This window comes from Oreochromis niloticus, linkage group LG13 (assembly GCF_001858045.2).
Source record: "Oreochromis niloticus isolate F11D_XX linkage group LG13, O_niloticus_UMD_NMBU, whole genome shotgun sequence".
Classification (NCBI taxonomy): domain Eukaryota; kingdom Metazoa; phylum Chordata; class Actinopteri; order Cichliformes; family Cichlidae; genus Oreochromis; species Oreochromis niloticus.
This window is the reverse complement of record NC_031978.2, coordinates 2999450-3065480: the sequence shown is the minus strand read 5'-3', so window position 1 is coordinate 3065480 and position 66031 is coordinate 2999450. Positions and strand designations below refer to the sequence as shown.

Genomic DNA, 66031 nt, shown 5'->3' with positions numbered 1-66031 from the left:
TGCCAGTGTTCACACTGACATTCATTTTGATATATATATATATGTAGATAGATAGTATTTTAAGAGTATTTTAATTTATGCGTGCACATGGAACCAATGATTTTATTTTGATGATCATGAATTCAAAATATTACAAACTCTACCAGTTTTTTTTTTCCAAATCTTCAAATCATTTAAATACTCAGACTCATAAAAAGACAATAAATATAAGCTATTATTTACTTACTACATAAAACACACAGCTGACGATCAGTATTGTCAAAGGAAGGCAGACACACATGTTGATCCACATCATCACTTTAAGGAAATACCGCACTTCTTCATAATTTTCTGTGATGGGGTTGTTGTATATGAATCTAAGAGGACCTCTTCCTCTGTAAAACACTTTTTTATGGGATAACAAGTAAAGGAAAACACAGAAGAGTATTATTTTTGTTGTTTAGACATTAAATTATTGATGACATTAACATTTGATTAACAAAACATTTGAATTTAAACTGTTGTTATGTATGTATTATGAAATCTATTCACATGCTCGTGAATAAAAGTGATTCAGAAATTCCTCAAAAAAATGTTCCAACACACCAAAAACAGTAGAAATAAAACACCTCTCTGTTGGTTTTTATGAATTTTTGTAACCTTCTTAAAGGCTTAACTTTGGATATTTATTGCAGTCTATTATGTATGTGTACTGGATGGATGATATGAGCAACTGTTTTGTTATTTTACATTCACCAGGATCACCTGTTGTATTTACTGCTTCTTAATAAAAAGATGTGAAAGCAAATTAATGATCTGTCATCAGGTTTCCATTAAATGATGTAAAATAAAGTTAGCACATTACCAGCACACACAATTACATTAGCTACACTGAAACAGAAGTGCACGACAAGAACAAAGGAAAAGAAGTTAGTACCACGACTTCAGTAGTTATTCAGTTGTTCTAGTTATGAGTCAGTTTCTTCATAACTATCCTCGTTTTCATGTAGAGAAAATATGAATAAGTGTAAACTTTGGCCTTACTTGTCTCAGGACTGCTTCCAGCTGAACCAGTGCGTAAAATCTGTAATGTGATGAGTTTGATTTAAATGAGGAAGCTGTGGTAACCGACTTTACAAACCCCACCTCGTACTCACAGCAGCCCACGGACATGAAGCCAGCAGCAGTCAGCCAGACTTTCTACACAGTTACTAAGCTGAATCCCTGTACTATACACACACACATATATATATACACATATATATATATATATATATATATATATATATATATATATGTGTATGTATATATTATTTTAGGGGTGCAACGATGCACAAAATTCACGGTTCGGTTCGGTTTGATACTTTGGTGTCACGGTTCGATATTTTTTCAACACAAAAAAATGTTCATGCCTTTTTAATTTGTCATTTATTAAAATTATAAATATATATTTTAACTCAAAAGTACAGTTTTTAAATTTAATGTTGCTGAAACAACAAAATAAAAAAAATAAATCTATCCGATCGAGAAATCACTCATCTTTGGAAAAGAGAGTTTATTACAGAGAAATGGCTCTTTCCAAAATAAAAGCTATACTATACGCTTCTTCTGGGCTATATTCTCAGCAGCATATTAAACATATCAGGTCCCCATAAGGAGAGTCATGTGCTAATGACTCGGGTAAAGTTTGTAGCATGCGTATGGGCTCAAAATGTGGTCATAAATATTTTGTACTTGTAAATCAGTTTTGTATGTGTAAAAAGAATTTGTGCGTGCGTAAAAAAGATTTGTATGTGTAAAAAAGATTTGTGTGTGTGTAAAAAAGATTTGTGTGTGTAAAAAAGAATTTGTGCGTGCGTAAAAAAGATTTGTATGTGTAAAAAGAATTTGTGCGTGTGTAAAAAAGATTTGTATGTGTAAAAAGAATTTGTGCGTGCATAAAAAAGATTTGTATGTGTAAAAAAGATTTGTGTGTGGACTTAGTCAAAAACCCCCCTGCAAGTTACAAGTATGAATTTTGACCCTATTTTTCTTCCTGTCATCTGATTGGTCAATGTCATGTCAATCACAAATGTAACAATCCAATCAGAGAACAGATGGGTTTGGCTGTCGGAGGGGCACTTTTTTGAACTGCAGGTCCTTGAAGGGTAATACAGTTTGAAGCTGGAGGCAGTGTTGCCAACTTAGTGACTTTGTCGCTATATTTAGCGAGTTTTCAGACCCCCTAGCGACTTTTTTTCTATAAAAAGTCGCTAAAAAAAGACGTGAAAGCGCATATCGCTTTTACTCTCAACAAGCAGCGGGTGCTGTAACGCAGTCAGTTCTTCTTTTAATCTTTTACTCTTCTGCTGTTTTGTGGATCACAAGGTTTAAAACTACTTATAAACACACACAAACACAAAGTAACTCCACCAGAGTGCCTATTTCGGGTCACTTTTGCCGGTCCAAGCCCGGGTAAAGGAGCAGGGTTGGAATTGTGACATTAAAAAAACAATAATTGCTAAAAGAAATTTAATTTGTAGTTCTAAATAAACTCTAAATGCATTTAGGACGTTTTTTACTCACTTTATGTCTCTTCCACGATGTTATTTCTCTCTCTAACAACATAGGTTACAATTATATTAGCGTGACCAATTATGCAAATTACTTGATGACGTCATTTAGCGACTTCTAGCGACTTTTAGGACAGCCAATAGCGATTTTCCTTACTGAGGAGTTGGCAACACTGGCTGGAGGATCTCTATATAAATATCCGATAGCAGCTAGGTCCCCTTACTTTCAGCAGCTGTTGAAAGGATAAAGTTGTGGTATGTCAGTGGTTAGAAATACCATTATTACTTTAGGATTAGTTTAACACAAAGTCAGGGCTGACCCGGGACCATTGCTGTGAGTCACAGTGCGCAGCATAAAGGTCCTTTCACATCGGACGCAGGATGTGCTGCTAATGCTAACTGCTAACTAAAAGCAAAGGATCCAGAATTTGTTGCGCTGGCTGCTGAGCTCTGTGGGTTTTTGCAGCAGCTCTACCTGTACTAGATGCACCTGCTCCTTGTCGTTTTTATCTCTGACTTTATGTCCTCTACAACAGTTTCTGTTTTTTTTGCTAGTTCTTCAATTGTTCAATAAAAACATGTATGCTAATTCATAACGAAGAAAGCTTTGTAATGAAGACTGTCATTTCCAAAACACTGCCCCCCCCGCGGTCCGCAGCGCTGTTGAAAAGGCTGTGGAAGTCCCTGTATAAAGCACGTAGACCTGTGACACAAAAATCACCAAACTCGGACGACCACAGACTGTTTTCCTTCGTGGTGGTGAAGGAAAACGCTGGGTTGGCATGTAAAAGGGCATTTATTCCCTTCAAGGACCTGCAGTTCAAAAAAGTGCCCCTCCGACAGCCAAACCCATCTGTTCTCTGATTGGATTGTTACATTTGTGATTGACATGACATTGACCAATCAGATGACAGGAAGAAAAATAGGGTCAAAATTCGTACTTGTAACTTGCAGGGGGGTTTTTGGCTAAGTCCACACACAAATCTTTTTTACACATACAAATCTTTTTTACGCACGCACAAATTCTTTTTACACATACAAATCTTTTTTACACACGCACAAATTCTTTTTACACATACAAATCTTTTTTACGCACGCACAAATTCTTTTTACACATACAAAACTGATTTACAAGTACAAAATATTTATGACCACATTTTGAGCCCATACATGCGTGCTTGTTGTTTTTGTCTGCTTCCACTTGTCTTTGCACTAGGATGATGTCGGCGTAAATGTGCAGTCATATTTGTTGTGTTCCCACTAGTGCTGTCAGTGTTAATCTTGTTAAAATGACGTTAACACCATAACGCGGCAAATCTCCGTTAACAAGTTACTGCGGATCGCCCCGTGCGTGGGGCTGGACGGCGTCAACACGTTAACGAGGTAACTGCGCTAACGCACTAGTTCACACCAATTGAGCATTGCGTGGCACATCCGACATACTGTTTTACTTTTGTCCATGACGCACTTACCATCAGGGTCATGCTTCACATGAAAACCAAAATAGTTCCAAAAGCCAGATCTGAATGAGGGTGGGGGAGGTTCAATTTCAGATAGCGTTGAGGCAGTTTCCATGTTGAAACGAGCTTAGCTTCTGTCTTGCTTAGCATACAGCCTCAGGGTGCTGGACACGGGGTGAAACCCTCCATGCATGGTCAGGAGCTTCCTTGTCTTGATGTCAGTGACTTCTGACCATGACAGAATAAAAAGAAGTTGGGAGAAAATAGATCTGAACCAAACAGAAGCTTATATAATCCTAAATTATCAGGTTTGCAAATTATTTTCAACTATTTTCCAAAAGTTGATTCTGTTCATCTGGACGTAGCGTTTTCAGTGGGAGAAACGTTTCGTCACTCATCTGTCACTCACACATCTTCAGTCTCAGATGACTGCAGGTTTCCCCAATCTTATAAACAGTACATTTGCACAATGACTCAAACCGCCCCATTGAATGAACAATGGGCTGGGAGGGCAGTTCCTTACTTCCCTTCATAAAACTGGGGAAACCTGCATTTATGATACGTTTTTCGCACTGAAAATGCCACGTCCAGATGAATAGAAACCATATGTTTATTTTTATATATTTATTTATTTTAAGCCATAAAAACCTCCACACACTCTTACAAACCAATGCTCTTGTAAACTCTTTCTAAACTCTTAAACACACTTTTGAGACACATCCTTACGTATTCAGCGGAAAGTTATCATCTGAGTCCAGAGCCTCAACAAGGTGGTGAAGGGCATTTCGCATTCAAGCGCTTTAAGGCCATAGGCAGGATGACAGATGTGGTGTTTGGCAGTAAGGCAGTATTTATTATACAGGGAGTGCAGAATTATTAGGCAAGTTGTATTTTTGAGGAATAATTTTATTATTGAACAACAACCATGTTCTCAATGAACCCAAAAAACTCATTAATATCAAAGCTGAATGTTTTTGGAAGTAGTTTTTAGTTTGTTTTTAGTTTTAGCTATTTTAGGGGGATATCTGTGTGTGCAGGTGACTATTACTGTGCATAATTATTAGGCAACTTAACAAAAAACAAATATATACCCATTTCAATTTTTTATTTTTACCAGTGAAACCAATATAACATCTCCACATTCACAAATATACATTTCTGACATTCAAAAACAAAACAAAAACAAATCAGCGACCAATATAGCCACCTTTCTTTGCAAGGACACTCAAAAGCCTGCCATCCATGGATTCTGTCAGTGTTTTGATCTGTTCACCATCAACATTGCGTGCAGCAGCAACCACAGCCTCCCAGACACTGTTCAGAGAGGTGTACTGTTTTCCCTCCTTGTAAATCTCACATTTGATGATGCACCACAGGTTCTCAATGGGGTTCAGATCAGGTGAACAAGGAGGCCATGTCATTAGTTTTTCTTCTTTTATACCCTTTCTTGCCAGCCACGCTGTGGAGTACTTGGACGCGTGTGATGGAGCATTGTCCTGCATGAAAATCATGTTTTTCTTGAAGGATGCAGACTTCTTCCTGTACCACTGCTTGAAGAAGGTGTCTTCCAGAAACTGGCAGTAGGACTGGGAGTTGAGCTTGACTCCATCCTCAACCCGAAAAGGCCCCACAAGCTCATCTTTGATGATACCAGCCCAAACCAGTACTCCACCTCCACCTTGCTGGCGTCTGAGTGGGACTGGAGCTCTCTGCCCTTTACCAATCCAGCCACGGGCCCATCCATCTGGCCCATCAAGACTCACTCTCATTTCATCAGTCCATAAAACCTTAGAAAAATCAGTCTTGAGATATTTCTTGGCCCAGTCTTGACGTTTCAGCTTGTGTGTCTTGTTCAGTGGTGGTCGTCTTTCAGCCTTTCTTACCTTGGCCATGTCTCTGAGTATTGCACACCTTGTGCTTTTGGGCACTCCAGTAATGTTGCAGCTCTGAAATATGGCCAAACTGGTGGCAAGTGGCATCTTGGCAGCTGCACGCTTGACTTTTCTCAGTTCATGGGCAGTTATTTTGCGCCTTGGTTTTTCCACACGCTTCTTGCGACCCTGTTGACTATTTTGAATGAAACGCTTGATTGTTCGATGATCACGCTTCAGAAGCTTTGCAATTTTAAGACTGCTGCATCCCTCTGCAAGATATCTCACTATTTTTGACTTTTCTGAGCCTGTCAAGTCCTTCTTTTGACCCATTTTGCCAAAGGAAAGGAAGTTGCCTAATAATTATGCACACCTGATATAGGGTGTTGATGTCATTAGACCACACCCCTTCTCATTACAGAGATGCACATCACCTAATATGCTTAATTGGTAGTAGGCTTTCGAGCCTATACAGCTTGGAGTAAGACAACATGCATGAAGAGGATGATGTGGACAAAATACTCATTTGCCTAATAATTCTGCACTCCCTGTATGATTTCTGTTAGGCTAGAAAATGCTTATTTAACTGCAAAACTCATTAAAATCTACAAAAAATACTCATACCTATAGGCCCGCCTGTTATAAAATGAAATTCCTGCAATATCAATTTAGAGATAAAATCATGATGTATTAAGTCCATGAAAGGTGAACCACAATGTGCTGTGGGAATACAATAGTAGTTAAACTATGTTCCAACTATGAAAAAGAAGAATTTGATTGAAATACCGCAGAACTAGTGAAAAATATACTTAAACTACTCATTTCTCTGTAACACAGGTTGAAACTTTAAAAACACAGAACATTAATGACTGAGGTTATCAGACACCCAAAGCAGCCACTAATAGCTAAATGTATTTGTTGGACATTCATCTGTCCAACATGTGTCAGTGTGTGCGAGATAAGAAGCAGAGAAAAGGAAGGATGTAGCTTAGAGAGTTTCTAATCTATTTTTGGGGTAAAGTGCTGTGGCTACAAGAACTTTATACACAGCAGTTTGTCAGGAAGACTAAAAATATAATAAAGAAGACAAACAGGTTCATCTTTCAGTCTTCACAGACACTGAAATTTCTTACTGTGTCTTGTGTTGTTGATAGAGAAAAAGCTTCTGCACTGTTTTTAGTGATTGATTGATTGATCGATTGATTGATGTTACATATTTAGTTGTTCATATTAAACCAGTTAGATGCTTGTATAAAGTAAAACCTTGTCACAGTTGAATCACTGTTTCCTGACATGTTGGAACAGAGAGGAATGCTAGCTGGTTGATTTTCATGCTGTGGCTGCCTTTGAATTTGAAATACGTGACTGTGAATTGCATAATGTGACGAAATGGGGTGTAAAGAAGGCAATGAACTTCCCCTTTCAAGCTCTTTGAAAAACATATTACAGAGTTTACTGACAAGTTAAGCTGGGAGCAGTCCTGAGGTAAGTAAAGACAATATTAGCTTTTCACTTCATTTTTCTACTTGAAGATTAGAAAAGCTATGAGGAAACTCCCTTATGAGGCTGAATTACAAAATAGACTGTGTGTGTGTGTGTGTGTGTGTGTGTGTGTGTGTGTGTGTTTGTGAGAGAGAGAGAAAGTGAAAGAAAGGAGAAAGAGGGAGAGATGTCGCATCCAGGGCAGTTACGGTGTATACGACTGATGTGATGTGTTTTCCACACCACTCATTCGTGAACTAACATAAATATACAAGTTAAAGTAATGGTGTAGCTGCTGCTCTGGATCTCTGCTAAACTGAAATTCTCTCATTTTGATTGGTTTAAGAAACAAAAGCGTGGACACCAACAACACCACTACAGAAAATCAGACAGAGATGGAGCCTGCCCGTGTGGTGCTGTGGAGCAGCTTATGTGTCTGCCTTTCTTTGACCATACTGGTCGTCTTTTGTGTGTGTTGTTTGGTATGTAGCAATCTTTTTATGTTTGTCGTTGTGGAAACTATTTAAAAGTTTACTGCAAAAGACCAACACAGCCCCAAAATGCCCCAAAATCAGGATATGGAATTGAAATATTGATCATCAAAATTAAATTACGACTTCAATGTGCAGAAAGAGTAGCACTGTGTCTTTGTGAATCCAGAGAAAGCATATGACAGAATGACAAAGCACAAACTGGTTTTGAAAGTGTATGACATGCAAAATTACTTTACACACTTTTTATTTAAGAGGCATTATTATTTATTTCTTTCTTAACTTTTGTATTTTTTTTAACTGTGCTGTTCGTGTCATCCGTGACCCCCTAAACTTGATCTTATCCTGAATAAAGTACCAACAAAGATAGAAACAAGAATTCATCACCACATCCCTGAAACATTTTACTTAAGCATCATTATGTCTTTTTAGAGACTCGGTTTAAGACAGACTGTTATGTTTATTACCACATCAATGTAACTTTCATTTACTTTTCCTATAGGTGCAAAGGAATAAAACCCCTATTATCTATTACACAAACCTCCTCATTGCCACAGTTATCCAGATTTGCACTATCATGATGATGGTGTCAAAGCCTGATGAGAGGAAAATCTCCAACACTTCTTCTCTTGTTTTCTACTGTGCTGTGATGGCTAACCTTTACTTCAAGGTGTGCATTGCCCTGGAAAGGTATCTATCTGTCTTTCAGCATTGGATTTCAATGTGCAGCATCTTTATGGTCATAAATATGATATTCTGTATTGTGATAATCTGTATAGCTGCTCGTCTTGTATTGCAGGTATTTGTTCATCGCCTGCCCACTGTTGGACTGCATCAGGCAAACTAAGGGTTCTGTGCTGGTCTGTGTTCTGGTCTGGGCTCTTTGTATTGTCAGTATTCCTCCTGCCACTGTCTTACAACAATATTTCCGTTTAAGTTGTTTCACCCTCCTGCCGGGTCTTCCGTTCATCTACTGTCTAATTGGGATCCTACAAGCGCTGCCTGCTGCCACCGCAGTACCCACTGAGGAAAAACGAAGAATTGCAGGAACTTTAGTTCTGCTGTTGGTTAACTACTTTCTGATCATACTTCCCACCATCATTTTTTATATTTTAATCGTCTCACTTCATTATCACTTTGATACTGATATCCCAGATATCGTTTTGACTTTGTCTCTGCTCAGTCCTTTTGTAGACTTGACTCTGTTTTTTTTCATGCGGAAAGGGCCCATCGACAAGCTGCTGGCATGTCTGTGCTGCTGCAGTATGGACAGCCCTGCAGCTGACGTAGCATCAGATCATCAGAGTGGCTGATGGGTGCAGAGATGTGGGTTTACTTCAGCAGAGACAAATGGAGAAAAAAAGGAGAAGCAGAAGGTGACAGAATTGCAGAAAATAAAGAGAATTTAGTTTCTCACGTATTTCTCATGTTTGTATGTATTTATATGTCCTGATTATAATTATGGCATTTCCTCTTTCATAGACAGTTTTATAATACAAACTAGAGAGTAAGCAGGAAAATGTAAATAAGCTACCAATTCAAAGCTTTTTGTGCATTATTTTTATGCAAGCTTTTATTTTTTAGAAATTAATAAAATTAAGGTATGTTGTTGCTCCAGTGTGCCTTTTTGTTCTTTTTGAGTGTTTTTTTTCTTTAGTGAAACTCTTGTTGATGTTAAAAATATACAATCATCTTCTAATTGTGTGAGATGACGGTGAAGCTGGCCATAAATACTGTCCGTTGATTGCCATGAATTAACTCCAGGTGAGCTGCCCAGGTGAGAGCAGACAATGATCCCCACAGGACGCATACACAGCTGCTCACACGGACCATGACATATTGTCCGTACTAACAATAAAGGAAGACATGAAAAACATCAATAGTGGGACAACTTTAGATTGTTTTAGCATTAAGAGGTTTTTATCCAGAGGCAAAGGAAAGTGTAAACACTGACTGTGAAATCCGGTCTTTAAGTCTGACGTCATTAGCTGTGTCTGGGCCCAAACTCTGCTGCAAGGTCAAGGTCAAGGTCAAATTTATTTATATAGCACATTTCAAACAGCCGATGCTGCACAAAGTGCTTAACAATATAAAAATGGCATTAAAAAGCAACAATCTAATACAATAATAATAATAAAAAACAATAATACGACAATAAAAGAATTAAAACAATAACTAAAACTAATTCAAATAAGACCAAAATGCTTGGGTCATAGTGTGTTGAAAGCCAGGGCATAAAAATGTGTCTTTAGTAATGATTTAAATTGCTCAAGTGTTTGTGCAGATCTAATATTTAAGGGGAGACTATTCCAGAGTCTGGGACCTGCCACAGAGAAGGATCTATCACCACGGGATTTGAGATAAGTCCGTGGGATGGACAGCATTCATTTTGAGCTAGACCTCATGGTTTTCCCTGGAGCATAGGCAGAGAGGAGCTCAGACAGGTAAGGAGGGGCTCGGGCATTAAGTGACTTAAAAACAAAAAGTAAAACTTTAAATTGGATCCTGTAGGAGACAGGAGGCCAGTGTAAAGAAGCTAAAACTGGGGTTATATGCTCTCTCCGTTTGGTACCAGTTAGCAGGCGAGCGGCTGCATTTTGAACCATCTGAAGACGATGGATGGTGGCCTGATCTAGACCATAATACAATGAATTGCAGTAGTCTAATCTGCAAGTAAGAAAAAGGTGAATAACACGCTCAAAGACGTTAGCCGGGAGGTATGGCTTTACCTTGGCTAGTTGTCTTAGCTGAAAAAAGCAGGACTGAACTACTGCACTCACCTGCTTATTCAATTTAAAAGAACCATCAATGTAGACACCGAGGTTTTTTACATGTGTTTTACGATACGAGGAAAGGGCGCCCAGAGTGCTGTCGATATGATTAAAGTTGCCAAAAATGACAACCTCAGTTTTATTTTCATTTAGCTTTAAAAAATTTAATGACAACCACTGTTTGACATCGTCGCGTAATAAGAGCTGGGGATGGTCTGACCCTGCTTTTACAGGTAGATAAATCTGCAAATCATCAGCAAAACAGTGAAATGAAATGCTGTACCGCGAGAAGATGGAGCCCAATGGCAACAAATAGAGTGCGAACAGGGCAGGACCCAAAATAGAGCCTTGAGGTACATCGTATTTAAGAGGGGCTATTTTGGAGTTGTGGGGGCATATATATACATGAAAAGACCTTTCTGACAAATAGGACCGAAACCACTGTAGGGCAGATCCTTTTAGGCCAGCATGAAATTCTAGCCGTGATAACAGGATGTCATGGTCGACCGTGTCAAAAGCTGCTGACAGGTCCAACAATAAAAGGGCAGCAGGGCTGCCAGAGTCCAGAGTTAAAAGAATATCATTAAAAATCCTTAAAAGTGCCGTCTCAGTGCTATGGAGTGATTTAAAACCAGATTGAAATTTTTCAGAGATCATATTAAAATCAAGGTGGGCCTGCAACTGTAGGTAGACCACTTTCTCTAAGACTTTAGATAGAAAAGGAAGCTTTGAGATAGGCCTGTAGTTGGACAGAACAGTTGGGTCCAGGTTTTGTGCAGGTCCTAGTGATCGCAATTCTGGCTCTTTTTAGAAAACCGGCTCGTTCGGCTCGGCTCACTAAAAAGAGCCGGCTCTTCAGGTTGTTCTTTTGCTTTAATTAATTTATTATCAACAACATTATAAAATTATGCACAAAATTTATTATTAGTGTAAAAAAATGTATTTTATTTGTATATGTTTATTATATAAATATGCTTTTATTTATTCACTCCACATAAAATAAAAAAGTTATAAAATACAAAAGCCAACTATTTACAATTCTATTTTTAACTATTTTAAAAAATTAAGCTTTCTCCTGTTAAAAAACTTTAAAGTGAAACAACACAACCCACAACGCAATAAAATATAAATTAATATACAAAACAAAAAGAAGACGCACGTTCTCTGTCATATAGGCCTGGGATGATTTTGTAGGAGTTTTTTTCCTGCTTGGAATTACATAAATAGGATTCAGTGCATGAATAAACTTTCTGATTCCTTTATCATCCACAACTAAAAATAGTTGGAAATCAAGTGCAATCATTTTTGCCAGGTCTTTATGAATTGAGTTCTTGCTGGGGTCACAGGCTTCTGCAAAAACTGTCTAATACAGCTCTTGGTTGGTTTAGGTGGTTGTGGTGGTGTATTGTATGATGTTGTGGATGCAGCAGCAGCAGCAACAGTTGCAGTAGACACACTGGCATCTTCATTAATATCACACTCAACTGACTGTGTTTTATCTTCCCATTGCCCTGATGGGTGGACAGTTCTCAGGTGCCTGTGCAGGTTGTTTGTGGAGCCGGCTCCATATGATATCCTTTTCTTGTCATTAAATTATGTTTTGTCATTAAAATTAAAATGGTTCCAGGTTTTGTTTCTTTTCTTGGTGTCACTTATTTTCATTACTATACCTTTCTAATGTGACAATGTTGTCTCTTGTTGTTGTCCCTGGCTCGCTCTCTCCCTCCTGCTCTGTTCTTCTGAGTGTAACTACTGCCCCTCCCCCTTCTGCTCTGCAAACATGCTGCGTGAAGCAAAAGAAAGTGAGAGAGAGAGAGGGTGAGAGAAAGAAAAAACAGAAACACGGATCCTAATAAGGAGCTGACACCTGTCATTCACATCAATGATCTGGCTCTAAAAGCTGTTTCGTTCATGACCGACACATCACTAGCAGGTCCATGAGTCAAACGATCACTGCGGCATCACTGAGAGTTACAAACTGTCTAAATTATTTTATCTGTAATAAAAGTGTGGCTGCTCTACCAGGTGTAACAATTAAGTTTAACATCCAGGCATCCATGAAAATGGAATTTATAACATTTAAGCGAGTTAGAAGTTAGCAGGAAGTTAGCTTCCATCTAAATATAATATGGCATGTCCTGACTGACGGATTTCTGAAACAAATTCAAACGTACAGCTCTGCTCACATCCAACATACATAACGACAGAAAACTAAACAGCAGTGACGTTTGTAGGGTTACTGAAGTTGGGCTAGCTGGTATATAATGATGTGTTATGTGATCGCTAGCGACACAGCTATGTTAGCATAATATAAACACTGAAGCTGGAAGATGAACGCTAACTTTTTTTCCCTCGATAAAAGTTAACATGAGGGTTCCTGATGGTTAGGGACAAATGCAATTGCATGGCAGGATGCTGTGAACGGACCAAACTTCAGTCAGGAGAACAACTGAGATAATCCATCCACAATACGAGGTTAGTCATTAATATACTGCTGCACAGGCTGGGCTGTAGTTACATCGTAAGCTTTTAAAAACAGCTTTAAAATGAAGAGCGGTAATAAAAGTGATCACTGAGTGTTTTTAGGGGCTTTTTGAAATTAACATGTTAAAAACACAAAAGCCTTATTAAACACAGGGTAGTTTTGGCCAGGAAGCAGGATTGATCAGGTCATCACTTAAAGACTGGATAGAGATTAATACAAGAAAAGGGAAACAAATGATCAACATTAATACAAAGCTGGCAGTTTAATCTGTAAATGTATGTATAAGTACAAAATAAAATACAATGTTTTAATTAAGATTTTTGTTTCTTTGTTTCTTTGTTTGTTTCTGGATTTAACTAATAAAAAAAAAGGATAAACAGTCTTCCTGCGGTGTGTATGTGCGTATGTATGTGTGCTTGAGTGTGTGAGTGAGAGAGTGTGTGAGAGTGTATGTTTCTTTGTCATTGAACTTCACAGATTCTTGATAATGAGGGTGGGATGCTGCAATAATGCTCACCAGGAGCGAGAGGCGGATGGATCCAGGAGGACCGAGCCATCTGTAAGCGTACTGGAGACCAAAGACAACTCATATCAGCGACATCTGCACACTTACAGCTAATGAGTCCCAGAGGTGAAAAGCAGCTGACCTTTCCAGGGTTCAGGACTTCAGGTGCCAAAGTACTGCACCATACAGGCAGAGTTAATAGATTTCTCACTGATATGGTGAAGTTAGAGGCTGCATGAAGTGAGCGACAACCTGTTAAAACCTGTTAAAAAAACAATAATGACTAAGTGCTGTGAGTGTGAACTGGGTGTAAGATAGGAGAAGTTGTCACTGCAACTTCTCCTTTGAAGACAAACTTGTCTTATTGCAGATTTTCTGACTGCTTCAGCTCGAAGCCCTGAGGCAAGGCAAGTATGAACAGTGTTTTTCTACTTGTGAAGTAACAGTGTAATTATGAAGACACTGCCATAATGAGGTCAAACCAAATCTACTGAAAGCATGAAGCTCTGTTCTTTTCTTTTGTGCCTGCAGTGTGCTTCCTCATAGTGTTGCGATTGCGAATAAGTACTCGCTGCCGGCCTGATTTGTTGCCTGTTTGCATATTTGTCACACTTAAATGTATAAAATCTTCAACGTTATATTATTAGACAAAAAGAAAAAATGCAGTTTTTAAATGATGAGTTCACTTATTAAGGAAAAAGGCTATTCAAAAAATAATAAAACCAAAAACTGGTTAATTCATGAGTCTTTATTATCACAGCAAATACCTTTTGGCCCATTGTGGGATCTTAAAAATATTTTTTTATGTGAGATGAGATTTTTGCAGTCTATCTCTTATCGTTAAATTATGAACACTGACCGTAACTGACACGCGTGAGGCCTGCAGTTTTGTAGATGCTGTTCTGGATCCTTTTGTGACCTCCTGGATGAGTCCTTGATCCACTCTTGCAGTAACGGTAAGTCAGTTATTCATTGGAAGGTTCACCACTAAGTTTTCTCCATTTGTGAAAAAAATCTCTCTTATAATGGTTCACCAGAGTCCCAAAGCTTTAGAAATGTCATTGTTGCTCTTTCCAGACTGAAAGATGTGACTTTGATTCTCATCTGTTCTTTAGATCGTGGCATTATGTGAAATTCTTTAGCATATTTTACTTTGTCAGACAAGAGCTCTTAATGTGATTTCATGATTCAACAGGTCTGATAAGGTCTGTGTTTGGTTCATCACAATTAATTAATGCTTTAACAAGAGTGCAAATTACTTTTTCACTCAGGGGCAGAATGCTTTGGATAGCCTTTTTCCCTTAACGAATGAAATCAATTTCATAATGGCATTTTGTATTTACTTGGGTTATATTTGTCCAATATCAAAATTGTTTGATGATCTTAAAAATTTGAGTGTAAATGGCCTGTATTTGTACAGTGCTTTTCTAGTCCCTAAGGACCCCAAAGCGCTTTACACAACCAGTCATCCACACATTGGTGATGGCAGCTACATTGTAGCCACAGCCACCCTGGGGCGCACTGACAGAGGCTAGGCTGCCGGACACTGGCGCCACCGGGCCCTCTGACCACCACCAGTAGGCAACGGGTGAAGTGTCTTGCCCAAGGACACAACGACCGAGACTGTCCAAGCCGGGGCTCGAACCGGCAACCTTCCGATTACAAGGCGAACTCCCAACTCTTGAGCCACGATCACCCCACGGGTGTGACAAATATAAAAAAGATTATAAATCAAGATAGGGAAAAATACTTTTTCGAGACACTGTATGAATGCACTGAATGTAAATGTGTCTACTGACAATGCACTAACTCAGGGGTGTCCAACTCCAGGCCTCGAGGGCCGGCGTCCTCCAGGTTTTAGATATCACCCTGGATCAACACACCTGAGTCAAAGTTCATTACCAGCCCCAACCAGACTGAGGCCACAGCAGTATAACAAAGGGAGGATTCAGGGTCCCTGATCCAGATCTAAATATATGCTTTATCAAAATGCTCCAGTGCGGAGAAGTCAGTGTACGAGAAATATGCTCTCTCTTTGTAACCCTGTCAGTACTCTTGATGTGGCATTTTGGTTCAGCTGAAGGCTTTTCCTGCTAATAATAAATTACAGTAGTCCAGCTTAAAAGTAATAAATGCATGAACCAGTTTTTCAGCGTCACTCTGAGACAGGATCTTTGTAATTTTTGAGATATTGGAAGAAAGCGGTCCTAAAAATAATAGAAATATGATATCTAACCAGATGCTTACTCTGGGTGTCATTACTGTGGCTTCCCGTAACACTGTGAGGAATATTGAACCGTTTTTTGTTTTGTTTTTTTGACCAGGGTATGTCCTGGTCGAAAGGATATGTAGGACTGAGTACAAAAACTGAATTCAGAAGAAAAAATGTGAAATCATCCAGGTCTCGAAGTTAAAATAAAAACTATTTTATTCTTAGTTCATCTGACTTTCCTCCTAAACCTTTCTAACCTATAATTTCATGTGCATAATGGTGAAGTGATGATTTTTTCTGCCAATAGCTTTTCCAACAGTTTTTGTCTTCGCAAGAAAATTTGGTCAAACATTTTTCCAGCAACTCGACCACAAAAGAGTCAGTTAGAGATGGAGTCTATCCTGATAATGACGTGGATCAACACCTATGTCTGCCTTCCTTTGACCATCCTGATCATCTGTTGTGTATGTTGCATGGTATGTAAATATTTATTGTATGTAAAAATTTATGTGCTTGTGTATCCATCAGCCTGAGATCTGAGTATTTATTAAATTATTTAAAAAGTAGAGCTGCTGTTCGACTAACGGAACAGGGGAAGTGTAAAAAAGTGAGTGTTAAAATTAGATTGTTAGTTTCACATAAATTTAAAGGTGTGACTTAAAAGGTTATTCTAGTTACAATCTTACTTCCTCTAACTGTAAAAGTAGCTTGTTTATTAATACTTGCAGTTAGAGGGTGAGGGGAAAGCAACGAGAGGTAACGAGAGCGTAGAGAGATAAAGACAAAATATAAACTGTGTGAGGAAAAAAAGGTACTGACATGCCGCAGTGACATAAATAACACGAGGAGTGAAAAGATGTGAAAAGACAATGCTCAGTGCATTATGGGAAGTCCCTTTGAAGGCTGAACCTAGCAACTAAAATAAAGTATAGTGCAGGGTCACCTGATCCAGCTGTAGGCTAACTCCAACCTTTTAAAAAAGAAAGTTTGAAGCCTAATCTTTAAAGTGTGAGAGGGTGTCTGCCTCCTGAATCTAAACTGGAAGCTGGTTCCACAGAAGAGGGGCCTGAAAACTGAAGGCTCTGCCTCCCATTTGACTTTTACAGACTGCAGGACCACAAGTAAGCCTGCAATCTCCTCACAGTGCAACGCTGCAGAGGAAGCGAGGCCGTCCTCCGTGCAGAATATACTCTGTGAAGCTCTCATGTTAATAAAACTGTTTGATCACTCGCATAACAGCATTGTATCCCTACAGCACAACACAGCTAACATAGCCACTCATTGGTTGTAGAGGTACATGTTCACTTTATTTATTTTTTAAATTTGTCACTCATCGTAGAGGAACGAAGGTTTTCTTTAGTGAGACAAGAATGCAGGCTGACTCAGTGTCACACCTACTGTTCCTGTTTCCTGTCTCATCTGCCACTGAGCTTTCTAATTACTGAGAACAGACTTCGCTGTCCCCACTACAGTCTTCAGAAAACCTGGTATATAAGTAGATTCATTTTGAATGTAGACATGCTCACGTGCAGAGACTGATAATATGTCTTGTCAGTATCAAGAGAAATTGACAGTATTATTTATTTATTTGTTTATAACAAATAAATAAACAATAACATTCTTATATGACATTAATGGTCAAACAATATAGTCATTACAACATGTCATGTTTTTTTTTTACTGCATTAATGTAAATTCATTGAATATTTCCTGCAGGTGCAACGGTGTCAGGCCCCTTTCATCTATTACACAAACCTCCTCGTCTCCAATCTACTCCAGCTCTGCATAACAATGGCATTCATGAAAAAACCTCATAACCAGGTTTTTGAGATCATTCTCTACTGTGGTGTGATGGCCAGTCTTTACTTCAAGTGTTGCATTGCTCTGGAAAGGTACCTATCTGTCTTTTAGTGTGTGTGTACTTGCATGTGTTTAAACATTATATTGTACTGTGAAGCATCTTTATAGTCAGTGATATACTATTCTGTACTGGGATCATGAGCGTCTCTGTCTGTTTGGCGTTGCAGGTATTGTTTCATCGCCTGTCCGTGGTTAGACTGGCTCAGGCAAACTAAGGCTTCTGTGCTGGTCTGTGTTCTGGTCTGGGTCCTTTGTATTGTCAGTGTCCCTCTGGGTGTAGTGTTGGAAGAATTTGTACGGTTCATTATTTATGCCCTCCTCCCCACTCCTCTCTTCATCTTCTCTTTAGCTGGGACCATCAAAGCTCTGCCTGCTGCCCCCTCAGTGCCCACTGAGGAAAAACGAAGGATTATTGGAATGTTGGTTGTTTTGCTGCTTAACTACCTTTTCATGCTTCCCACAATCATCATTCATAATTTAATAAACTCAAGCTTGAGTGACCACACTCAAATCCATGTTATGTTTGTAATCTTGTTTTTGCTCAGTCCGTTTGTGGACTTGATTCTGTTTGTTTTCATGTGGAAAGGACCCATTGACAGACTGCTGGCACTCCTGTGCTGCTGTAATAGAGACAACACTGCAGCAGATGAAGCAGGAGGTCGTCAGTGTGAATGATTATAGAGCAGACTGACGTGGTGAGTGAATAGTCAGAGACAAAGGGAGAGTGAAAAATTGCAGCCAAATGGTGTCAGAAATGCAGAGAAACTGGTTGATCGGTTCTTTTCCCAGTTTCTCAGTGAGAACTTGATTCTCTACCGTGCAATATTCTTTGCAGCTTGAAATTAAAAGGCAAAATTTCTTCCAGAATCATTTCTCTTCATATTTTTTTCCAGACGTTTCTGACTTAACAGAGATTAAACAATGGTACCTATAGTTCTGTAATATCTTACAAAAAGTAATGGAAATGTATCCATTAAAGTTTATTCTTGTTTTCTCTTAAGATGTTACGTATTTGTCTGTTTACATTTGATGAATTAAACTGATTTTTGGTTGGATTTTGTTCTGTTGTTAATACTGCTGTGCTGCTCTTTCCAGGATGTTGAGAATCATTCTCCAGGTTAGACTCTTGTAGAGGATTTACATTTTTAAACATTTGTACATTCACATTTATCTTGCACTGGAGATCATTGAGAGTTTAAATCTCTCAGTGCCAAATATTCCATATAAGACTGTAAAATTCTTTTTTTGTCCTCTAGATGGCGACATGGGTCAAAGGTTTAAGACTTGTACTGCCAAACAGTGTCTCTATTAAGTACCAGTACAAATGTTTCATGAATAAAAATAACGTACTTAGAAGAACATATTTTTGGTTTAGCTGGAGAGGTTCCAAGATTTGATTTGGCAGATTTTTGCACCTGATCTCTTTCTTCTTCTTTTTATTATTATTGCTGCAATTGTTGTTATTATACATGTAAAAGTATCTTTAAGTTTAAAACAAACAAACAAACAAATGGAATCCAGTTTTGTAGTTGTTCTTTGGCATCTATTTGGCCCCAAATATACTTGGTTAGTTTCAAGAAAATACTGTAGTTTGGGTTATAATAGGTTAAAATGAACCTCTCTCCCTCTATCTCACTCTCTCTCTCTCCCTATACATACATATATATATATGGACTATATAGACTACGTGAAGTACCCTCAGAAGGTCTGCTAGATGACGCTAATGCAGCACCAACCTCAAGCCCATAGCACAAGTTACCATCAAGTGTGGGATCTACCAAGGAGATGCTCTGTCCCCACTGCTGTTCTGCATTGGCCTGAACCCCCTCAGTGAGATCATTAACAAGACTGGCTACGGATACCGACTACGGAACGGAGCAGTTGTCAGCCACCTCCTGTACATGGATGACATCAAGCTGTATGCCAAGAGTGAACGAGACATTGATTCATTGATCCACACCACCAGGATATACAGCAATGATATCGTAATGTCATTCAGACTGGAGAAATGTAACAAAGAGAGAGAAGGAAGGTAGTCAGAACTGAGGGGATCGAACTACCAGAAGGCAACATTACAGACACAGAGGACTGCTACAAGTACCTGGGGATCCCGCAGGCAAATGGGAACCATGAAGAGGCCACTAGGAAAGCTGCAACCACCAAGTACCTGCAGAGGGTCAGGCAAGTCCTGAGGAGTCAGCTGAACGGTAAGAACAAGATCCGGGCCATCAACACCTACGCCCTGCCCGCGATCAGGTACCCTGCTGGGGTAATAGGCTGGCCAAGGGAGGAGATAGAAGCCACTGACATCAAGACAAGAAAGCTCCTGACCATGCATGGAGGGTTTCACCCCAAGTCCAGCACCCTGAGGCTGTACGCTAAGTGGAAGGAAGGAGGCCGGGGACTGGTGAGTGTCAGCACCACAGTCCAGGATGAGACAACGAACATCCACGAATACATCACGAAGATGGCCCCAACTGACAGCGTGCTCAGTGAATACCTCAGGCAACAGAAACTCAAGAAAGAGGAGGAAGGCGAGGAACCAACATGGAAGGACAGGCCCCTGCACGGTATGTACCACCGGCAGATAGAGGAGGTGGCTGATATCCAGAAATCCTACCAGTGGCTGGACAAAGCTGGACTGAAAGACAGCACAGAGGCACTAATCATGGCAGCACAAGAACAAGCTCTGAGTACAAGATCCATAGAGGCTGGGGTCTATCACACCAGGCAAGACCCCAGGTGCAGGCTGTGTAAAGATGCCCCTGAGACAATCCAGCACATAACAGCAGGGTGCAAGCAGGCAGGGCATACATGGAACGCCATAACCAAGTGGCCGGCATAGTGTACAGGAACATCTGTGCAGAGTATAACCTGGAAGGCCCGAGGTCAAAATGGGAGACGCCCCCTTGGGTGGTGGAGAATGACCGAGCTAAGATCCTGTGGGACTTCCAGATACAGACGGACAAACTGGTGGTGGCTAACCAACCGGACATAGTGGTGGTAGACAAACAGAAGAAGACGGCTGTAGTGATCGATGTAGCGGTTCCGAATGACAGCAATATCAGGAAGAAGGAACACGAGAAGCTGGAGAAATACCAAGGGCTCAGAGAAGAGCTCGAGAGGATGTGGAGGGTGAAGGTAAGAGTGGTCCCCGTGGTAATCGGAGCACTAGGTGCGGTGACTCCCAAGCTAGGCGAGTGGCTCCAATGTATTAGTTTTCTATTATTTAGCATTAGGTTATTCTTAGTATTTGCTGTATGTTTAATTATATTTGTGTCCATGTTTTCTGGTCGAGGTGTCTCCCTTTCCTGTTTACATGTTTTCCTCCTGGCAGATTTTTTCACTTAATACAAGATATTTTTGCTTGGAATGGGTGAAAAATATTTGCCAATGGAACAAGTGAAAATTCTCCAGTTTCAAGATGCACTGTCTAAAAACTAGTTCCTGTATCTTACTGAAATGTTACTCTGTAGCTGATTGTGTCTTATTTTAAGTGTGATAAGATTATTTTGACTAGAAATAAGACAAATATATTTGGTAAGATTTTGAGTTTTTACAGTGTTTGTTAGTTTCAGATGAGGTTCAACTTAACTTTCAGTGATGTTTTTTCTTTTCAAATATCTGTTGTTGTATGGCTTTGATCAAAATGACACAAAAAGCAGAGCATGATGTGGACAGTGTGTCTTTTGTGCCGGAACTTTGAGTAATATTTGCAAAGCATTTTAATGATTTAGTTGTGAGTCAGGCATTTGTTTGTTCTAAAATAACCCAAACAAAAGCCATTGCTGCATTAATAACTCTGTTTCCTTACATGCATAGAGAGAGATCCTGTTAAAGTGACTGCAGAGGTTCATTTACTAGAAGGGCAAATTGAAATTCTTAGTTTTTAAACTCAAGTGAATTGGGGTGCAACCTAAAACTAAAAAACTGTCTTTTCACTGTAAATCTTACCCTGTATTGTGCAAGTGTGACTGTATGCGGGTAGTGGGCGGGGTTTCATGATTTGCAACTTCCCCGTTCAAGACAGAGTGAAGGGGACTAGAACCATGGAAATATAAAACTGTCTCTACTCTAAAAATCACTACTCTTGTGTGTATTTGACTCTGAGTGGAGTATGGAGTGTTTAAAGTTGACAACGACGACGTCTCTGTTCAAGGCAGACGGGGACAGATATCATGTTTCAGAGTTTGATGACTGAGACTGTTGTAACATTCCTGAGGCAAGTAAGGGCAATGTTTACACTTATCACACTGCTTCTACTTGAAGAACCGCATAGTCACAAGAAAACTGGCATTTAGTAATAAAGTATTATGAGATAGACTACTATGCTCTTTTCTTTTGTGCTTGCAGTGTACTTTTGTATAAATGCAGAGAACAGAAATGTGTGTACTGGTAACTGTTATTGACTGTACTTTATACTCAGATTACTTGATAAAAACTTGATCAGAGAAAATCTAATATTTAGTTTTCAGTAGTTTAATACATGCTGACTGTGAATTGAATGGGGGATGGTATTTTTAAAGTTGACTACCACAACTTCCTCCTCCAGTTTTCACCAGCATTATCTGCATTATAGTTCATGTGTGGGCAGTCTCCAGGCAAGTGAAGGCAACACTTGCAATTAGTCACATGTTCTTTTGTGTTTGCAGTGTGCTTATCTATGAATGTTGTGAATGCAAATATCTGTACTGGTAATGCACTAACTGCACTTGTTTAAGATTATATTACTTGACAGAGACCTGATGACAGAATACTGATTTATTTTCACATATTTGCTTCAAAGTAGCAGTAAATATGTGTATGAACCTGATGAATACAATATAATAACACAGCTGTCTATATTATTTGTTACCAGTGTTCTACATGTACTTTTTATTGCATTTTTTCATCACTGTCACTACATGAAGTCTCCCTTTTCCACCGACAGGTCTTTCTTTGAAGAAAAGGTGAACAGTGCATCTTTTACCAGAGCTCCATCCCTCAATGGCAGATAGAGATGGGGCCCATCCATGTGATGATGTGGATCAATATTGGTGTCTGCCTTCCTTTGACCATACTGGTCATCTGTTGTTTGTGTTGTGTGGTATGTAGATAATCACTAAATATTGTGCATTTTATGTCTGTCAGTATATGAACAAAAAGAAGAGTTTTCAAAATAAATATAATTAAAATAAGAAATACGTTTCTATTAGGAGAAAAAATGGATGGCAATAATTTTGAACTGATTCGAGTATCCTTAATGTGTAATTTAAAAAAGTGTGATAGACAGTTTAATACAAAATATTGTCCAGCAAGCTATTTTTTTCATGGTCCAAAGCCTGATCCTTTTAGCTGATGCCAGGAGACCAAAACATCTCTATACTGCCACCTGTGCACTGAACGTCCTTTTCCTTCTTGCGTTCACGTGCACAGATGCCGGTATAGATGCTTATTCAGTACTTAAACATTGAACTAGCACTATAGCACTATTAGTTTTTGTTAAATAAAAATTAAAATGGTGTAATATGTTGTTCAGCTTTAGGACCTGCAAGACCTGATCAGCGGAATATAAACCTTCTTTTTACCCCGACTGATACTAGTTAGGGAGAATTGAACATTTCACTGCGACGCTAACATGGGCAGTATCTCACATAAAGACTGGATGGGTCCCGCACACCATTGAATCCTATCGATATCTTTAAAATTACTTCTGTGGTTTATTGGGAAACGCGAACACCAACTGTCCTGAATGGGTACCTGTCACACTGGATGGGGCTGTGCTTAGGCTTCTAAGGGTTATTCCTTTATGAGTCCTGACATAATATAATTAGCTGCATCTGTTATAGTTTACACGTTACAGTATACCCAGAAAGGTTTTCATACTTACATGCAGCTGTGACCTTAAAAAGTAGATCACGGTCACTCATTTGGGGTCAAGTGGCAAAGAAGTGAAAAATGAATCATAATAAAAATATAATAAAAAAGAGAAAATTGACCCCTAGGGTGTGGTTAAGTGTAATGATCGTAATTTCATGTTTCTTAGAGTTTATACTGGACAGTAAGTCCAGGTTAATGTGCAGGTTTGCAGTGAATTACTATGTTGGACTGGTGCAGGCAAGACTGTGATATTCATGGTGACTGGTTAGGTGCTGAGTAACAGCAGGGATATTATAAGAGTGTCATATGACACTTTAAAAATATGAATTTATGGGAACATTTTGCAACTGGAAGTGTAATTTCTGTGTGTGTGTGTGTGCGTGTGTGTGTGTGTGTGTGTGTGTGTGTGTGTGTGTGTGCGTCACAAAGCATGATTATGAGAGAGATGGAGGTGGGAGTGGTGGGAGCTGTTTCAGGGTTGTTCCTTTATTATTTTAGGGTCACTGAGGCAAATTGAGAGTCTTGAGATTTGGTGCTATATAAATAAAGCTTCCTGTGTATGGATGTATGTAACATCTGAAGGGATTTTAGAGTTCACATTGAATAATTTCAGTAAGAGGATTAATCATTACTCAACCGATGTGGACTTGCATGATAATTTTGCATTTTTTCGCTTTGTTGGATTGAAGTCTGAAAGGAGCTGGAGGACTTTGTAATGAGTCACTACACCCTCGTTTGGACTTCATTGGGTGCAGTCTGCAGAGGACTATCTGTGACCATGAGCACTGGCCACTCAGTGGCAGTGTTTCATCAGACGTTAGTGCAGTTAACATCTGGACGTAGGCAACTGAAGCTGCCTGCATTGCTTGGTTGGATCTATCGCTTGGAATTGGAAACTCAAACCTTTTGGAAAACTGCTCCAGACTTACTACAAAGGAGTGACTGCTGATCCAAAACAATGCCTGCTGTACCACAACTTACACTATGTTTCCACATCTGTCAAATTTTAACCCCCACTGATGGCAACGACGATTTTTTTTAATAGAAATCTGCTAAAAAAAAAAAACTTTATGGGGTAACGATGGTAAGGCAAAAGAAAAAAAAATCATAATAAAAAATAGTTACGAATAAAACAACAGGGTAAAATAAGAGGAGACGGCTGCAGCACAGTGTGGGGGATTATTTCGAATCACCAGGTCAAATGTGTGTAAGAGAGTGAATCTGAATGATAATGTGTTTTACTTTCTAAAACTATGGTTGTTTAGCATGTAGTTAAAACCCTGCTGCTAAGTGGTGCACTGGTGACCTGTGGGTAGTTAACAGATTAAAATGAATAGAGATGGCATGAAAATATTACATCTTTGTAACTTCTCTGTTCACATCAAACTATAGTGTGAGTTAAAATGTAAAAGCTAAATAATGCTGACAAAGTGCCTGCAAAATTTCAAGGTTAGCCTTTCTATCATCCAGTAGGAGATGCACAGCACCTGGGTCTTAAAGCTGAATCAGAATGTTTCACTAAAAGAGTAAATGTTAATATTCTTCACAGTGAAAATATTTGGAAGTGAGGTACTCTCTAACATATAATACACATCCCATCAGATAATAAGTGCAACATTATAATACCGCACATGACAAAATATTGTCTGTCTAATCTGACATCATAGACTGCTCAATGATGGAGTTGAACACATCTTGTTTATTACTTCATATTCTGACTAATAATCGTATTTCCTGCAGGTGCGACGGGATCAGGTCCCTGTCATCTATTACACAAACCTCCTGATCTCCAATCTAATCCAGATGTGCACTATCTTCATTATCGTGGCAAAACCAGATGATCATGAAACCTACATGATGTCTTTTGTTATTTACTATTTTGGTGTCCAGGCCAGTCTTTACTTCAAGTTGTGCATTGCTCTGGAAAGGTACCTGTCTAACTTTCAGTGTGTGTACTTGCATGTGCTTGAGTACTATATTGTACTATGAATCATCCATATTTTTTGAAATAATATATTCTCTACTGTGAAAATGTAAATATCTGTGTGTCTTGTGTTGCAGGTGTTTTTTCATCACCCGCCCACTGACGGACTTTATGAGGCAAACCCGGAGTTCTGTGCTGGTCTGCATTCTGGTCTGGGCCCTTTGTGTTGCCAGTGTACCTGTCGCCATAGTCTTGCGTTATTTTCTACGAGTCCTAATTTTGATCCTAGTCCCTGCCTTTCTGTTCATCATCTGTTTTGCTGCGACTCTCAAAGGCCTGCGTGCTGCCTCCACAGTGAGCACCGAGGAAAAGCGAAGAATTGTAGGAACTTTGGTTCTGTTGCAGCTTAATTACTTTCTGATGATCCTACCTGCAATCACTGAGTTAACTTTCGAATTTCACCCACATGACACTCTCAGATATGTTGTTTTTATCTTGTTTCTATTCAGTCCTTTTATGGACCTGATTTTGTTTTTTCTCATGCAGAAAATGCCCACTGACAAGCGGCTGGCTGGTTTGTGCTGCTGCAGTAGGTGTAGCAGCAGCTCATCAGTGTGAGGAAAAAGCAAACGGCTGTTGTACTACAGATTTAAGCAGCAAAAACTATTTTATTTTATATGCTCGAATATGCAGAAAATAGGTTTAAATGTTAAACAAATGTCTTCCAGTCAGAGAATGTTGCATATAATTTTAATTTTTGCTTGATGCATAAAGTTAAAAGATTAAAAATAATAAAACTAGTTTTAAAAAGAGACTTTTTTTCATTTGATTACATTTTATATAATGGATTATGCAGAGAAACTAGAATTGGCTCTCAGCAAAGGCGGTCGCACTTTCCTCCTCCTCTCCTCTCCCTTAGCTTCCCTGCTTAGCCTCTTGTGTCCTTGTCTAGTCTCGTGTTTTTTGTATTACTTTTCCCTGGAACACTCTCTCACAGTCTGTTCTCTAAAACCTAAAAGAGGAATTATGGATTTGATCAACTGGTCCCTGAATGCAATTGACACCCTTTTCTCAACGAGAAGTCTGGGCTCGGGTGAGCCTGAGTGTTGAAGATATCTACCTATTCGGAACCATGATAACAGGGTTCTTGCTGATCGGAGCTGGCTTGGCCCTGGTTTATCGGAGAATTAAGAAAGCAGAACCGGCTGTTCAAACCCCCCCAAGGCTGCCCGCTGGGATTGAAACGATGGGACGAGGCGTGAGTTTCTCAAAATGGGCTCATTGAGTGCAGCACAGATAAGATCTTGGAGAAGCGCACGGCTGCCGTGAATACTCAGAATAAGACCTCTGAGCGAACATTGGATCACATCTTGGAGAAGCTCACTGCGGTCGTGAGTTCTCAGAATCGGCTCTTTGAGCACAAGAATGACAACATCACGGAGCGCAAGTTTGATAACATCATGGAGAAGCTCACGGCCCTCCAATGGGAGATTGAGAGACCAGTGTTGGACTGTTAGAACAGCTTTGAAATTCACATAAGTTGTTCGCACTAAAGTAAAAACCACCATCACTTCATGAGGATACCCCTTCGGCGCCAGCTGCGGTCTCAAAGCTGGAGCTGTACAACAACACCCTGATAACAACTGTGTTTAGACTGTTCTTCCCATTCTATGCAAGGCCACCTGGGTTGGCTGGAAGACTGTTTACTTAGCCTGGCAGGGCGAAGGACACTGTCTCAGCTGAAGTCTGGACACGCACACACATGCATATACACTGATATGCACACACTCATCCCCCCTCCCTTTCCAAACGCCTTCGATGCTTGTGCCCTCTGGTAGCGCTGGGCAGGGCGGCTGCTGTGTTTGCTTCGGATTACTCCTCACCCCCTACCCATCCCTGTGGCTTGTCACGTGTTTCATAATGTTGTGTTGTGGACATTTATGTGCTTTTTGTGCCGAGGAGTTTTTTTGTTTCCTGTTCTCATGCTGTCCCAGCATGAGTAGAAGTCTCTTTTTTTCCTCTTGTACTTTCCCATTGTAGTGTACATTTCAGTGTTTTTCTGTAACGCTATCCGATCTCCGACTTGTATCCCCATGTGATGTCTGTGTTGTGTGTAAGGTTGGGGGGGGGGTCCCATTACACTGCAGGGCAACCTGCATGTGGCGAATAAAGCCTTGATTGATTGATTGATTGATTGATTGATTGATTGGTCTAACAAATCTATTGCTTTATCACCTATTCAGGTTGTAAATCATGTTTTTAAAAAGTAACGAATTACTTTTGAAAAAAGTAATAAGTAAAGTAACAGTATTCCTTTTTGGGGGAAGTAATCAGTAATTCGTTACTGATTACTTTTTTCAAGTACCTTGACCATCACTGGTCTTGTGTTGCCATCTGCAACACAAGACCAGTGATGGGCTCTATGAGACAAACCAGCAGTTCTGTGCTGGTCTGAGTTAACGTTTGAATTTCACCCATACGACACTGGCAGAGATGTTGTTTTTATCTTGTTTCTATTCAGTCCTTTTATGGACTTGATTTTTTTTTCCACATGCAGAAAATGCCCACTGACAAGCCGCTGACTGGTTCGTGCTGCTGCAGTAGGTGTTGCAGCAGCTCATCATAGTGAGGAAAAAGCAAACGGCTGTTGTCGCTTTAAGCAGTACTGGGACAATAAATCTGCATCTCCATGTGAATTTATTGATTTCAGAATTTTATTTTATAATTTTAGTTCTATAGTGTGTTAAAAACTCCCAATTCTTTTAATCTTTGGGCTGAAGGAAGGACAATACTCGGTGTATAAATGCTCAATCAACAATCATTTATTTCCATACAATTCAACACTTAAGAGCATAAGAACCATCATGATGGGGAGACCTGCCTGCAGAGGGTCACAGCAAGTCTCAAAATGGTGACGGGTTATTCAGCCTTTTATAGCCCCTAGTGGCCCCCACCTAATCGTAAAAGCCTAAACATTCACATGTTTTCTCTCTTACGGCGCCTAAGTTATGACCTCGGCTCCTTGTTTTTCTGCTCTCTGTAAAGGTGGGGGTATGGAATGTGGTCTGTTTCTTCTATTCTAGACACAAGGTCTCCTGCACACAACATTCTCTTCATGATTCAGCAGTATGAAATGTCAAGAAACCATGTAACACATTCAACAGTGTCGAATAATACAGGTCAATCAAATAGATCTAATGATTTTCACACTCTTTTAAGTCAGAAGTATAATGCAAACTAAAACTACATACTGATCACACTCTCTATATTAAGGGGTATAATATGATCTACAGCAGTATCATAATTCAACTACTTTGATTACAGATATAAGGTAACATATGATAACAGAATAATCTCACAAGTGTTAGTTGCATTTTATTTACTATATAGAGAAATCTTTTACATTACAATGTTCACTGCAGTTTAAAATTATAAGGCAAATTTACGTCCATCTACAGAACCTTTTGTCTCTGCTTTTTCCTCAGCCGTTCCTAATGTTTAGACTAATTTCTTCCTGGTTAAATAAAGAAAATAATATAAAGCACTATTTTTTCCATAAATTCTTTTGTTATTTTGTGTTTTGCTCCCCCCCCCTTGCTGTGCTGAATCGTAGAGTACGCGAATCACTCACTCACTCACTCACCCCCTCCCTCCCGATTCACAGCTTCTTCTTCTTCTTCTTGGTTAGCAACCAACATTAAGGTGCATTAGCGCCCCCTGGCAGACAGCTCAGTGGATCGTCGTGCTTCATACGACACACTCACCCCTCCCTCTCGGTTCTCAGCTGTTGAAACTCAGAGCGTGTTACCGTGGAAGAGTCGCTCCTTCACCTAAGATGAAGTCCGATAGTCTGACTGACGCAGTATAACATTCATTCTACACTTTGTTTTTTTTGCAAAGATTATAAGCAGACTAAAGGAAAAAAATCTATGAACTCAGTTCCACCACTATTGAAAAAATAAAAATACTCAGACTCGCATTCTGCTGCTGCAATAATGTAAGTTAAAAAATTAGAAATTCACTATTTCACTAAATTATTTAGATAAGAAAATATATATGTGACACATTTGAGGAAAATACTACTAATAAAAAAAACAGAAAATTCTAAAGGTGTTTGTGTTTTTTCTCCACGTGTATGGGGCAAGGGGGCGGTACTACGGTGTTGTTTGCAGGCAGTGCGACTTAATGATACGAGGAAAAGTGGATAGTCGTCGAAGAAGTGATATTTGGATGCATTTTGAAATGAAAAGTGCAACACATGCACAATGCAACATTTGCAAGGCAGTTTTGTCTTTTCGAGGGGGAAGCACATCAAATATGAGAAGACATCTCAGTAGCAAGCACCCCACAGTCATGCTACAACAACAGCACAGTCAAAACCCAGCTACTACCATTGGACAACCTAGCGGCCAGCAGCAGGAGCAACAATCTTCAACAGCAGCATTATCAACAGCAGTCACATCACCTGTTTATTCCAGCAGCACATCAACAAGTACTCAGCAAGAAAATACAAGCACACACACAGCAGGGCAAGGACAGCAATCAGCAAAAAGAAGACAGAGGCAGTCATACATGGGAGCATTTGTGTCAAGGCCCATGATGCCACTTCAGCAGAGCAAGGTTGACCAGGCTCTGGTTAAAATGATTGCCCAAGATTTTCAGCCCTTTTCAATCGTTGATGACAGAGGATTTAGGGAATTCACCAAGGCACTTGATCCTTCATATGTTCTTCCCAGTAGAAGTACACAGACAGCTGATGCCCGATTTGTTTCAGAAGATAAGAGCTGATGTTCAGGAAAAAATCAAGACAGCACCTGCTGTGTGCTTAACAACTGACTGCTGGACCTCCAGCACATCAACAAGTTACATGTCTGTTACATGCCACTATGTGACCGAGTTTAAGCTGCAGTCAAACTTGTTGGACTGTTTTGAATTAACAGACAACCATACATCTGAAAACCTGGCTAGAGAGCTGGAAAGGATTGCAACTGAATGGGCCATTATGGAAAAGATAGTAGCATGTGTAAGTGATAGTGCAGCCAATGTCAAGAAGGCGGTGGGTGACATTCTGCACTGGAACCATCTAAATTATTTTGCACACATTTTGAATTTAATTGTCAGAAAGGGAATCCAGCAGTCTCAAATTCAAGAAATTATCAGAAAGGTAAAAGCAATAATTGAATATACACGCCGCAGCACAGTGGCTTCTGCTAAAGTGAGAGAGACACAGCAGCAGGTGGGACAGCCCCAACTATGACTGAAGCAAGATGTGCCAACCAGGTGGAATTCCACTTATTACATGCTGAAGCGGATTGCAGAAGTGAAGTATCCCCTCATTTCCACCTTGGCCTTGGTAAATCCACAGCTGCAAACCCTGTCACTTGAAGAGTGGGAGATGGTCAAGGAAACCTGTGAGGTCCTGCAGCCTTTTGAGGAAGTGACTGTGGAACTGAGTGCCGAAAGGTATGTTAAAATAGTGTCATAATAAATGTATATATTTCATGTTGTGTCATTACATTTGCCTAAACACATTTTTCAATTCTTTCCCAGATAATAGTATTTAAGATGTTTCTTACAACAGCTTACAATTAAATGTAAACTGTAAAATGGTTTTATATGACAATGTATGCTTAATGCACTGCACTGCAGGGGCTGTAACTGCATTAAAAAGCATGGAACTATAGTCTTTCCTTTATTTCTCCTCAACAGGTTTGTTACTGGATCAAAAGCCATTTTAATGGCAAGAGGGCTGCAGAGGGTTACTGCACACAGACAGAGAAGTCCTTCCATCTATCAGCCCATCCGCAACATGGTAGACATCCTCATGGCAGAAATAGTCAAACGGCTGGGGGGGATCGAACAAGTGAGCCTGCTTGCAGATGCTACACTTTTGGATCCCAGGTTCAAGAAGCATGCATTTTTGCATGATAGACATGCAGAAGATGCTGTTACAAGAGTTGTGGGAGCTGCATCGAGGTCCTTAAGACCACTGCCACTGGCAACATCCAGCACAGAGGAAGGAGAGGGTGTCCCACAGGCCAATCCTTCTACTGAGACAGTGCCTGTGATTTGGGCTGATTTTGAGGAGCGGGTTGCATCACTGAGGCCAGGAGTCCAAAACCCCTTCACAGAGGCAATGCTGGAGATTAAAGGATTCCTGTCAGAGCCACTCCTACCCCGAACATCTGACCCCCTGGAGTGGTGGAAGTCCCGTGCCACTGTCTTCAAAAAAAACCTGCGATGTTATGAAGACGAGACTCTGCATAGTGGCAACTTCCGTTCCATCAGAGCGGATCTTTTCAAAGGCAGGACAAATAATTACAGACAGAAGGAACCGTCTCAGCCCTGGAAAAGTTCGGGAGCTTATTTTCCTCAATGCCAATCTGTAAGGGACAATTCATTTTGAAGTGGACTAGTACTCTTGAACGCATTAATCTGTGAATTTTTTTTTTTTTTTATTTATATTTTTGATTTTGATTTTGTTGATTCACATTTCATTTTCTGTCAGACATTTCATTGATATTCTATTGAAATAAAAATAAATGTTCCCTTTACAAATCTTTATTTTTTTGCTCTATAAAAGAGTTGTTTTTCTTTTTCAATCACTCATCTTAGCAATAGGGTTTACATGAAAAGAGAAACAAATTAAGTTTGCATGAAAATGTACATTTTTTGCACTCTCCTAGCAACTGACTCAGTGACTCAAAACACCCGATTCATTTTGGTGAGTGACTCATTCAAACTCGATTCACTAAAAGGAATCGAATTTACCATCACTAGCATCAATAGTAACAAAAATACAATTTAGTTTTCGTTGTCAAAGTCGATTTAACTAAAGTTACCTGTTTCCGCTTAGTGTGGAGGTCACGTGTTTCCGCTTGGTGTGGAGGTCACGTGTTTCCGCTTAGTGTGGAGGTCGCAATACGGCGCTCCCCAGTGGCTGCAAAAAATTCCACTGGAGCTCATGACATAGTCCAAAACATAGTCCATGAAAGGCACTAGAGCTCAGGGAACGGTCCAAATCAAAGTCTCCAGGAAAAACATCGGAGCTTCTGTCTAAAACAGAACAGGCATGCTGAGGTTGATCACAAATCCAAAAACATACGTAGATCCGGGGGCCGACCTGGAGGCCAGTGCCACAACAGCCCACAGTTTATTAGTTCAGGGGGCCGACCCGGAGGGTGATGGCACAAAAGTCCACAGTTCATTAGCTCGGGGGGCCGTCCTGGAGGTCGACAGCATAGCAGTTCATAGTTCAAAGGTTCAGGGGGCCGGCCACAAGTCCACCGGTGGCGACGGAGCGTATCAGGAGGCCGACCACGTGGAAAGTAGCAGCGGCGAAGCGGGCATGACTGACCACACTTGGATCGCTTGGCTGGCAGCTGGCGGCAACGTGGGCATGTACGAAGACCCTCAGGCGGCTTGGCGGGTGGTCGATGGCGGCGTGGGCCTGCATGAAGACCCTCAGGTGGCTTGGCGGGTGGTCGATGGCGTGGACAAGACCTCTCAGGTGGCTTGGCAGGCGGTCGACGGTAGTGCGGATGTGGACGTGACCCCTCGGGAGGTTTGGTGGGTTTCCGTGGACAGGCTGTTTTGACAGGCCCCGGAAACAGCCGTGCTGGACGGGGACGTGGCTTGGCGGCAGATGTAGGGAGCGCTGGATGTTGCTTGGCCGGTGAGACAGGACCAGGCGTGGCGACGACCTCTGGCTGGGGCGAGGCAGGACCAGGCGTGGCGACGACCTCTGGCTGGGGCGAGGCAGGACCAGGCGTGGCGACGACCTCTGGCTGGGGCGAGGCAGGACCAGGCGTGGCGACGACCTCTGGCTGGGGCGAGGCAGGACCAGGCGTGGCGACGACCTCTGGCTGGGGCGAGGCAGGACCAGGCGTGGCGACGACCTCTGGCTGAGGCGAGGCAGGACCAGGCGAGGCATCGTCCTCAGGACCAGGCGAGGCAAGACCAGGTGAGGGCGTGGGAGCCGCAGGTGGTGAAGCTGGCGGTGGTGTTGCAGGCGATGGCGCGGGAGCCGCAGGTGGTGAAGCAGTTTGTGGCTGAACGGACTCACCAGAGCCGTCAGCAGACACGGAGAGATGCTGGATGGGCGCTCCAGAAGCCCCAGCTGACGAGGCATGAGGCTGGACGGGCTCTCCAGAACCATCAGCTGACGTGACATGAGGCTGGACGGGCTCCTTGGGCCTTCCGGCAATGCTGCTCCGCTGCTCGGGATCGCTGACGGCGTGAACGCCGTTTTCTCCGGGAAGGAGGAGGAGACGTGCCGGCCCGTGAATCCTCCAGCAAACCGGGCTGAACCTCCTCCGACTCTTCATACTGGAGAGGCAGATCTGGGCGGACGTGTACAGTGGAAACGAGGAAGTCCTGGATGAGTGGGTTTAGTGCGCTAAATAGCCAGGGAAGTCCAGAAACCATCCTCTGCAGATGGATGGCTAACTCCTCTTGGTATTCTTCAAATGGCAGCGCAAACCACTCCTGGCATAGAAACTCCACCGCATAGATCATGTCCTCCCGGAGCTCAGCGGAGGGATTATGAGCTGCTGGGTCCATTGTCTGGTCGCGTCCTTCTGTCACAAAACAGCTGTGTGCAGGCAAGAGTAGGACCCAAACGCAAACTTGCAGAGACGAAAAGTAAACTCCAAAAACACAGCTTTATTGCTGGAGTGGAAGGGAAACAAAGAACAAAACTAAACTGGGAAAACTAATAATGAATCATACATGGAAACACAGGGAGAATCACACAGCTATGATGGAGGACACGACACTGAACACAGGAAGACAGAGGACTTAAATACACATGAGGTGATCAGGGGAAGTGGCAACACATGGGGAAACAGCTGACACACATGAACCTAACGACATCACAGGGGAAACGTAAAACTAAACACAATGAACACGGGACCTCTTTCAAAATAAAACAGGAAACATAATAAAACGCAGACCTGACAACATGAACTTAACAAAAGACATACAAGCATCAAACACATGAAGGGCAAGGGAGACTTAACACAGGGGTTGAAAACACAAGGGGAAACGAATAAGCAAATGAACATAGAAAACCTAATGAGCTTAAACATACACTATAAACATCAAAATGAACTAAAACTCAAAACACTGGGTCATAAGACCCAGGATCGTGACACTCACCCTCAACTAGTTTACAGTAGAGGGGCGCATTCTCTCCCAGAACCAAAAAAAAAAAAAAAAAAAAATCCCTGTCTTGCTAACATTAGCATTACTGTTAATATTAAAAAATGACATCACACTAAATAACCATTCCAGTCCCAGGTATGGGTGAGTTGGCAATCAGAAAGGCTGCAGGGATCTGGTTTTGAATCTACCCAGGACCATTTCCTGAATGTCATTCCCCTTTTTATTATTCTCTCTACTCTTTATCTATCAGAAAAAAGGCCACAATAACTAAACAAATAATTTTCACAGCTTCTGTGGAAGCAGACAGCAAGGAAAGGAAGTCGTTGAAGTCATTCAAATTTTGAAATCTTACAATCCTACAGAGCAGTTAGATCTATGAACCAGCTGCTCCTGGAAATTCCAGGTCCAGGTTCATGAGCAGAAGGAATAAAGCGTTTTTAATGCTGGCTTCTAATTTTTAGAACAAGTTTCCCTTTCAAATAAGAGGTGCCAAGTCTTTCAATAATTTTAAAACACTTTTAAAAAAGCTATTTGTTCTTGTTTGCGTTTGGGTCTAGTTGAGACAAATACTCTTTTTTTAATTATGCAATCACAGCTTTATGTACTTCTTTTATTAGATTTTTTAGTGTATATTTATTGTTATTCAGTCTCTGTTGTAGAACTTGTGATGGAGGTTGTTTTAAAGGTTGCTACACCAACTTTCACTGGCCCATATGGTCACAGGGCCATATGGGCCATTGCTAGGGAAGACCTTTAGGAAAGATAGATGGAATAAAAAGAAACAAAACAAAATGCAAAGTCGTTTCTTTTGTTTTAGTGTCGCTTAAATGTGCAAAGCCCGGGCCAACATACATCAGAACAGTTGTTGTGAACTTTGTTCCTGTTGATCTGATAGCTGATGGCAGCAGAGGAAGGAACTGTTTTAGAATATGACAAAGGCAAAATGATTGGCTCACAGACATTTTGCATTAATCTGGTTGGTTCAGTTTAGCCAATCAGTAGCATGGGTACACCTGGACCTGGTGTGGCTTGAAGGGCAAGTGTTGATAACAATAAACCAGTGGCACGTTGTCATCACTTTTCATATTTATTGTAGACTGTTTTTAATGCAGAGGACAAAGCAGCAAACACTGGTGTAGAGACCTGAGGAGTGATCTTGAAACAATCAAAGGTAACTATACTTACAAACTTTGGGCTTTTTATTTGCAAAGCTGTAGTTGCATTATTTTATTTGTGTCTATAGAAGTAATTCATGAGGTAACAAGTCATGTGTATTGTGTTATGAAGGTACTTTAAGCTGTGTAGGCAGGAGTAGGACCCAAACACAGGGCTCAAAACACAAAGGAGGGAACAAAAGGAGGTAGGTTTATTGATGTACAAACTAAACATTAAATACAAGGAAACAGAAACCAAAAACTGAAAACTAAGAACTAGGGACTGGGAAATCAGGGAGCTGAGAACAAATTAAGAGTAGGGAGGGAAACAAGGTGCATGGAGAGAGACCCAACAACATGGGGGTTGACGCAACAACAGGCAGAGGAAAACAGAGAACTAAATACAACAAAAGGTGACGAGGGAAGAGAGCAAACATAATCAGGTGGGAGGAAGGAAAACTGAACACACTAACTCAGGACACAAGACTATCAAAGTAAAAAAGGAAACTAGAGACACACACTAAGGACTGCTATTGGACTCATGAACAATAACTATATAACTGTTCCCACCACTAACACATGACCCTACACTGTGTTCACTGCATCATTCCATGTTTGCACTGATCACCACCTGCACTCATGTATATATCTATCTACTTAGCACTTTTGATTTTGATTTATTTAAGCGTTGTCTAACAGTATGTTTTGCACTAAGTACCGCAGCAATTTCCTAATGTTGTAAAACTGCTCAGCATTTGACAATAAAACCCTTTCTGATTCTGATTCTAAGACAGTGGTTCTTAATAGAGCTGGGCGATATGACCCAAAATTCATATCTCGATATTTTTTAGCTGGATAGCGATATAAGATATATATCTCGATATTTTTTTAAAGCCATAAAGTAAGAACAAAAAGAGAGTTCTTAGTCAAAGCTGTGTCCCAGATGTCACACAGGCACGTTTATTAACATACAGCATAGATGTAGGATAGTGACGCGGCTGCCCCTCTGTTGGTCTTCCTTGGTCTCTTGTGTTCTGGGGGCCTCTGGATGTCTGGAGTTTTGATCTCCTCCATACCTGCTTCATGCCCTGGAGGACGGGGCAGTGGCCCCCCACACCTTCTAGCAGATCATTACATGAAGGAACCTTTTAAAAACAAGCGCGTTCATGCTCACAGGTGTACACACAGGTGATCACACACAAACTACACCCTTTTTGGCTCTTACCTCAAAGCACACTGTGCGCTGTCGATCTTACGTGCTGCACAATAATGTTTAATATTTAGTATTTACTGTCATATTCCCATATATCATTGTGATGTTGTTTATTACTCTCGTTTTCTTCTGCTTGCTTTCTCTTTTTCTCAACAGGTGATCCAGATGATCGATATATGTATTTTTTTGTCTGCTTATTCTGTTGGTTTTTGGTTTTTTGCCCTTTTCCCCCGTCCCTCTTCCCCGCTGTTTTTCTTTCCCTCTTTCTTTCTCCCCTTTCTTTCCCCCAGTTAAGTCTGTCCCGTATTCAGCAAGTGAAAATAAAATAAACAATAAAAGGTGAATCAAATGGACCATTACGGCAAGGCTGGGATGGTCAATTTGGTAAAGTAAATCCGTTGGGCATCTTTCTTCGCCTTTAGACAATAATTCTGATGGCAAAAGAACCAAACGGGACAGGTTAAAAAAAAAAACAAACAAAAAAAAAAACATACAGCATAGATGTACATGAAAAAAACTACTCAAAAATAAATTATGAGCATTTATTACATAATGATGCTCTATAAATAAAAGAAAACTATGTTGTTTTGTGCATAACAAAGAGCTCACAATTGTGCAGTCAAAATGTAAACTAACAGACGCTGAGCATAATAACAAAGACAGATTTCACAGCTGCTCTGTTCCCAACTTCTACTGCGTGACTGACAGCCTGGAGTTTGAAATCCGCTTCGTAACCATGTCTCTGAACAGGTGCCATTTATGGTCCTTATACACACACAATACGGTAATATTACGTTGAAGCACAGTACGTATCACTCCGCGAGGCTCCTCGGTAGCCGTAATGCTCCGACAATCCATCAAGCGGTGCAGCTCCGTAGCTTACCAAAGTCGAACTAAAACATTTTTTGACAGATTGCTGAGCGCTGTGTATCACATAAAATCGGTTCGCGGTCATCAAGCACAACCAGAATTCATACAAAAGGCGCACAGTCAACTTTTGAGAAGATGAAAGGATTTCAGGCCGTGCATGGCGTTAGCGTGGCTAGCTTGTTAGCGTGGCTAGCTTGTTAGCGTGGCTAGCTCATTAACACGTTGACACCGTCCAGCCCCACGCACGGGGCGATGCGCAGTAACTCATTAACGGAGATTTGCCGTGTCCATCTTGTCGCTGCCTGCAGGTGAAGCGATGGGGGAGGAGGGGGAGTTGTGTTCAGTGAAGGAGAGGCGAGGTCGAGTAACGTTGCGTAGAGACAAAAGTGGACGAAAGAGAGGCAAACTTGCGGCTCTGCAACTATAATTATAACGTAACATAGACTATATCGATATAAAGGATATTGTCATATCTTGTATCTCGTATAAAAATATATCGATATTTTTAAAAAACTCGATATATCGCCCAGCTCTAGTTGTTAACCTTGTTGGAGGTATCGAACCCCACCAGTTTCATATGCGGATTCACTGAACCCTCTTTAGTGAAAAATAAAATGTGATTTTTTTCAAATTCAATGCATAGAAATGATTTTTTACTGGTGCACAAAATGAGCCGTGCATGTCACGGCGGAGGCTCTGCCGAACCCCTGAGATGGACTCACCGAACCCCTAGGGTTCGATCGAACCCTGGTTAAGAACCACTGTTCTAAGACATGGAACTGACTGAACATAGGAAACAAAGGGAGCGAGAGACATAACGGGGAACATCTGAATAAACAGAGACAGAACTTAACATGCATGAATGACATCACAGACTAAGGAACAGACCAAAAGAACCAAAAATACAAATGATTAAACTAGGAAGAACAATGCCAAAAGATAACATAGGAAACCTAGAAACACTGGGTCAAAGACCGAAGACCATGACATATTGTACCAATTTCATGCATATATTTTTTCAGTTAATACTGAAAAGTGTCAATGAAAAAATAATAATAATATATATATACATATACATATATATATACACACACACACACACACACATACACACACACACACACACACACATACGTGTATGTGTGTTTGTGTGTGTGTGTGTGTGTGTGTGTGTTTGGCTTTTATATTTCATGTTTCTTAGTTATTATTTCCAGCTCTGATTTTCTGGCCTTCAGGCTTTGTCTCTGTGCCTCCCTTGTGTTCCTTGTGTTGTGTCATGTGTTTGTATCATTTCCTGTTTTATTTTGACAGTCCGATGTCCTACATCAGTGTGTCTACTTTTGCTTCCCCTTGTCTAATTATGTCTAATTAATCCCAGCTATGTCTCCCTCCTGTTTCCCATTCCCTCATTACTTGTCTGTATATTTAAGCCCTGTCTCCAAAAGTTGAATCTGTTCATCTGTTCATCTGGACGTAGCGTTTTGTGGAGGAAAGGTTTCGTCACTCATCCAGGTGACTTCTTCAGTCTCAGCTGACTGCAGGTTTCCCCAAACACCGGGTCTCTGTGGCTTTTAAACCCCAAAACACGCTGCGCCAAAAACTGGTCCACCCCAAGGATCGGGTCCCCCGACACAAACAGAGTAACATAGTGTACGCTGTTAAGTGCCAGGAGGATTGCCAGGATTTATACATCGGGGAAACCAAACAACCTCTAGCGAAGCGGATGGCACAACACAGAAGAGCTACCTCATCAGGCCAGGACTCTGCAGTTTATTTACACCTACAGGCCAGTGGACACTCTTTCAATGATGAGGATGTAACATCCTGGACAGGGAGGAACGCTGGTTTGAGCGCGGAGTCAAGTAGGCCATTTACGTGAAAAGGGAAAGACCATCTCTGAATCGAGGAGGGGGCCTAAGGGTACATCTTTCGCCATCTTACAACGCTGTGATTGCAGCCATTCCCCAACTCTGTGAATGGGACTCATGGCCATTGATCAGTGTTCTTTGATCAGTGGGTTTTGGTCAGTGATTGTTGATCAATGGTAATGGGAATTTGCATAATTATGATTAAGGAACTGACCTCACAGCCCATTGTTCCTTCAGTGGGCTGGTTTCAGTCATTATGCAAATGTACTGTTTATAAGATTGGGGAAACCTGCAGTCAGCTGAGACTGAAGAAGTCACCTGGATGAGTGACGAAACGTTTCTCCCACAAAACGCTATGTCCAGATGAACAGATTCAACTTTTGGAGATTTACTTTCCTGGATGATTGAGCATGCATCAAGACTATTTAAGCCCTGTGTTTTCCTTTTCCTTTTGTCGTGTCGTACCTCCTCATGTGTGTAAGTCTTCCTTCGTTTCTAGTTTCAGTGTAATTCCTTGTTTCTAGTTTCCTGGTGTTATAGTTTTCTTTTGACAGTGTTTTTGTTTGTTTTCATTTTTCTATGTTTAATTTGTTGTTTGTGAGTTTACATTTTAGATAAGGCTTGAAAAGGTTTGAAAAGGTTTCACCAGTCCAAAGGCTGAACATTTATACTCATTCAAATGAACTTGAGTCCAATACTACATTTATACTGCTACTAGTACAGTTCAGTGTGACTCATGGGGTTAAAAGCTCAGGAACATGCCATTCAGTCTTCTCTCTAATTTACCAGTTTGTTAATGTTTGATGTATTCTTTTGAGAGAAGTACAGTGAAGCTGAAAACCTCCCACAATGAAACACCAGTGAGAGAAGTTAACCATAAACTAGAAAAATTTGCATTTCCTGCGAAAATGCAGTGTGGATGCTATAAAGCTGAAGCTGTCAGCTGAAACTAGCTGAAAAAGCTGAAAAGTTGCAGAAATTGTAAAACCTTTGCAAAAAATTGTAATAACTTTGCAGAAGCATAAGAACTTAGCAAAAATGTAATTACTTAGCAGAACTGCAATAACGTAAAGAAAACATAATACTTGGCAGAAATACAATAACATAGCAGAACTTAGCAGCAGAAATTAGAATAAATATTGTAACTTAGCAGAAACAAGATAACTTTTCAGAAATACAGGATTTTAGCAACCATGGTACCAGATTACATAGATACTTTATTTAAACAAAAATACCTAAACATTGCACAAATACTGTGATTTAGGACAAATACTACAACATAGCAGAAATGCTGTAATTCAGCAAATATACTATGCTATGGCACAAATAGAAAGAATATGCTCAAATACTATGATTTTGCTCAAATAATATAATTAAGCAATAACACTAAGATTTAGCAGAAATACTGTATTTAGCACAAATACCGAAAAGTAGCAGAAATACTATAATTTAGCATAATAGTAATAACTTGCACAATTACAAATATGGACATGGTAAATGGCCTGTATTTATATAGCGCTTTTATGGTCCCTAAGGACCCCAAAGTGCTTTACATATCCAGTCATTCACCCATTCACACACTGGTGATGGCAAACTACGTTGTAGAAACAGCCACCCTGGGGCGCACTGACAGAGGTGAGGCTGCTGGACACTGGCGCCACCGGGCCCTCTGACCACCACCAGTAGGCACACAATAAGATACACCCATAAAAAGGCTCTCTCTCTCTCTCTCTCTCTCTCTCTCTCTCTCTCTCTCTGTCACACACACACACACACACACACACACACACACAAGCAGCAGCAGCAGAAGCAAGTGAACAAATAGGGGCTGTACATACAGTGTTTCCTGTATGTTTCTAGGTAGGTCAAAAAGCCTGGAGCTGCTTAATTTTAATCCACCAATCAGAAAGGCTATGTACTTTTTCCCGCCAAAACAGGTGCACCTGTTTTTACACACGCAGCACAGAGACAGGATTTGTGCAGTCTATTTTTCATAGTGAGGACTCCTCTCAAACAAATGGCTATAATTTCCTAACCGTAGGGTCTAGAACGGTCATTCTTACACTGTTTTGTTCAGAAGAGATGGGGGGATTGTCAAGTGTTGTGTGTTTAAAGTAAAAATATGAATTTGTAGAGATACATGACATGGATGAGTGGTTGACTTACAACCCATGAAAGCCCCAATATGGAAATTTGAATGTCTCAGCCGTCAGATGTGATGGGCTGGTTGGGAAGTCATGCATGACTTGATATGTCAATTTGAAAATTACAGTACTCACAGAGGATTGGCTCCCTGAGGAGCTGGCAGGAATACATAGAAATACTATGATTACCCAGAAATACTGCGTTTAGTAGAAATATTATGTTTTAGCACAAATACTATAAAATGGCTGAAATAGTATGATTTAGCAGAAATGCTGTATTTAGCACAAATACTGAAAAGCAGCAGAAATGCTATGACTTAGCACAATAGTAATAACTGAAATAGAAAAATTGGAAAAGCAAAATGAACAGCTGAAAAAATGCTGAACATTCTAAGGCTCCCTCAAATGTAATTGTTGAATGAAAAAAAATCAGCAAAAAAAAAGTATAACAGTCACACAATCAAAAATATGGACACATATGGAAACACACATGCACAGAGAGACACAGGATCAAATTCAGTCAACCAGTCTAAATATATTGAATTTAAAATCATACAATAAGATGCTCCCATAAAAACGCTCTCTCGCCCTCTCTTTCTCTCTCTCTCTGTCACACACACACACACACACACACACACACACACTAGCAGCAGCAGCAGCCAAATAGCCTGGGAGCTGCTGAATTTGAATCCACCAATCAGAGAGGCTGTATACTTTTTCCCGCCAAAACAGGTGCAGCTGTTTTTACACACATGCAGCACAGAGACAGGATTTGTGCTGTCTATTTTTCATAGTGAGGATTCCCCTCAAACAAATGGCTATAATTTCCTAACCGTAGGGGCTAGAACAGTCATTCTTACACCGTTTTGTTCAGAAGAGATGGGGGGATCTTAAAGTATTGACAATTTATCATTACAATATGAAGTATTGAAGATATTTGACTTCTAATGTACCATAACTGAGTAGAGGCAAAGCGAAAACTGCCTTGACATGCCCTCAAACAATGCTTTCTAACTCTAAATCTATTTGGAGTATCGATATCATTCTTTCACCGTAAGAGACAGCAGGCTTTGGTGAACAATCATGGAAATTTTCAGGTCTGTGTGGAAATCCATCAAAAAGATATGACGAGAGAAAAAAGTGCCTCATTTCCAGAGTTTGAAATCTGAAGAAATCTGAGCGAGGGATGAATTTCCTACCCTCAAACAAACCCAATTCATGGCCAAATGGTAATAGGTGAGAAAGAAATTCTTGAATTGTGAGCGTCAGGAGTGTCTGAAGATATACTGGGACAAGCCTCATGTCTTAACTTTGCTGCGTTGAGATATGACGATTTGAAAATGCCTCTCATTAGAGAAATCCAGTGGTGATTTTGAACAAGCTCTCCATTGACTTTCTATGCAGTTTTCAGACTTTGTGTTGGTGTGAGGAGATTTGCCAAAATTCTATTATATAGAAATACTGTAATCAGCACATATACTGTAACATTTTAGAAATTCCTCCACTTAGTAGTAATACTATAACATAACACAAATGTTATGATGAGTTGAGCGGCTGGTACTCTGGTGCAGTCAGCACAATCTGGAGCTGAACACTCTTAAAACTGTAGAGATGACAGTGGACTTCAGGAGACATCCCTCAACTCTGCCACCCCTCATCATATCAGACAGCCCTGTGTCGACTGTGGAGATCTTCAAGTTGCTGGGTACCACCATCTCCCAGGACCTGAAGTGGGAGACCAACATCAACTCCATCCTCAAAAAGACCCAGCAGAGGATGTACTTCCTGAGACAACTGGGGAAGTACAGTCTTCCACAGGAGCTGCTGATCCAGTTCTACACTGCAGTCATTGAGTCTGTCCTGTGCTCCTCCATCACAGTCTGGTATGGTGCAGCCACTAAACAGGACAGGTGCAGACTGCAGCGGACTATACGGGCAGCAGAAAGGATCATCGGCGCCCCCCTGCCCTCCATCCAGGATCTGTACCTCTCAAGAACCAGGAAACGGGCAGGGAAAATCATCACAGACCCCTCACACCCTGGACACAGACTTTTTGATCTGCTGCCCTCTGGCAGACGGTACAGAAGCCTGCAGACCAGGACCACCCGACACAGGAACAGTTTCTTTCCCCTCGCCATCTCCCTTCTAAACAGTTGAACTGTCACACTGCTCCCACTGCCAGACTGCAACTGCACCTTATGTACATTCTGTAGTATTCATTCCACCTCATTTCATTTCTGTATTTTATGTATATACGTTTAGATTAGTTATTTATAGTTGGTTTACACAGCTTTGTGTATGTATGTGTATGCATGTGTAATGTATATATAGATACGTGTGTGTGTGGGTGCGTGTGTGTGTGTGTGTGTGTGTGTGTGTGTGTGAGATTTACATTGCTGTGCTCGAGAGCCACCACCTACCGGAACCAAATTCCTTGTATTTGTCTGCACATATACTTGGCCAATAAACATGATTCTGATGACTTGGCACAAAAACCATGATTTAGCAGAAATACTATGATTGAGCAGAAGTACTAAGATGTAGTAAAAGTACTTTGATTTAAGAGAAATCCAATTATGGAGGAGTAATACTTTAAAATGGGAGAAATATTGATACACACACACATTCACAGAGCCTAAAGGGAAGAGTATTTGTGCCATGGAGTGTTAAGAAGAATCTGAGGTCCATATTAGAAAAGCTGGTAAAAAGTTTTCAGAATTGTAATAAATGATGAATATGAATTAGTGGTCTGTGATAGTGTATTAATTTGTAGGGCAAAAAACATGTTGTCCAAGGTGGAGTTGAACCTGCGACCTTTGGGTTGCAGACCTGTGTCATTACCAGCTGCGCCACTGGGAAAGATAGTGAGCACTTGGGAAACAGGGTGATGAGCAGTCAGAATTAGATCGCGGTGTGAGGCAAAGAGCGCCGTTTTTTGGAGTTACAAAACGTCGTGTAACTCCAAAACTAGGTGGACTAGGAGCATAATTCTTGTACTGGGTGAATCAGCGGACTTTGGTGTACTTTGACTGCGATTTTCATTGCTCTTTGTACATCCGTCGCTGAGATATGACGAGAGAAGAAACTGCAGACCTCAGATATGATTGGCTGGCTGGGAAGCTGGCAGAAATATATAGTAATAGTGTGATTAAGCATAAATACTACATTTAGCAGAAATACTGTATTAAGCACAAATCCTATAAAAAGCAGAAATACTATATTAAGCAATATAAATATCCTATAAAAATGGTATAAAAAGCAAAAATACTGTAATATGATTTGGTAGAAAAACTATAATTAATCAGAAATACTATATTTAGCACAAATCTTATAAAATAGCAGAAATAGTATGATTCAGCACAATAGTAATAACTTAAACAGAAAAATTGGAAAAGCAAAATGGACAGCTGAAAAAATGCTGAACATGCTAAGGGTCCTTCAAATGTACTTGTTAAATGAAAAAAAAACTCAGCAAAAAAAGTGTAACAGTCACACAATCACAAATATGGAAACATATGGAAACACACATGCACAGACACACAGGATCAAATTCAGTCAACCAGCCTAAATATATTGAATTTAAATCATACAATAAGATGCTCCCATAAAAACTCTGTCTCGCCCTCTCTTTCTCTCTCTCTGTCACACACACACACACACACACACACACACACACACACACACATACATAGGGAGAGACAAGCAAGTTTCTAGGTCAGTCAAGCAGCCTGGGAGCTGCTAAATTTGAATCCACCAATCAGAGAGGCTGTGTACTTTTTCCCGCCAAAACAGGTGCAGCCGTTTTTACACACTCAGCACAGAGAGAGACAGGATTTCTGCAGTGTATTTCTCATAGTGAGGATTCCTCTCAAACAAATGGCCATAATTTCCTAACCGTAGGGGCTAGAACGGTCATTCTTACACCGTTTTGTTCAGAAGAGATGGGGGAATCTTAAAGTGTTGACAATTTATCATTAAAATATGAATTATTAAAGATATTTGACTTCTAATGCACCATAACTGAGTAGAGCAAAGCAAAAACTGCCTTGACTTGCCCTCAAACAACGCTTTCTAACTCTAAATCTATTTGGAGTATCAATATCATTCTTTCACCGTAAGAGACAGCAGGCTTTGGTGAACAATCATGGAAATTTTCAGGTCTCTGTGGAAATCCATTAAAAAGATATGACGAGAGAAAAAAGTGGTTCATTTCCAGAGTTTGAAATCTGAAGAAATCTGAGCGAAGGACGAATTTCCTACCCTCAAACAAGTCTAACTCATTTCAGAACGGTAATAGGTGAGAAAATAATTCTTGAATTGTGAGCGTCAGGAGTGTCTGAAGATATACTGGGACAAGCCTTATGTCTTAACTTTGCTTCGTTAAGGAGATATGACGATTCGAATATGCCTCTCATTACAGAAATCAAGCGGTGATTTTGAACAAGCTCTCCATTGACTTTCTATGGAGAGTTTTGCGACTTTGTGTTGGTCTGAGGAGATTTGCCAAAATTCTATAAATCTCACAACAATGATGGTGACATTTTCTGAAAGCCAGCAAAAATGCCTACGTTTTGATGTATAATTTGTGTGGGTTGAGTGAAAATTGAGTGAGTAGCAAGAAGTTGTTCGGACATGAAGAGAAAATTGCCAAAGGTACAGTGGCTCACTTAGAACCAACTGCATAGCAACCATAACAACGCATGTATTTTGTGAAAAATCACAAAGATGAAACTCAAAACTTAAAGAGGGATAAGATGAAAACGGTAACAGATATGAAAAAGCTGAATCATTCATGAATAGCCCAATAATTTGTGAACATTTTAAAGTTTGAATGGTTGTTCTACGTGAAAGTAGGAAAAAGTAGTTAAGTTTCAAAAACAAGCAAGTTTTAGCAGAATTGCGGAAGTTTCCCATTCATTTCAATGGGACAAATTAAAGGAAAAAAGCTTAATATTTTAAAAAGTATAATAGCATAAAATACCAAAAGTCATAGCCATCATTAGCAGAAATAGCAGAATAGTTTAAAATTTGAACGGTGAAAATCGGCTGAAAATTGTTAAAGTAGTTAAGTGCCAAAAAACGTACAAAAAGTGGCAACTAGAATAAAGTATAAAGAATAAAGAGAAACAGGAACTCAATAGTGTGGATGCATAAAGCATCCACACAATTACACTGAGTTTGCATTAGCTTGCAACATGCAGCTGAACACTGTTATTAACTTTTGATTTCTATCTTAAAGGTTTCTCTGTAAAGAAAGTTAATATGACTTCACAAACCCAAAATGCAACTACCAGCAGCTGCAATGAAGCTAATTATGACTACAGCAATTTCTACCAGAACTACACATATCCACAGAGCTTCTGCTGGTATAATGAGGACAGCATTGACACCTTGACATGGATAATTGTTTGTGTCAGCCTTCCTTTGACCCCACTGGCCATCTTTTTACTTTGTATGCAGGTGTGTATATTGTGAATAAGATTGTTTTACTACGATCTGTGTTTTGTATGGTTCACTTTGACTTTGGGACTGAATTTCATAGGAGTGGAATAAACTGACTAATAAATTAAAAATTACGATTTCAGTTGCCCAAATCCACACTAAATAAGAGCAAAAATATCTGTTAATTTAATTAAGAAGGTTGACTGGGCAACGTCATAACTATTTAAATGAAAGAAAACATTACATCAAAAGCCATTAACCTGTTTTTTTTTAAGGTAAGGGGAGCAGTTTACCTGTGCTAAATGGGCTGTTTTTGTTAGCATTCATAGTTACAACTTTGAACTCACCCTATTAAATACAGACTGCAAAGTTAAACACTATTTACAGGTGGCTAAACATTTACTCTGCCCCTATGTGTTGTGGTGTGCCACAGGGGTCTGTTTTGGGTCCAACTTTGTTCTCCTTATACGTGCTGCCTTTGGGATCTATTTTTAGGAAATACAACATTCCCTTTCATTGTTATGCTGATGATATCCAAATTTACAGTGGCTTGCAAAAGTATCCGGCCCCCTTGAACTTTTCCACATTTTGTCACATTACAGCCACAAACATGAATCAATTTTATTGGAATTCCACATGACAGACCAATACAAAGTGGTGTACACGTGAGAAGTGGAACGAAAATCATACATGATTCCAAACATTTTTTACAAATAACTGAAAAGTGGGGTGTGCATAATTATTCAGCCCCCTGAGTCAATACTTTGTAGAACCACCTTTTGCTGCAATTACAGCTGCCAGTCTTTTAGGGTATGTCTCTACCAGCTTTGCACATCTACAGACTGAAATCCTTGCCCATTCTTCTTTGCAAAACAGCTCCAGCTCAGTCAGATTCGATGGACAGTGTTTGTGAACAGCAGTTTTCAGATCTTGCCACCTCACCCGTGCCAAAGCGCTCACAGGCGGAGGATAGTCCTCCCCCAGCTGCTATCAGGGCAGGAGACATTCACACCCATGCGTCCAAACTGCAAATGAATCGCGCATGAGCGAAGCCGCTGCTCCCGCACTCACTGTAACGCAGTCAGTTCTTCTTTTACTGTTATGCTGTTTTGTGGATCACAAGTTTTAAAACTACTAATAAACACACACCCACACACACAAAGTAACTCCACCAGAGTGCCAATTTCGGGTCACTTTTGCCGGTCCAAGCCCGGAGCTTAGACCGGCAAAAGGAGCAGGGTTGGAATTGTGACATTAAAAAACAATAATTGCTAAAAGAAATTTAATTTGTAGTTCTAAATAAATTCTAAATGCATTTAGGACATTTTTTACTCACTTTGTCTCTCCCACAATGTTATTTCTCTCTCCAACAATGTAGGTTACATTAGCATGACCAATTATGCAAATTAGGCGATGACATCATTTCGTGACTTCTAGTGACTTTTAGGACATTTTCCTTACTGAGGAGTTGGCAACACTGCTGGGAGTAATCTGGGTCCTAAACTCTGTCCGCTTCAGGTCCCAAAGTCAAACAAACACTGCAGCATCACTGAAAGTTACAAACTGTCTAAATTCTTTCATCTTTAATAAAATGATCAGCGTTGCTGCTTTACCAGGTGTAACTATGAAGTTTAACATCCAGGCATCCATGAAAACAGAATTTATTACATTTAACAGAGTTAGACGTTAGCGGAAGTTAGCTCGCTAGTTTTCCTAGTTACCTAAGCATGATACAGCATGTTCTGACTGAGAGATTTCTGAAAAAATTCAAACGTACAGCTCTGCTATCACTTCCAACATAAAGGAAGACAGAAAACTAAACAGCAGTGACGATTGTAGGGTTACTGAAGTTGGGCTAGCTGGTATATGATGATGTGCTACGTGATCGCTAGCGACACAGCTATGTTAGCTTAACATAAACAGTTACGCAGCTAACGCAGATGACACCCAGCTCTACCTATCCTCCAAACCCACAGCTACTCTCCCACCCACATCCATTTCTGACTGTTTAAGTGAAATCAAGGTCTGGTTTACTCACAACTTTCTTAAACTTAATGGCAATAAAACAGAATTCATTTTAATAGGCACCAGATCAAAACTGACTACAGTTCCAACCAGTCTTTCGTTATCCATTGATAACTCTGTTGTCACACCCTCCCTTCAGGTTAAGAGTCTTGGTGTCATTCTCGATAGCACTCTGTCCTTCACAGCACATATAAATAATATCACTCGGTCTTCCTACTTTCATCTCCGTAATATTAACCGTCTTCGTCCCTCACTCACACCACACAGTACTGCCATACTTGTCAATGCTCTTGTCACATCTCGTCTGGATTACTGTAACTCTCTTCTTTATGGTCTACCTCATAAATCCCTCCATAAACTGCAGTTGGTTCAAAATACAGCTGCTCGTATTATTTCCAGAACTAGATCCACTGAACATATAACACCTGTTCTTAAACAGCTCCATTGGCTCCCAATTCACCTCCGTGTCAATTTCAAGATCCTGCTTCTCACTTTCAAAGCGCTTCATAACCTCGCTCCTCCATATCTAGCCGATCTTCTACATACATACTCACCCCTTCGTACACTCCGCTCTTCTTCAGCTTCCCTTCTGTCTGTTCCACCTGCTCGCCTGACTACCACGGGACTCAGAGCCTTTAGTTGTTCTGCCCCGAGACTTTGGAATGCACTTCCACTGGCTCTACGGACCACACACTGTCTCACCTCTTTTAAATCACTACTCAAAACCCATCTGTTTCGAATTGCATACACCTGATCTGTCTTAGGCCATTTTTACCTTGCTCAGTTTTTATATTTGCTTTTATACTTTTATGACTGTTTATGTCTAAATTTTATCTACCATGTTTGCTATATATACATTTTTTTAAAAAAAAATGTTTTTTACGGTATTGTTTACCTGCTACTGTAAGGTGACCTTGAGGGTCTGAAAGGTGCCTATAAATAAAATGTATTATTATTATTATTATTATAAACAGTGAAGCTGGAGGATGAACGCTAACTTTTTTCCACTTGATAAAAGTTAACATTAAGGTTCCTGATAGTTAGAGACAAATGCAATCGCATGGCAGGATGCTGTAAACGGGCCAAACTTCAGTCAGGAGAACAACTGAGAAAATTCATCCACACTATGAGGTTAATCATTAATATACTGCAACAACATGGGAATAGAGCAGCTGTGATAGAATACAGCATTAATGAATCAATGGTACAGAAGTGGAGGAAGCAAGAAGAATGAGTTGAATAAAGTTTGATTTATCTAACTGCTTTGTTTCGCTTAATGTGCCTTACAATCCCGTGCACCTTATGGTCCGAAAAATATGTATTTGACTTTTTTATTTGGCACACTGCAGTTTAATGTTGCAAAGCACCTCTTTTTAACTTCAGTGGATATTATACATGGTTATGCTCAGGATATGTCAGCCCATTTCTACTGGAAATGCCTTTTGGTTAAACTTTCAGCAAGGAATTTGCATTTGCACTGTTAAATGTTTATATAGCTTTAATGGATATAAAAAAAACAGCTGCTTGTTTAAGTGAAAATAAATGGATGGGGTTTTTTTTGCGCTAGTAAAGTTGTGGAGTTGTATTTTGTCTCGCAGAAATTATATCGTCATCGCAAATTTTCAAATATGTATTGTGATATATATTTTTGGCCATATCGCCCTGCTCTACCTCAGTCCTCTTGCTTCTCATCTTTCTCACACTGTAAGGAATCTCTGAGTGTTTTTAGATAGCTCCTTTTTATCAGTTACGTGAAATTGCCAAAGCTAACCCTTATCTTCCTCCAAGAGACCTAGAAACACTGATTCATGCCTTCATCACCACTAGACTGGACTACTGCAATTCTCTCTATTTGGGTCTTTAACACTCATCTCGTCATCGCTTGCCGTTAGTCCAAAATGCTGCTGCACGTCTTTTAACAGGTGTTAGAATGTATGAACACATCACTCCAGTTTTAGCAAATTTACACTGGCTCCCTTTAAAATATCGTATTGATTTTAAGATTCTTTTATTTACACTTAAAGTTTTAAATAATATGGCGCCTGGTTATGTAAACGAACTCAACATGTATGACCCCAAAAGAGCACTGAGATCATCTAGCCTGATGCTCTTAGCACAACCAAGGTCTCGATTGAAGCATAGAGGAGATCAGGCCCCCAGACTCTGGAATAATCTGCCAGAGGAGATTGAGAGTCTATTCAGTCTTTTAAATCGCGTCATAAAACTCACTATTTTACTTTAGGCTAATTTATCTATATTCGTTTCTCTATTGTTTTCTCTTGTTTTTAACCGATTGTGAAGCACTTTGGTCAACTCATTCGTTTTTAAATGTGCTATACAAATAAATTTTGAATTGAAATTAGTGTTTGGATGCCCAAAGGCTTTAAAGCAGTTTGAATATCACAGCTGTAATTTCTGGTCTAATAATGCTTTAATAAACTGTCCTATGCTGCAAATAACAAAAATGTATTGCCCAATGTAACAACCCAACTACTAATACAGCTTTTATAGATCTTGAGTCATTTTTTGTCAGTGCTCACAATAAAAGTTTCACTTTTAACAACCATTCATTTAACTTATTAGTGGGAATTTCTGGTACAGCACCATAGACAAATCAATTAAGTTCAATACAAAAAAATCATTGTTTAGCATTATGCAACTGATGCTCAGTTTTAATCCTCCATAACAAATGCCCTTAACAAGCCACAACATTAAACGTGTGTGTAGCTGAGTATAAACGTGCTATAGAAATAACAGTCTTTTTACCATTAATTATACAGTACATATTCAAACACCTTTTTTTCCATATATTTTAGCATTGTAGCATCAAATTCAATCCAACTTTATTTATAGAGCACTTTAAAAACAACATGGTTGACCAAAGTGCTTTCCAGTATAAAATAGTGATAGAAGTTTAAAACCATACATTAAACAGACAAAGAAAGCTAATTAACAATAAAATAAATAAATAAATGGAAAAAATATAAAATATGCAATAAATGCAATTACTCTGGTACTACTAAACGCCTTGGAAAAAAGGTGTGTTTTTTAAAAGTGATTTAAAAATTTCAAGTGTAGGGGCCAGCCTATTATGGAGGGGCCACAACTGGCCACAACACTTGTTCCCCCGACATTGGGACAGCAAGGAGTGGCTGGTCAGTTGATCTGAGAGAGCTTTGTGGAGTGTATAGGTGTAGAAGGTCTGACAGGTATGTAGAAAGCAGACCATTTGAAACTTTAAAAGCAAAAAATACAATTGTAAAATTAATTCTAAAATGGACAGGCAACCAGTGTAAAGAGGCAGGAACAGGGGTCATGTGCTGGTGTCTGCGTGTCAGCAGTAGCATTCTGCATTCACTATCATTGAGCATGATAGTGATGCCTGATCAATACCTAGAGAAAGTGCATTACAATAATCAAGGCAAGTGGTCACAAATGCATGTAAAACTCTCTCTAAGTCACAAACAGTAATAATAATAATAATAATAATAATAGTAATGGATTGCATTTTATATAGCGCTTTTCGAGACCCTCAAAGCGCTTTACGATTCCACTATTCATTCACTCTCACTCTTCACTCTCACATTCACACACTGGTGGAGGCAGCTACAGTTGTTGCCACAGCTGCCCTGGGGCAGACTGACAGAAGCGAGGCTGCCATATCGCGCCATCGGCCCCTCTGGCCAACACCAGTAGGCGGTAGGTGAAGTGTCTTGCCCAAGGACACAACGACCGAGACTGTCCGAGCCGGGGCTCGAGCTGGCAACCTTCCGATTACAAGACGAACTGCCAACTCTTGAACCATGATCCCCCTGAGAGTCTATAATGTGAAAACAACCTAATATCACCTCATAATTATTAGATTAATACTTCATCCCAAGCTCCAAATCTGGCAAAGAAAAAGAGAAAACAGACTTAAATAAGAACAAGTATTAATCTGCAAGTCTTTAGTATGCAGCATGTTATATGAAATGTGTTTATGTGGAAACCATAATGAATAAATTGTATTGACTGAACATGTTTATAGTTTGCTTTGTTTTTCTTTAGGTGCGAAATGATCACATCGGTCAAATCTATGTCATCAGTCTTCACATTGCTGACCTTGTTCAACTCTTCTGTATGGTCGTTCACATGTCAGGTGTCAAGGACGACCTCACACAGATAATATTCTTTTATTGTATCTACCCTTGTGGTGTGATGGCAAGTGTTGGCTTCATGGTGTGTGTCTCCATGGAAAGGTAAATATCTGTGCTGTGTGTTTGTAGCTACATAATTCTCTGAGCATTTATTGGTTTTTATTAGTATATCTTTTCCATACTTCTCCATGTCTACTCCTTTGTGTGTCTTTCTTGTATAACAGGTATTTGGTTGTTGCCCACCCACTGTGGTACCAACACAGACGAACGAACAAGATCACTGTGGTGGTTTGTGTCTCAGTCTGGATCATTTCTGTTTTTGTTGGCCTCTTAAATGCAAACATTTTTGGTGCCTTGCTCATCATTCCCCTTCCTCTTCTTTTTTTCTTCCTTATTCGAACTATTAAAGCTGTGTCTGCATCCAGTGTCCCCTCTGATGAAAAACGAAGAATTGTGGCAGTTTTGGTGCTGGTGGTGCTTATTTACATATTGGTGTTTGTGCCCAGAATCATTTTGGAATGTTTCTATCAGGCGCCTACTATAGACTATAACACATTCTTATTGGTGTCTAACATTACCTGCAGTTTAATTCAGTTGAATCCCCTTTTAGACTTGATTTTGTACTTTTTCATTAAGAAATCGATCGTAAACAAGCTTTTGAGCTGTCTGTATTGTTGCAAAATGGACAACGACAATATCAGAACTTCAGTGACACCAACATGAAATCAGAAGGAAATTGTGCAATTTCTGAATCGCCTCAATGTGGATAAGTGACGCATGATTTTGGAGTATTGGGAAATGACTGTTAAAATGTACATAACATGTATCAATTAATACAATCAACATGTCATTCCTAAATCTTTGGTGGTTTACTTTTTGTTTTTCTGATTACTTAATTAATTAATTAATTTTAATCTTTGTTCATTTAAGAAGATTAAATGACTTGTTTACTGCCAATGTCAATGGTAGTAAGTGTCATCTATGAGGTGCCGTAAGGGACATTATTACTGAAACGCTCTCACACACACAACTGAAACGCTCTCACACACACTAGTGAAATTTTAGCTCTCACACACACTACTGAAACGCTCTCTCACACACTACTGAAACGCTCTCACACACACTAGTGAAATTTTAGCTCTCACACACACTACTGAAACGCTCTCACACACACTAGTGAAATTTTAGCTCTCACACACACTAGTGAAATGCTCTCACACACACTACTGAAACGCTCTCACACACACTATTGAAATTTTAGCTCTCACACACACTACTGAAACACTCTCACACACACTAGTGAAACGCTCTCACACACACTACTGAAACGCTCTCACACACACTAGTGAAATTTTAGCTCTCACACACACAACTGAAACGCTCTCACACACACTACTGAAACGCTCTCACACACACTATTGAAATTTTAGCTCTCACACACACTACTGAAACACTCTCACACACACTAGTGAAACGCTCTCACACACACCACTGAAACGCTCTCACACACACTATTGAAATTTTAGCTCTCACACACACAACTGAAACGCTCTCACACACACAACTGAAACGCTCTCACACACACTACTGAAACGCTCTCACACACACTAGTGAAATTTTAGCTCTCACACACACTACTGAAACGCTCTCACACACACTAGTGAAACGCTCTCACACACACTACTGAAACGCTCTCACACACACTATTGAAATTTTAGCTCTCACACACACTACTGAAATTTTAGCTCTCACACACACTACTGAAACGCTCTCACACACACTACTGAAACGCTCTCACACACACTACTGAAACGCTCTCACACACACTACTGAAACGCTCTCACACACACTAGTGAAATTTTACCTCTCACACACACTACTGAAACGCTCTCACACACACTACTGAAACGCTCTCACACACACTAGTGAAATTTTACCTCTCACACACACTACTGAAACGCTCTCACACACACTACTGAAAAACCAAGGTATTTCAGTTGAACAGGAAGGTATTTCAGTTGAACAGGAAGGCATTTCAGTTGAACAGGAAGGTATTTCAGTTGAACAGGAAGGTATTTCAGTTGAACAGGAAGGCATTTCAGTTGAACAGGAAGGCATTTCAGTTAAACAGGAAGGCGTTTCAGTAGAACAGGAAGTTGTGTCCAGACCAGGAAAGTGAAGGAAAAAGTGGTACACTTCAAACCACTACACAGATGTCTACTCAGCAACCTGCTAGTAGCCTAAGTGAAGCAGCCGCATTACTCAACAGTATATTAGCCTCAGCAGAGACCATCAGAACTTTGTCAAATGCGACAGTCGTGGGGCAGCAACCTGTTGCAAGTACCAGTGTGGACGGACTGGATAGTCACTTAACATCCCTCTTTCCCCTCACGTCAACGTAGCAGCTTGCCCATGCCAGCGACATCTTCAGTCAGGAGAGAATGTGCACCTGCACCACGTTATCAAACTCGGCAATGCTTCGGCAGCTGGACATCAGGCACCAGGAGAAAAAGGTAGTTACAAAGTTTAATGAGTTTGTATTCACTTGCCTGAAATAGGGCCATATGTAATAGTCTGATATTTAAGAATATACTGAGGGCCAGGTTTACTAAATGGGGAAAAATAGCACAGCTCATAGGTGTAGTTAGCTTTACGGGTGCGCTATTTTCTAAACCACTGAGTTCATTTTGTATCAAGCCTTAGTAAATCGGTTTGCAGACTTGCTTTACCCCATCTACCATTCCATATTTTGTACATTAAGAAACGAACTTCCAGAAATGCATATGTCACAGGGTCAGTTGCAAAAAATTCCCGCAAAAGTTACCGTGTCTTGCACGCAATATTGTCACTGCGTTGTCTTTTAAAATACCAACAGTATTTTATTTCGTTCTTTTTTTTACGCGCTGTCGCAAAGCGTTTGTAAGTCTGGCTCCTATGTACTGCAATACCTTAGTGTAACATATTCCTATAATGGCAAAGTTTACAGTATTTTAATTTAATGTATATAATTAATATGAATTAATTAATTAAATTTAATAACAGACTGCCACTCATTATCACCCTACCAAAGCAGATACTATAATTATATAGAATACAATACAATACAGTATATAAAATTAACCCTTATGTTTGCCTAACTACAACAATTTTGTCTATGAAAGCATTCTGTGTAGGGGTTTGGATAGTGTTCTGCTGTCTGCATCTCAGTATTATTAGTTATCACTTGCTGTTGTTTATGGTATCTAATAGTTATATTTATATTTCAGAGCTATGGCCCAGCAGCATGACCATTTCAACAAAGATGTTATACTACTTCCAGCTCCATCATGGGGAGTAGTGTGCAAACAAGGTTCAAAATTATGGTTACACAAACATGGGCACATTCTCAGTGCTTTTGAATTCCAGAAGACCTGGGACAACCAAACACATGAAGGAAAGCTTTGGTGAACGCATTCCAGAGGATGTCAGGTAAAATACTATTGCTTATTGTTACTGTGTGTATTCATGTAATGACTTGTACTTAAAGATAATATACCAAAGTAAAGAAGTTTCAAATATTATTCATCATTATAAAAACATATGGACTATACCAGTAGAATTTAAAAGTCATAAAAGCATACACAGAAACAGAACAGTATATAATAAAATATTTAACTAATTAGCAATTGCTGTTGTCCCTATTTATTTTTTATAGCCTCGAGTTTCTAATGGCTTGTGGCAATAAGCTGGTGTCTCCAAAGCTCCAAGATGGTCAGGAGCTGAATGGGATGCTGATCCTAAAGGTTTTTAAAACCAAAGCCCTCTATGTAAGGCCATCAAGGACACTTTTAGTAAGTTCCTAAAAGAATGAAAAGTAATCATGATTTGGGAAAAAACATGTCAACAATTGGGCTTCTAGCAAAATAGAATATATTTATTTAAGACAAGTGTTTGGGAGCAATCAATATGGATATTTCTTATTTTAATCTTTTTAAGATAAGCTATAATTACTTGCTTTTGATATATGTTTTTGGTCTTTCTCTGTTGAAGAGTGAATCAGATGAAGACAAAGATCCTTCTTACATCAGCTCCAAATCAGCATTAAGCAGTTGTGCAACTGATAAGGACAGTGACAATGATTGTTTTGAAGTTGATAGTTCAAAAATCCAACAAGACATGAGCAGCCAAGTCACTACAAGGTTAAGAAGTCATGTTAAAGGTGATAACCCTGGCACTAGCAGTGATGAAGAAGATGATACTGGGACCAACTGTATTGGAAGGAGTGTTGGTAAAAGGCGACGAGCAAAGCAAGGAAGTGATGGGAACAGCATTTGTGATGAAGGCTACATGGCAAGAAGTGATGACAAACCTAGCACAAGCAGTCACAGCAGAGATTTCAATGCAAGAAGTGAAGACATCCCTGCCATGAGTGTTAATGATGAAGATTATTCTTCATATTTAACTCTCGTGGCATCGCTTTCTGGCGATTCTTCAGATGATGAGGATTTAAATCAAGCTATAATTGCGAGCTTGGAGCATCAGATGTGAGTAACAAACATCCAGAATTTGAGTTTGAGACATGATTATAGCTTTCCAGAATTGTCAAATCAATATAAAACTTTTAAGCTTTAAATCTCTATGATCAGTGTGACGCATATTCTCAAATTCTGTAACATGACTACATGGCTGATATATTTTATTTTCTGTTTTATTTTCTTTTTTTAGTGCAGAAAAAGTCCCTGTTCAAGAGATACTGCTGGAACTATCAAGCAAAATTAGCACAAAACAGCAGTGCAAATTTAATATAAATCGCTCTGCTGTGTGGGAGGGAGCCTTGCGTGGTTTTCAAAGGCTATCTTATGATCCCAACTTGATGATCTGTGTGAAATTCTCAGATGATATGGGGAAAAATGAGGAAGGGGTTGATTTAGGCGGGCCAAGGAGGGAATTCTTGAGACTATTGATGGACACCATTGCCAGGTCAGCCATGTTTGAGGGGAAAGAAAACTGCAAGAACTTGGCTCTTGACAGTACTGGTAATTACCTATTTTTCTAAGATTAATAGTGGGAACTGTTTAACTGATTTTTACAGGCAACATTACTGACAATTTTGCTTTTCCTTTTATTCTGTTGCTTTGCAGCTCTTAGAGGGGACTGGTACTACATCTCTGGCCGAGCCATTGCAGTGAGCTTGGTACATGGTGGTCCACCACCTAACTTTCTGTCACCAACAGTATTTTCTCTTCTGGTTGGAAATTCAGCAAATCCAGCCCTGGAAGACATAGCTGACCTGGAACTCTTCGAAAAAGTCAAAAAGGTCTCTATATGTTTATTTTATAAATCTTATAGTGAATTTGAAATTGTTTGTGTTCCAGTTTTCTTTTGCAGGGAATGTTTATCTGGATCAGTCTGGCCATTGCTGAATGCCAAGTTTTTATATGTTGCTGCTGTATTAAACTAAGACTCAGCAGATAAGGGTAGACGAAAGAGTATATTTTCTTATTTTTTTAAGCACATTGTAAACTTATTTAAAAAAATATGTGTAGTCATTTGACTTCCAATGTACGCTTGGGCATATTGTGATTGTGTAGACCACTAGTGGCTGGGTTCCTTCTAATAGGTTATAAGACTACTAAGTAACTTCCATAACAAGCCCTTCCTCTGCTCTTTGTGATGCTAGATATCTCAAAGTACAACCCTTGAGGACCTTGAAAAGTCAAAAGAACCTCTGCTTGATTACTTGGCCAATGCAGGATGCCTGAGGCCTATGCGTTCACTAAGAGACAGGGATCTGCTGGTACATGATATTGTCATGTTTCAGGTCATCCACAGGGTTCAAGGTCCATTTCAAAGGTATTTGGGTATTCTGTGTTTTTCAGATTAATTAAAATGGTGATAAAAATCTTACCTATTAATCAACATGGCCAGTTAATAACCTAGTACAATTGATTGCGCCAAATTGATAATAAGAATTATTGAATAAAATTTCTTTGTGCTGTTTAACCAGATTTTGTGAAGGTCTGAAAACTCTTGGGGTTCTCGAGAAAATGAGGAGGCATCCAGACAGCTTTCGCCCTCTTTTCTGCTATGAGCCACATATGCTGACTGCTGACCAGGTGGATGATCTTTTCAACATTCATCTATCTCCAGAAGGAAGCAACAGAAGAGCTGCTGAGGAGATGGTTGTTACCTTCTGGAGAGACTATCTCCAAGATGCAGAAGGTAATTGTCACTTTAGTGCACAATAAATAGATGTAACGATTTATAGGTTAGCATTTCTGAAATCTTTATTTTAAATAACATACTCATATAACAATAACACCACATTACCCTCTTGGTTGTAGTAACATTTTTACATAGTTCTTTGAGACTATTGAAAGATGAAAAGCATGCTCTATAGTCATTGCAATAACAGTCATTAAGATTCTTGCTTTAGATTAATACTCACTGTAAATTTATGTTGGCCAAATGAAATAACCTTTTAACACTTTTTTTCCTTTTGTTTTGCAGAAGAAGAAGGACCTTCCAAATTACAGAAGATATTGGCCTTTGCAACTGGAGCAACTGCGGTGCCACCTATTGGCTTTTCCCCAGCACCCTCGATTGAGTTCATTCATAGAGGAGACGATGACTTCTCTTCTACACCAATTTTCCCTCTTGCCAACACGTGTGTTAACTGCATTAGGCTGCCACTGCATGTTTCATACCAGCTGTTCAAGGAGAAGTTTGATTTTGCATTAGGTAACACTTACGGCTTTGGCAGGGTATGAACACAATATGCTGGAGGAGTTTGCATGTTTCTCTTTTGTATTGGTCTCTCTACTGATTCAAAGTGAGTATTGAGTATTAACTTGTTAAGGTTTTAATATTTCCAAATTTACCTGCCTCAGTCAAATTGATGTTTTAAGACATCAATTTGACAAGAAGTGATTGTTCTTCAGGATTCATACAGGTAGATACCAATTGTTTAACAGCACTTCAGAAATTTATTTAGATTGTTGAGTTTGAATATACAAAATTTGTGTCACTTTACTCATTTCATGTGTATGTGCATCTGTTTTTGATTTGGTTGTCTGTTTATTCTTCTGCCTGTGTCAGTTTCTGTTTGACAACAGAGCTGTCATTTTATCATTTTAAAGAAAATGGTTTCAATATGTTAGTTTCGATCAGATGTTTTCTGAAATGTTTTTTTAATATTTTTATATTTTTTATTTTTTGCAAAATATTTGATTTAATGTAGATGGTGTAAAAGTGAAGAAAACACATCTATTCCATGATTTCCATCATTTTCTAATGGATTCACTTGTTGAATTATGTTCATTGCAGTCTCGTTTATGTTGATGTCAATATCTGGAATATTGACATTATTGTTTGTTTGAAGTTCTGGTAATGGCTCTTCTTCATCAACGCCATAATAGTTATCAACATGAAAAATGTCATTTATAAACCACAGGATTCCCACATTGTTTGTGACACCTGTATGCCACAGCTGAAGAGGGGTCTGTCCTCCTTGTGTAGAGAGACCATGGTTGTTCCACTGATTGACAAATTCTGTTAATGCTCTTTCAGTCCTTGGCAAATAAACATAATGCAGACAAAAAAGATGTAGCTCATTCAGTGAATCCAACAAACCCTGTTCTTCCATAAAGTTAAAGATATTTATAAAGTGTCTTGATACAACTCTGTTGAGTTCTGCCCACAGTCTTTCAATTCTTTGGTTATGTACTGAAACACCTGTAATAACACTGCTTACTCCTCTTCTCTGTAACATAAAACGAGCAACCTGTATATTTTCCATACCATGATCACACCTGACCCTTAAGGGCAAACCAAAGTTTTGTATTCCTTCCAAAAATAATGACAAGACACTTGAGGCTCTGTTATTGGATAAGCAACGTAAGTATATGATAGTTCGGCTGAAGCCATCAACACAGCCATGCAGGACCAAGCGCCATCTAATCAACTTGTGGTTGCCGTCAAAATGCCTGTTGAGAGATCAGAAAGCATTACTACAGTTCAACATGTTTGTTCATATTATTTAGTAGTGAATTCCTGACCCTGTACTTAAAAACTAGAGGTTTCATTTTGTACATTTACTTCAACAACACCACACCTCTCTCACACACACACACACACACACGTGCTTACACGTGCACACACATACACACAGTGGCATAAAATGTCTTTTTCCACACTACGTTTACCTGGCACAATCGATGTTAGAGGTTAAAATTGTGATGTGAAATAAAGGACTAAACAACTCCACAGTATATACATTAGACGACATCTAAATTGATGTACTATGAATCCCCCTAATATTTAACATACTTATAGCAATTTCAGTTTTTTTGGTCATTGTTATTTTTTTTATTATTATTATTATTACCTTATGCTGATCATATAGATTAACTTCAGTAATGTTTTGAATGAAGGACCTTTAATTTTGATGTATTGTGTTAATACTTTAAAACACAAGGCCTGACCATTTGTTTCAAACCAGTGAACTTACCATAAGTGGTTGGGGGCCTGAACACTATAGATCCTTCGCCTTATCGCATGACGACGTCTAAATGCACGTCCAATAGGATCCACTTCCTGTAGACTTTGTCTGACCCTCCAACGTTGAACTCTTAAGCCACGAGATCTCAGACTTCCAAGAATATATACTTCCCCTGCATTTGGAGTGTTCTGTAGGATATCCGTCACAAGGCCATTCAGTTCTTGATTTGAAATATCCACATAGCTTAATGGCTCAAGTCCCAAAGTTTGTCTGTGTCTGTACAGGGTTCTTCAACTTATTCCAAAGCATGATGCAATTCTCTGCCATGTCATACCAATGGAAACAAAGTGAGAAATCTGTTCAGCAGATATAGTGTATCGTGGCCGACCTGGATGACCACTCAAGGTGGTTGGGGGTAACAATCTGTGGGTCACATAAGCAGATCTCTGTCTAGCATCATATTCATGTAGCAAGCTGCAAAAGCATCTATACAAGGATCCGAGTAGGTTGGTGGCAACCCTATTATTGGGATCATATCGAGATACAGCAGCAAGAAATTCTGATAGAGTTCGTGTATGATCATCTAGCTCTCTATAAAGCCGCTCTTGTCTGATATTGCCCGTATTTTCATTTTGGAGCGCCTCAATACATTGCAGAGCACAAGTAAAAAATCTGTCAACATCTTCTTCATTGGTTCTCACCTCAAGAAACAAAGAATGTATGTAAAAAATGACAAGGATCCGATGTAATTTCATTGTAGATGAGGTACTGTCAGACACAGTCTTTCCAGATTATACGGGCAGCTAGCATATCCAGGATGCCCCGACTTGTTGCAATAGGCTGCTATCCTACAACAATGTTTGGATAGTCACTGATGAAGGCAAAAGATTTTTCAATTATACCTCTAACAGACTGTTGTAGACGTCACCGTGGTGTTAGCTGTGCATTAATGTGTTATTTGTTTTTCCTCACCTTCCTGTGCAGCTAAAATACCTTCCTGTTCAATTGAAATCTTCTTGGTTTTCAGTAGTATGTGTGAGAGCGTTTCAGTAGTGTGTGTGAGAGCGTTTCAGTAGTGTGTGTGAGAGCGTTTCAGTAGTGTGTGTGAGAGCATTTCAGTAGTGTGTGTGAGAGCGTTTCAGTTGTGTGTGTGAGAGGTAAAATTTCACTAGTGTGTGTGAGAGCATTTCAATAGTGTGTGTGAGAGCGTTTCAGTTGTGTGTGTGAGAGGTAAAATTTCACTAGTGTGTGTGAGAGCGTTTCAGTAGTGTGTGTGAGAGCGTTTCAGTAGTGTGTGTGAGAGCGTTTCAGTAGTGTGTGTGAGAGCGTTTCAGTTGTGTGTGTGAGAGGTAAAATTTCACTAGTGTGTGTGAGAGCGTTTCAGTAGTGTGTGTGAGAGCGTTTCAGTTGTGTGTGTGAGAGCGTTTCAGTAGTGTGTGTGAGAGGTAAAATTTCACTAGTGTGTGAGAGAGCGTTTCAGTTGTGTGTGTGAGAGCTAAAATTTCACTAGTGTGTGTGAGAGCGTTTCACCAGTGTGTGTGAGAGCGTTTCAGTAGTGTGTGTGAGAGCGTTTCAGTAATAATGTCCCTTACGACACCTCATAAAATTCAGTATACAGTCATTTAAATATGCATGTGTAAAATATTTCTTAGACGTGACGATGGAAAGACATAGAGCTATCTCTGCAGGAACAATCCCTTCAAATAGATCATGGACCAGATCTGGGGGGAAACCAGTAGTTACTTTGAAATGACTCAGTTTCTCTTCTTTACACCACAGAAATTGTCCAGAGATTTTTCCTCTATGATTTTAAGATGATCAGAATGAATCTCTTCTGTTCTTGAAATAAAAATGCCACTATCTAATGCCTTGGTTTGAATTTCTGCACAGATGACCACTTGAAAAATTTTCAACAAATCCAGCGATGCCGTGGGCTCCAAGGTTATCAGCTATTATGCACTGTACTGTTCCCTTAACAAATTTCCCTAACTTTGGCAAAAACACACCGTGGTTTTCCAAGGAAATTAAATCACTAATGAGAGGCTCAAGCACTGCTTCATAGCCATACACCTTCAAATCATCACTTCTGACCAGCAGAGCCAAGTGTATCGATGACAGTGAAGATTGACAACCAAGGGACAGATTAGCTAAGGTCCAATAGAGGGCACAGATTTTATGTTTTCTTCGTGATGTCCCAATTGGATTACATATTTCAAAATCATCGATATAGAGATTTATTGAAATTGCACAGTCTTGAGACAGAAGTTTGTTGTTTCTGAAAAATTCACCATCAAAGGGACAACTATAAACTGCTTTATCACTCAGAGGAGACTCATATCTCTCTTTCAAATTGGCAGTGTTTAACAAAATAGTATCTGAACTTAGAAGCTGCTGCAATGTTTTCAGCACAGATACATATTGTAGTGATTTTTGTTTTCTTTTATCAAGAATATATTCCACTGGTGACACTACACCAAATTCTCTTTTATAATATGATTTGCGCTTCCAAGAAGTAGACAATGGACCTTGTTTCACTATTGCTTTTTGAATTGGGTTTGAAGAACAAAGTGCAGTGGCTAGCTCTTCAACCACAGATGCTTCCACATGACAGCTGTACTGGAAACTAAGTATGTGTGTTCCAATTTAAGTAAAAGTGAAGCTAATTTCAGTTCAACTTCCTTTTCAAAATTTCTTGAGTCTGTGATGGTTGGCTCATCCAATTCAGAGTTCAACGAGTCTGTAGGATAGCAGCTGATAGATGATGTGACAAATATTCCACTTTTTAAGTCTTTAACAGTGCATGAATTATGTTTTCTCCATTTATGGGTCTTGAAACTGCCATATATATTGCTTTTGTATGAGCAACCATTAAACATACAAGAGACAAGTTCATTTTTTTTTAAATGTTGATTGATATGTTGAAAAAAATCATACTCTGTGGAAAGCTGATTGTGGTCACAAATGTAGCACTTGAATGAAGAGGCTTTTTGTGTGGACTCCTGAGAAAGATGGTTCCTAGCTAGATGTTTTTGTAGACCGTTCCATGTCCTGGATGAACAGGGGCAATTTTCATGGATGCATGGGTAAGGATGGTGCCTGCCATGAAACCGATGATCAAGTTGATAATGTTGTAGTAGCTCAGATTTTCCTGAAAATGACAGGCTGCAGTCCTTGCATTTCCACATCCGATAACTGAGGAAACAAAGGGAATATATTAAATTCCCAAACAGGTAATGTTTGTATTGGTTCGATATATAGAATTCCAAAAATGAATTTGTCCATCTGCTGCAATGACAATTTATTTGACCACCCCTTCCATCAGTATGAGAATGAGAAAATAATGGAGGGCTTTTCCTTTTTGTGTTGAGAGTAATTCCCCCCCCAAGATTACATCCCTAGTCAAACTCTGTTTGAAGAAATGCCTCAGAAGGGGGCGGTGCCTGATGGATCAGCATTCATGTGGGTGGCAGGCTGAGCTGTGATTGACACGTCGCACTACTTAAACAGCAATTCACCCTCAAAACAACTTTTTTCTGCTTATAAACTGTATTAGTGAGTCTTTACCTATGCAACCTTTCAGTTACTGGGCATTTCTTTTACAATTTCATGTAAACTTGTTAAATTTTTTTAACACTTTTTGGTCTAAAAATGTCTTAGTGCTGCCGTCTTAGGGTTGAAAGGTGGCTATTGCATTTGAATTTTGTGATTGGCTGAAAGCAGTTCATGCCTACGTCAGCGGTACATGCCAGTCACCAGCATCGTCTCTAAGACACATTCGCAACCTTGGGGTCCCAACCCCAATTTGGGTCGCGAGATAATTCTTGGGGTCGCCAAATCATGGTAACAAGTTTACACAGAGTAACATAGTAACAAGTTTACACAGAAATGTCATAAACTGCCCAACATTGAAAGATTGCATTGTAAAAACCCATTATAACAGTTGCTAAGCAAAACAAGTTGTTAGGCTTCAGTTACTCTTTAAGTAGTTACACTCCAAAATATCAGGACACAACCAAAATGAAATGTTCCCTTTGCCGTCCATAGAAAATGTTGCTGCATTTATAACTGGACAGAGGAAATTAGT

General features: G+C 39.8%; 7 protein-coding genes across 10 annotated transcripts in view; 6 read left to right on the top strand and 1 right to left on the bottom strand.

Annotated features, from left to right (window-relative positions):
* The window catches only part of LOC109204713 (uncharacterized), a 2769-nt gene extending 1707 nt beyond the window's left edge, over positions 1–1062 (bottom strand). The window contains exons 1-2 of the mRNA XM_019366263.2: positions 1024–1062; positions 227–384 (exon numbers count right to left, since the gene is read on the bottom strand). Coding sequence (XP_019221808.1) covers positions 227–384; position 1024 — 159 coding nt within the window. The 5' untranslated portion in view covers positions 1025–1062. The remainder of the gene's footprint in view (positions 1–226; positions 385–1023) is intronic.
* A 6191-nt stretch (positions 1063–7253) lies between these two features.
* LOC102077880 (G-protein coupled receptor 35) lies at positions 7254–9446 on the top strand. The gene is made up of 4 exons (XM_005464672.4): positions 7254–7347; positions 7691–7826; positions 8338–8525; positions 8635–9446. Exons 2-4 carry the CDS (start codon positions 7740–7742, stop codon positions 9146–9148), a joined length of 789 nt encoding a protein of 262 aa, XP_005464729.1. The 5' UTR covers positions 7254–7347; positions 7691–7739; the 3' UTR covers positions 9149–9446.
* A 4000-nt stretch (positions 9447–13446) lies between these two features.
* Positions 13447–18719, top strand: LOC102077973 (uncharacterized). 3 transcript variants are annotated; one of them, XM_025897322.1, is made up of 6 exons: positions 13447–13761; positions 13967–14003; positions 14483–14552; positions 16169–16284; positions 17525–17700; positions 17836–18719. In XM_025897322.1, the coding sequence occupies exons 4-6, from the start codon at positions 16198–16200 to the stop codon at positions 18341–18343; spliced, it is 771 nt and encodes a 256-aa protein (XP_025753107.1). In that variant the 5' UTR covers positions 13447–13761; positions 13967–14003; positions 14483–14552; positions 16169–16197; the 3' UTR covers positions 18344–18719. The 3 variants fall into 3 exon arrangements, with proteins under 3 accessions (XP_025753107.1, XP_013122356.1, XP_005464730.3); XM_013266902.3 differs by having other exon boundaries at positions 13967–14552; XM_005464673.4 differs by having other exon boundaries at positions 13967–14552; positions 16116–16284.
* Positions 18720–21391: 2672 nt separating this feature from the next.
* On the top strand, positions 21392–26455 carry LOC102078076 (uncharacterized). Of its 2 annotated transcripts, none has more exons than XM_005464675.4 (4): positions 21392–21894; positions 22599–22754; positions 25268–25455; positions 25589–26455. In XM_005464675.4, exons 2-4 carry the CDS (start codon positions 22668–22670, stop codon positions 26067–26069), a joined length of 756 nt encoding a protein of 251 aa, XP_005464732.1. In that variant the 5' UTR covers positions 21392–21894; positions 22599–22667; the 3' UTR covers positions 26070–26455. The 2 variants fall into 2 exon arrangements, with proteins under 2 accessions (XP_005464732.1, XP_005464731.1); XM_005464674.4 differs by having other exon boundaries at positions 21396–21890; positions 25589–26454.
* Positions 26456–29202: 2747 nt separating this feature from the next.
* LOC109204731 (zinc finger BED domain-containing protein 4-like) lies at positions 29203–31857 on the top strand. The gene is made up of 2 exons (XM_019366293.2): positions 29203–30914; positions 31161–31857. The coding sequence occupies exons 1-2, from the start codon at positions 30751–30753 to the stop codon at positions 31855–31857; spliced, it is 861 nt and encodes a 286-aa protein (XP_019221838.1). The 5' UTR covers positions 29203–30750.
* A 24984-nt stretch (positions 31858–56841) lies between these two features.
* On the top strand, positions 56842–57995 carry LOC112842007 (uncharacterized G-patch domain protein DDB_G0278987-like). The gene is made up of 3 exons (XM_025897717.1): positions 56842–56936; positions 57163–57274; positions 57498–57995. The coding sequence occupies exons 1-3, from the start codon at positions 56842–56844 to the stop codon at positions 57993–57995; spliced, it is 705 nt and encodes a 234-aa protein (XP_025753502.1).
* Positions 57996–58410: 415 nt separating this feature from the next.
* LOC100695627 (G2/M phase-specific E3 ubiquitin-protein ligase) lies at positions 58411–60217 on the top strand. Its single transcript, XM_025897716.1, has 5 exons — positions 58411–58483; positions 58589–58764; positions 59128–59300; positions 59455–59669; positions 59958–60217. The coding sequence occupies exons 1-5, from the start codon at positions 58411–58413 to the stop codon at positions 60215–60217; spliced, it is 897 nt and encodes a 298-aa protein (XP_025753501.1).
* Positions 60218–66031: the final 5814 nt, after the last annotated feature.

Coding starts and splice junctions, on each gene's coding strand:
- LOC102078076 (XM_005464675.4), top strand. CDS start 22,668: ATGGGGCCCATCCATGTGATGATGTGGATCAATATTGGTGTCTGCCTT. Junction 22,755..25,267: donor TCTGTTGTTTGTGTTGTGTG/GTATGTAGATAA, acceptor TATTTCCTGCAG/GTGCGACGGGATCAGGTCCC. Junction 25,456..25,588: donor TTGTGCATTGCTCTGGAAAG/GTACCTGTCTAA, acceptor CTTGTGTTGCAG/GTGTTTTTTCATCACCCGCC.
- LOC109204731 (XM_019366293.2), top strand. CDS start 30,751: ATGCTGAAGCGGATTGCAGAAGTGAAGTATCCCCTCATTTCCACCTTG. Junction 30,915..31,160: donor GTGGAACTGAGTGCCGAAAG/GTATGTTAAAAT, acceptor TCTCCTCAACAG/GTTTGTTACTGGATCAAAAG.
- LOC102077973 (XM_025897322.1), top strand. CDS start 16,198: ATGGAGTCTATCCTGATAATGACGTGGATCAACACCTATGTCTGCCTT. Junction 16,285..17,524: donor TCTGTTGTGTATGTTGCATG/GTATGTAAATAT, acceptor TATTTCCTGCAG/GTGCAACGGTGTCAGGCCCC. Junction 17,701..17,835: donor TGTTGCATTGCTCTGGAAAG/GTACCTATCTGT, acceptor TTGGCGTTGCAG/GTATTGTTTCATCGCCTGTC.
- LOC100695627 (XM_025897716.1), top strand. CDS start 58,411: ATGGACACCATTGCCAGGTCAGCCATGTTTGAGGGGAAAGAAAACTGC. Junction 58,765..59,127: donor TCTTCGAAAAAGTCAAAAAG/GTCTCTATATGT, acceptor TTGTGATGCTAG/ATATCTCAAAGTACAACCCT. Junction 59,301..59,454: donor GTTCAAGGTCCATTTCAAAG/GTATTTGGGTAT, acceptor CTGTTTAACCAG/ATTTTGTGAAGGTCTGAAAA.
- LOC112842007 (XM_025897717.1), top strand. CDS start 56,842: ATGGGCACATTCTCAGTGCTTTTGAATTCCAGAAGACCTGGGACAACC. Junction 56,937..57,162: donor CGCATTCCAGAGGATGTCAG/GTAAAATACTAT, acceptor TATTTTTTATAG/CCTCGAGTTTCTAATGGCTT. Junction 57,275..57,497: donor TTAAAACCAAAGCCCTCTAT/GTAAGGCCATCA, acceptor TCTCTGTTGAAG/AGTGAATCAGATGAAGACAA.
- LOC102077880 (XM_005464672.4), top strand. CDS start 7,740: ATGGAGCCTGCCCGTGTGGTGCTGTGGAGCAGCTTATGTGTCTGCCTT. Junction 7,827..8,337: donor TCTTTTGTGTGTGTTGTTTG/GTATGTAGCAAT, acceptor CTTTTCCTATAG/GTGCAAAGGAATAAAACCCC. Junction 8,526..8,634: donor GTGTGCATTGCCCTGGAAAG/GTATCTATCTGT, acceptor CTTGTATTGCAG/GTATTTGTTCATCGCCTGCC.